Genomic DNA, 69,704 nt, shown 5'->3' with positions numbered 1-69,704 from the left:
ACCAGTCTGGGAAGTTCAGCTCTGAAAGATTCATCTGTAGAGAGGACTAAAAAAGTCACTTGTTCACTGGCGACTTCTGAGTTATTTTGGTGGGCACGAGCTGCTCATTTGTTTCAAGTTTACAATCTTATTTCATGTTGCTGCAGAAAAAGGTGACCAGAGAGACCAGCTTTGAATTGTTTCGTGGTTTCCAAGTCCCAAAGTTGTTCAGGCTTTGCCCTGAAGAAAAGGGAAAGACTGAAACCATTTTGGGGGGGTGGGGGGGGGGGGTAACTCCAGCCACAGTTTAAAGGCTTTAAAAAAATAATCCGACACAGTCAACTTGTTAAGAAATACACTGTTTATCGGAGTAGTTTTTATGCAGGGAATCTTTGTGCCGTCAGTCACCCAGGCCGGGGTGGAGTAAAAGCACTTTGCAATATCAACCTATCTGGACTTTATTCTTGGGGAGAGCAAGACACGCCAGTCGATAGCGTCCTTACTGACCTAAATGCCAAAACATCTGCTGGAGCGACAAATCATTTGTTGGCCGAGTTCAACTTGCAGCCTCCGCTTCCCTGCTGTTAATCAGCCTGCTCTCCATGCAGCTGGCACTGCAGTCAATGAAGTTACTACAGGAGATTAAGTAAAACCACGACCCTCTCCTAAAAAGCAAAGCGCGGCCACAATCTTTCCCTACGCAGCAGGGGGAAAAACCATGCAGCAGATACCACCTGCCTACAGCCACCTCGGGGCGTGGGGGTGGAAAAAAAGGGGTCTTTTTTTTTTGAAGATGGATTCGGTGCCGCTACGACCTGTTCGCAACCTCCACCAGCGAGAAGGTAAAAATAACTGAAGACCCGTCCTGCCAGCAACGCCAGCGCGGGAGGGACGGGCGAGCGGGGGCACGCGACTTCGGGCTTCTCCCCGCCCCGAAGAAAAGCAGCTGTCCATTTATTCATTTATTTTTAACAAGGATACTTTAACACGTCCCCCCCCAAAACTCACCCCCAAACACAACCGAGAAACTGATGGCGGGCGCATCGCGGGGGAGGACCCAGACTCGGAGATCACCCAAGGAAAAAGGGGGAGGCGGAAAAGAAAAGCAAGTTCCTAATTCCCCGAAAATCAGCCGAACAACGAGAACAGATGCCCGCAGCAGCGACCGCGGCGCCCCCTCGCCCAGGACACGCCCCCCGCGGCCGGCGGGGCGGGGCCAAGGAAGGGGCGAGCGCTTCCTCTCGCTACGCCGCTTCCCATTGGAGGAGCGGCGCGGCGGCGGCCGATTGGCTCCGCCGGACGCCCGTCGAGGCTCCGAGCTCTTAAATGGGACCGTTGGCAGCGGCTGGGTGCGTGTTATGCGGTTGGGGTGGTTTGGTCGGCGGGGTCAGGGCTGGGCGGCTGGAAGCAGACAAATGAGGTGTTATAGGCGCTAGAAAAGAAAAAGGGACGTGTCTAGGTGTTCGGTGCGAAGGCAGAGATTAGCCGAATGACGGGCTAAAGATAACACTGTGTTTAGTGAAAACTGCAGCAAGGAGCTGGCAGATACTTGTGCAAGGGGCTTGAAAGAGGAGGGGTGGTGTTGGGACCTGCTGGCTTCCGGTCCTGATTCCCAAACGAAGGCTTTCTGTTTCGATTGGGGCGCGCGGCGTCTGGGGTGTCGCTTTCGCGGGTGCTGCGCGTGCCGGGTAGTGTTTAGCCCTGTTCGGCGTGCACGCCTGATTCACCAGAGGAGAAACGTGGGGGCTTTCATACAGGAATCAAGAGTTCAAAGCCTTGCGGGGTTGGGGGCTTTCTCAGCGCTTTGCGACGGGGCAAAAATGATTTGTGACAAAAAAACCCACTCGGGTGAAATGGGCAGTTTCTGAGGGGCGCCGAAAGGGACGCCTGACGTCTAGGAAACTGGAGAGCCGTGGGTTTAGTTCAGTGCTGTGCAAATACCCGGTTGTTGGGGTGTGCAAGGGCAGCGGACGTGCTCAGAAAGGCTGCCAGATTCCAAGAGCTGTTGGCTCCTGCCAGCCTTGTGGCCTCGCCATCTCTCGGGTTTAGGGGGAACGGGCAACGCAGACTGGCGTGCTTGATTAGTGCGAGGGACTGGTACGATGAGAGCCCCGACACAGTAAAATCAAATACAGTGATAAAGTTTATCACCCTCATCAACAGTAAAGAACGTTTAGCTCTGATCGCTGTAGCCTTATAAGCAAAAATTGCAAGACGGCTTACTAAGTATAGATCTGTTTGCTGGAAAAGTCAGATTAATTTCTCTCTGTTTGAAAAGTATTTCTGCAAGAATGGTGATAGATACTTTCTCCATACGTTGTCATATGAAGAACATTTTAAAACCTAATGGATCGCTTCCAGAGCTCCTAGTGGAGTTGGGCTCTTGGAATGGAAAGTCGACACTCAGCCAAAACAGTTGTAGGCAGCTCTTCAGTCCTGAGTCTAGTCAAAGAGGATCACCATTTATTGTTGAGATCCAGCTGTAAATACCTTCCCCCCCCCCCCGCCCAATTCTTAGATTATAGAATCTAATCCCATCTCTAATCTCAAAAAAGAGTTGGAGGAAGACCCAAAAGAGCTCCAAGAAACTTATTCTGAGATATGTCTACATGGTTACTGGCAGCGTAACCCCATACTTCAGCGCCATATAGGATCTGAGATTCAACTTTGACTTGATATACTAATACAGGATCTTAGACTGATGATCCTCCTGCTGTGGTCTCATACAGTTTCTTTATAGCCACGACTGGTTGGGCTGCCTCAGTTCTAAACGACTGAACGTGGTGTTTGTTTCCATGATGGAAAAACTGTAAACCTCGTACCCAAGTACCTATAGGTTTTAACAACTTTGAGTTCACTTCCCCGCGTGTTCCATGGTTATTGCATCAAACAGCTTCCCCAAGACATTATTTTGGGTTTATCATAATTTATCTTTAAATTGTTCTGTCCACAGAAGATACTGAAAAGTTGTAATTGCTCTCTGTAACCCAATGGGGGTTCTTGACAATGTAATGGTGTCATCCACGTACATCAAAACAGGAATTGGAATTACTAGTAATTTTGGGGGGTGAAAATGAGCATCCTGCATGTTTCTGATAATGTCATTCATGTAACAAAGGGGCCGAAATACATCCTTGTCTCACCAACCCCCTTCTGTAGCTGAAATTTCTGTGCAAGTTTGACCCTCAGGCCCCTGCTAACTTGGGCCCATGTATCTTTATAATATTCTATCTGCAGGTGCAAAAGAGAAGGGTCAATCCCATAATTCAACAATTTCTCCCAAAGTTTAATTCCATCTGTACTGTCAAAAGCTTTAATGAACATATAATCAATGGTACTTGATCCCCTAACAGTGGTCTAGGTTGAATTCTTTGAGGTAATGTTAGGGTAGGATACATTAATTGATCTTGAATTCAAAGTTAACGGTAGTTTCTGTAATCTTAGACTTGCGTTATTAATCCCTATATCATTGAATGGTGGAACGCCAATTCCCTCCTCACTGATCCAACTCCAGAGGCATCTTCGTGTTGATGCCACCTGTAGGGTCCCTTCCTGCCGTGAGCCATTGCTCCTGCCCCTGGTCCTGTGCCGGAGGAACAGCCGCCCTGTCTCCACCTACCTGGCCACATCATATGGGTTGGGGGGGTGGTGACATGAGCCACGGATGGGCCTGTTCCCATGAGGGGTTGGGGCCCCCAAGTGTTGCGTCATCCCAGAGCCAATCTCCAGAGGGGCTGAGCAGCCCCAGGTCCAGCTGAAGTTGCTGGAGACCAGAGGTGCTTGGCCCTCCTGCAGATCCAGCCCTGGGTGTCTCAGGCTGGGCTCCCAGATGCTGCGGCAGCTCCCGCAGGGGCTAATACCACAGCAGGCTCTGTCATTGCTCGATTGCTTAGACTCCACGACTAATATGGGTAGCTTATTCCAATGCCTGATGGCTCTCCTATCAGCACATCAATATTTCTTAGCTTTTAGAAGAAGATTGGATTAGTTCGATGCATTCAAGCTGGCCATTCTTGCCAGGAGTGTACGCAGCGGCAGAAGCCACCCTTTTCCCATCCCCATCTCCCCAGATAAGTCCCTCATGGCTCCGTCCTGCTCCCGCCCCAGCTGGGGAGCGCCTCTTGGCGTCCCCTTTGCTTAAGCACCCAGGGCAGTCGCCCCACTTGCCCCCCGCCTTGCTACAGCACTGCTGGAGGCCACATCCTTGGAGCATGCCAATGTGATGAGGTGGAGATGCTGAGGCTGTACCGCTGTGCAGTGTAAGCAGGATGCCATGCAGTGCCTGGAAAAATGGGCCATTGATTCCTTCAGTAATAAAGCAAGGTAGAGTTGCACCTTTATCAACTAATTAAATAAGACAAATATGCATAGAGAGCATAAGCTTTCCAAATATATAGACAGACAGACAGAGCACAAGCCTCTTTCTATCTTATTTCATCTAGAACCCGACATCTGACTGACTCTCATGGCTAGGCACCTCTTCCCTTTCTCTGCACCCTTCGTGATTTCACAGAAATCAGCACCCACGAAAGCAGGGAATCCCCTGTCTGACCTCACCCATGGGGAAACGGGGGCAAAAAAAACACCTGGAGCACATTCATCAAGAACCACCTTTACTAAGAGAGACAGAGAAAAATATCACATCCGAAATATATGGAAGGACACGACACATCGTTATCAATCCACTGCCGACAGGTCAGGGCACAGTGCTGGAGCCCTGTCATGCTGGAGGTCTGGAACTCGTAGCCACGACGGTGTTGTAGGATGTCCCCACGTTGAAGAGGGTGAAAGGCAGATGCCAAATGCACTCTCTCTCAGTGCTGTTCCCATGGGAAGGACCTAGAGATGGTGGAATTGCAGGGGGGGATGGGAAGTATACCACCGTTTCCCAATGCCAACTGTGGGGAGTCTGTGGGTGCCCATTTGTGATGCAGATGGGAAAAGCTAACAGTGCCCTAGAAGAAGACGACCAGGAGGGCGAGCACCTGCCCGAGCCCAGGGAGAAGGTGGATTCCTGGGTGTCCCTCCCAGCAGGCAGGTGGGGACTGGGAGGTGCCAGTGGGGCGCCACCTTGGAGGCCTGATGGCGCAAGGGAGGCTTTGTGAGCCTGACGTTGGGGACCTTGTTCCGTGGATCCCGGGACAGCCGGGCCCTCGTGGTGAGGCAGGGCTTGGAGAAGGTGCGCTGGAGGCACCTCAGGAAGCGGCGGCACAAAGGGACCTTTTCTCTGGGCACCGATGGGGACCTGGTCTGGCGTTTCTTTTCTTTGGTGGCCAGGAGAGAAGTGGCTCCATGCATCTGCTGCGGGGGGGAAATGCGTGGTGCTGGTGCTGACGGAGACAGGTTGGGGTTGTTGGTGGGAAGGTCTCCTCAGCCTCCTGTCCTGCCTCTGGCTCCCTCTCTCCAGGGGCTTCTGGTCCAGATGGGCAGGACCCAAGGGGTCCCCTGGAGATGAGCGCTGAGGCTCTTCAAGGGGTCCCTGGCAGCCGACAGGGCCCAAAGAGCCACCTGGCTTCCTCTGCTGCTTCTTGCTACTCATTTGACAGACCCCATCCGGGGCTTGGGATGTGCGGAGCCAGACGTTCGTGGCATTGTCCAGGCCCTGCTCAGATGTCCCTGCCTTCGCCTGACCCTTCACCCCCTTCCGTGTCCCCCGGGAGCCCCCTGTGGGCGGCCCCTCCTGAGCTGGCCCGCCGGGGGCATCTAGCCTGTAGCTCAGGCTCATCTTGTGGGCGCGGACCTGGCCTTGAGCCTGGACATCCAGCTGGGTGGAGAAGGCAGCTGGCACAGGGGCCTGGTGGGGGAAATGGCACTGACACCCTGGGGGCACTGCTTCTTCAGCAGGTCAGCAACGAACTGGAGCTGCAGGTCATGAGCGCTGAGGGAGGTCAGGATGGAGGCCAGGAGCTGCGCCCGGTCAGGGGGCTCTACGTGGTCTGGCCTGGGTGCGGGCCTGGCTGCCCCCACAGGGCACTTCTTGGTCCCTCCCTCCTTCCTTCCTTCCACGGCCAAAGGCCTGGCCCTGCACCCCGTCCCCTCTCCCTGGGGAGCCTGTTGGTGTCTCTGGGGGTGCCGGCTAGGCTTTCTCTTGCCACAGCCCTCGAGCTGCTAGCACGGGTCGCTTTTCCCTGCTGGGGCTGGCTGGAGCCAGGGGGTCTCCCCTGCCTGGGTCCCATCCCGCTTTCCCCACCAGGCTTGTGGATTGGCTTGCGGGGCAGCACTGAGGCTGGTCGGTGCCTCCACGCAGGCATGGAGGTCTGGGATAATGGGACATCGGTCCCCGGGGATATCTCTGAGCCTGGGGGCAGCTGGGAGACCAGTTGATCCCGTTCCCAGCTGGTCTCAAGGCTGCGCTGCTGGAGGCCCCTTCCTGCACCAGCCATGGAGCTTGTTGAGGCCTTGGGGCTTCTTGCCATGACCCTTGTGATCTTCTGGAGCAGCCCCTGAAGCTCCTTCAGGCTGCAGCTGGCACCAAGCTGCCCAGTGTCTCCCGGCCACACCGCACGGGCTGGCTTTCCCTCCAGGCCACAGACGTAGGGGAGGTCAGGCGCCTGCCCACCAGCCTGATGCAGCTCTCGGCTCCCAGCTGCCACTGGCTGCCCGCTGGGTGCCCCCCTCTGCCCTCTGGGGTGCCAGGCAGGGGGCAGCTGGGTGCCTTTCCTGGGCTGTTCCAGGCTCCACTGCTCCCTTCCTCCATGGCGGCCTCTCACTGGGGTGGGAAGGAGGCATCTGATGCTGTTCGTTGCACTTCCATTGGTGGTGCGCCATGGGTGGGACAGGTCCTCCTTTCCTGGATCAGTCTCTGCCCCTGAGGGCATTTGGCAAGAGGCCGGGCCTGGCTCAGTCACCTCCTGCAGCTGCTTCCCCATGAGGTGCCGCTCCGACGCCTCCTGGGAAGCACAAACATCCTCAGATGGGTCTGGGACCTTGGTGCTGGCTTCCCCTGGCAACACGGTGGTGTCTGCAGGATCCTGCTTGCCCGGAGGCTCTGGGGCCAGGAGGTGCAGCTTCCACTGCAGGCTGGTGCACCCCAGTGGCCTGCAGGGGTTCGGGGGGGGGGGGGGGTGGCGGTGCTCTGGGCCCTTCTCTGGCTCAGCCGTGCTGCAAGGCTTCGCCCGAGGATGGCCCTGGGCGGCTGAGGGAGTCTCTTTCCCACACGGAGCCATCCCCTGGGACCCGCGGGCCAGTGGAGGCTGTGTCTCCGGGCTCCCCTGCTGGAAAGACTGGTGTCAGCATGGGGCGCGGGCTGGCTCAGGGCAGCCTCAGGGAGGCTCATGAGCCTCAGGGCCCGGCAGGGCAAGGGCTTGGGGAGGCAGACACAGGGCTCCTGGGTGTCCAATCCCGGAGGCCGCGCGGCCTTATCCCGTGGGTTGGATCCAGGCTCCTCTGTCTTCACGGCCTCAGCCGCCTCACACTGTGGCGCCTCCTCAGGCAGGGCGGGCAGCGGGTGCGAGACCCGCAGGGCTGCGCGGGAATCCCGAGGGGTGCGGGAGATGCTCTTCCAGAGCCGGCGTCTCTCAGCGTATGTGGGACGGGGGCACCGGAGCAGCACTGGGGGGATCAGACGGGCAGTGACTTGGCATCCGGGCTGGGGAGGCCCAGCTGGCGCTGCAGCTCCAGGCACCAGATGTGTAAGCCCAGAGGCCGGGCAACTGCCAGCTCCAGCGCTGGCACAGGCATGGGCTGACTCTGACACCCATCTGCCTGTCCTGGTGGGGACTTAGGGGGGTGCCAGGCTGGGCTGGGGAGAGCCACGCCATCTTCCTGCAAAAGCACAAAGGTCTCCCTTAGGCAGGCCAACGGCAACGGCCCCATGAAGGCATCCCCCACGGCAGCATGGCTGGGAGGTTGCATGAAGGCAGCGTCAGGGTCCTCCATTTCCTCGGGCTCCTCGGAGATCCAGGATGGTGCAGGACATGCAGGTCTGGGCCTGTGGCAGAGAGGAGACGAGGGGCAGAGATGAGATGCGGGGCAGGGCACGTCTCCTCCACCCCGCCCCACACGGTCCAGACCCTGGGGGACGTGGGGCGGGGCTGTGTCCTCCCAAAGACCACAGAAAACATGGCTTCCAGGTCCCCTCTGGGAACAGGCCCCCTCAGAGACCCCGCACCTTACCCTCTCAGCTCTTACGGGTTCAGATCTCATCAGGTGCCAGGTCATGTGCTGGAGCCTCCTTTCCACCAGCTGCAGTGTGCGCTCGAGGCTGAGCCTGTGCCCAGGCATGGGGCAGCTGCAGGACAAAGAGGAGGGCATCTCCTATGGCTGCATTGCCCCCTCCCCTCCTCCCTTTCCTGAGCCAGCCCCATCCCTGGCAGAAAGGGGTCTCTCAGGCCCCGGGAGGCTGCAGGGGCATGGGGCAGTGCTTACTGTGTGCACTGGCGTGGTGGTGTCTCCTCCACGTGTCCCCCAGCTGCTGTAAGGGAGAGAGGAAGGAGCTGGCGTGGGCCTGGGGAGACTCTGCCCCTCCCCAGCCGGCACCCCCAGCCTGTGAGCGGGGCCCTGGCTGCTCCTCCGTGGCTCCCATGGGCTGGGAGGAGGCAGGGGGCCGTGCTCTTTCCTGCCCCAGGCCAGGGCCCGAGGCTACTCACCTCCCAGCTTGGCTCTTCCCCGTATCTGCCTCGGCCTCCAACGAACGGTCTGCACACACAGAGAGCAGCGGGCTAGAGGGCAGCTCCCTGGACCCCACAGGGCCGGAGAACTGGTGCCCGCCCGGCAGGTCCCACCATCCCAACGGGGACCCTGAGCAGAGGGACAAGACCCTCTAGCCAGGAGCCTGTCGTCCCAGCAGGAGCATTAGCACAGCCCTGTCACCATCCCCGGCCTCAGTTGCAGCCGACACCCAACGCCTCTAAAAACAGGTTTTGTTTTGTTTAGTTCGGGGTTTTTTTAAAGAAATGTTTCATGTTGCAAGCCAAACCAGCCGAATCGAGTCTAAATTCATGAGTCAGTCCAAACCATAAGTGGCCCTACAACTGGCAAACATCCTCCACCCCCGCCAGGGGCTTCAGATCTTGCCAAAGTCTTTTGGCGGGCATCCTACGTGCAGGCCCGAGTCCAGAGACTTGGTGTTAAGATGCCCCCAAGTTTCGCCTGCCCTCAGTCATACATACGGCCGCAGATGCAAGCTAGGGAGGAGCCTCCCATTTCCAGAAAGTGGGCTTGAAGCCCCAACCCCGAGGCGGGTACTAAACCATGCCAGGGGAACAGTTATCCCTGGGAAGACTCAAGGAAACTGCCTTAATTGACCCAGTTCCAGGGTGTTTCCCCTGCCCCTACAAGAGGGTTAAGAACATCCTGACACATGGAGCAGAAAGGAGAGGAGGAGACATCCAGCAAAGCCCAGAAGCCTCCTCCCCTCTGCCCCCCCCCCCCCCAACGTACCTGCAAAGCCAAAAGCCCACTTGAGATACGAGTAAAACCAGGATGGATTTGACCAGAAAATCCATGCTGGTAAGTTGCCAGGTTGGTGGAGCAGAAGATACAGCAACCTCTCTCCTCCACCTCTTTCTTGGCAACTGCCCACCTGAGGGTCCCTGGGCCCTAGGAGGTAGTCAGGGAGTGACGTCATGGTGAGGTCAGAATGGGAGGGTCCTTGTGAGCTCATAAGGGGGCAACAGACCCTGCCTGGCTGCACTCAGGGCATGAACTACTCTGGGGGGAGCAAACCCATGGGGATGTAGCTGCAGAGAGGGAACGTAGGCTTTTGATGCTGGGGCCCCCTAGCATTTTAGCCAAGCTGCTAGGATGAAACTTCCAGGAGTCCTGGATCCCAGAACTAGTGATCTATTGATGAAACCTAGGAGTCCTGGATCCTGACTACCAGCTCCTTCCTTCACGGCACCAAGCCATCTCCTCCACACTGAATTAAGCACAGAAGTGCTATATACCGGGTCAGACCACAGGTCTGTCTTGCCCAGTCTCTTGTGTCGCACCATGGCAGACAGCACATGCTGGAAGGGAGAGTAAACTGTGTCTGACCAGGGCTATCCATGGTTTCTCACTTGCAGCCTCCAGCATTTAAGGTCTAGGAAGCCCTGATTCAGAGGCCGTGCCCCTCACTCCTGTGCTCAATACCTACTGATGCCCCTTTCCTCCAAGAATATGTCCAATCCCTGTTTGAACAGTTTCCACCACATCTGGTACAACGGGTCCCACACTCTAATGACCTGCTGGGTGAAAAAAAACTTCCTTGTGTTTGCTTTCGACATACTCCCTACTAGTTTCATCCTGGCACCCCAGTTCTTGTACTGCAAGAGAGTCAATAATAAATCCCTATTGACATACTCTTCCCCATTTAGTATCTTGTAAACCCTTCACATGGTCCCCCTCAAGCAGGTCTTTTCTAAACTGAATAGACCTGGCCTCTTTTACCGGCTCTCATGTGGAAGGAAGACCCTCTGTGACACTCATGATTCTTGGTGCCCCTCTCTAGTTCTTCGATTTCCTTCTTGAGATGCGGGGACCAGACCTGGGCACAGTCTTCAGTGTGTGGGGGCACCATGGGTTTATAAAGGGGAATCCTGAGACTTTGTTTCATTCACAATTCTCTTCTTTAGCCATCCAGCTGGTATTTTTTAGCCATCGAGCTGGTATTTTTTATCCAGCTGTCCGCAATTACTCCCAGATCTCTTTCCTGTGTGGTACCAGCTCATGTAGAGCCCATAATAGGTAAAGCATGGGTTATTTTTGCCCATTTGCATCACTTTACACTTATCAATGCTGGATTTTTATCTGCCATTTCATTGCCCAGTCACTCAATCATGCAGGATCCTTCTGTAGTTCCTCGCACTCCACCTGGGTCTTTCCCACCTGAAATCACTTTGTGTCATCTTGCCGCTACCCCCCTTTTCCTTAATGTTTCAGCTTGGAAATAGCCAGCTGCTCTCTGAGGCTTCAAAGGAAGGCCCCAAACCAAGAACTGAGCACTGTATCAGAGGCCAGGTTCTGCCTTTAAGGGGAATAAATATTTCTTTCTGGCCCCTACAGCCCCCAGCAACAACCAGCAGGTACCCTGAGGCACAGGATGAACCCAGGAATTACAACCCCATGACACATGCATACATAACAGTATGCTCTATGAGCTAATTAAACGTATAACAGGGAGAAAGAGGAGGAAGGAAGGAAAATTGAGCGGGAGAGGAGTTAGGGTGGGAGGAGGGGCTGCCCAGGCTGGGGAGACTCCCAGAGATCTGGAACCCAGAACGTGGCTTAGGTAGATCCACCCTAGAGGCCAGTGCCGAAGCACCAAAGTTTGATGCCTGGGACAAACCCCGCAGTGGCAGCCCGCCCTAGCCCCCTGCACAGATCGGGGGGGCACCCCCCCATGCTTGCCAGGAGTGTATGCAGCGGCAGAAACCACCCTTTTCCCATCCCCATCTCCCCAGATAAGCCCCTCACGGCTCCGTCCTGCTCCCGCCCCAGCTGGGGAGCGCCTCTTGGCGTCCCCTTCGCTTCGGCACCCAGGGCAGTCACCCCACTTGCCCCCCTCCTTGCTGTGGCACTGCTGGGGGCCACATCCTTGGAGCATGCCAATGTGATGAGGTGGAGATGCTGAGGCTGTACCGCTGTGCAGCGTAAGCAGGATGCCACGCAGTGCCTGGAAAAATGGGCCATTGATTCCTTCAGTAATAAAGCAAGGTAGAGTTGCACCTTTATCAGCTAATTAAATAAGACAAATATGCATTGAGAGCATAAGCTTTCCAAATAGACAGACAGACAGACAGAGCACAAGCCTCTTCCGATCTTATTTCATCTAGAACCCGACATCTGACTGACTTCAGGCTCTCATGGCTCGGCACCTCTTCCCTTTCTCTGCACCCTTCATGATTTCACAGAAATCAGCACCCACGAAAGTAGGGAATCCCCTGTCTCACCTCACCCATGGGGAAACGGGGGCAAACAAAACACGTGGAGCACATTCATCAAGAACCACCTTTACTAAGAGAGACAGAGAAAAATATCACATCGAAATATATGAAAGGACACACGGTTATCAATCCACTGCCGACAGGTCAGGGCACAGTGCTGGAGCGCTGTCATGCTGGAGGTCTGGAACTTGTAGCCACAAAGGTGTTGTAGGATGTCCCCACGTTGAAGAGGGTGAAAGGCAGATGCCAAATGCACTCTCTCTCAGTGCTGTTCCCATGGGAAGGACCTAGAGATGGTGGAATTGCAGGGGGGGATGAGAAGTATAGGACCGTTTCCCAATGCCAACTGTGGGGAGTCTGTGGGTGCCCATTTGTAATTTGTGCCAAAGTCTTTTGGCGGGCATCCTATGTGCAGGCCCGAGTCCAGAGACTTGGTGTTGTTGTCCCCAAAGGACAGTGAGTTCGTGCCCGGTGCACTTGTGCCAATAAACACACAGGGGTGAAGGATCCAACTTAATCTTTATTTCTGCACAGAAAGTGGAAGTCCCCTGTGGTGATGCAGGGCTCACAGGATAAGATGGGGGAGCCGTGGGAGCAATTAGCAACTGCACGTCTCCCTCCTCCGGCTCCTCCGGACATACTGTGGTGACCCCCCGTAAAGCCATTACCCCGCTTCCCCTAAATATCCCACACGACTTCTGTGTAACCCCATCCCTATACAAAGTCATATATGCCTCTAATAAAGCATCTCATCCCACTTCCCTTGGCGCCTACAAAACAACTAACTGCAAGATTGTGCTATAATCCAAAGACCCATTCTCCGGCCAGGCTGCAGCATCCGCAAGTTGGTACTGTGGCCAACATGTATTGCAATACCGAATCATCTGTTGTTTCATCATAGGGTCGCTTCCAAACTTTGGCCAGTTTTTCAAAATGCATCCTAAGGGACTGCAGGGTGGAATCTTGGACTGGTTACTTCCCATTGTCCGACTACCGGACGGCGACCGCCGCTCAGCCTCAGAACCAAACTGATCAAAGGGAGCTCACGGGGCTGCCACCCGATCTCACTCGCCTAGGGCGTCTACACGGTCGGAACTTTTAAAGCCGTCTCTTCCCCAACCTGCTCAAAATATGGAAAGAAGTACTCACCAGTCCGTTGAAACCTCCCTCGCCCCGCCCGATTAAGTTGGTCCTTCAAGCGTTGCGCCATCGTACCCCTCCACGACTCCGTCAGGCAACCAGGAGACGGTCAGACCTCCGACGAATAAGGTCGGTGGTGCCTGGCCCTCGCGCCGTCCACAGTTGTTGCCGGAGCCGAAGAGGTGGACCGGGCAAGGCAGTCAGCTAGGGTCCCATCTGGGTCGCCAGAAATTGTTGTCTCCAAAGGACAGTGAGTTCGTGTCCGGTGCGCTTGTGTCAATAAACACACAGGGGTGAAGGATCTAACGTAATCTTTATTTTTGTGTAGAAAGTGGTGTTTGGCAATCGTTTATAAAGTAAGCACCCCCACCCCAGTGGGCGTCTGCCTTATATAGCTATGTAACAGGTTAAACTTGTTGATGTGATGAAATGTGTAGCAAGCCCAGCAAGTAACCCCCCTTCCAGCTCTCTCCCAAGTAACCCCCCTTCCTTTTCTGGGACTTTGTTGATATAGCTTTTTTTTTAGCGAGGCCAGCAATTAAACAACTAAGCAACAAGTGATCTTTTTTAGCCTAAACAACCTATTTTATGTCTTTGGTTAGATAAAATATATTTTTTAAAACATATAAAGCTGTTTTCGAAGTATAGAAACTGTAGTGAAAGTTCAGGGGTGCTCATCACAGTGGCAGATGCATCATGAACAGGGAGGACGGAGGGGCATGGGGAGGGGAGGAGTTCAGCTGTTCATCTGGGGGCAAAACAGCATGGGACCATCCAGGCCAGGTGAAACTTGTGGGAGAAGGGCAGAATCAGGGCACGCGCAGGGTGGGGTGCAGGCCAGGTGAGAAGAAAGTAGTGTGAGCGGGATGGGGTTGGATCTCGGCCCCTCTGCTCACACCCAGGAACAACCAAAGGGTAAAGGAGAGTCTCCTCAACTGGGAGCAGTACGTGGTTCTCACACTTGGTTCAGCGGGGATTTCTGTCCCAGCAGGCCTGACCTGGGCCAGAAGCTCTGACCTCCAAACCCCGGGGTGAAGTCCTGGCAACTCACCTGCTCAGTGCTCCCCACCTTCGCCTCCTCCCCTCTGCCGCCGTGTCAGCGCTGGGGGTGGGAGGCAGAGACACTGGTCACCTCGCAGACACCCCAAACCCCCAAGCCCTACCACTTCCACCAGCCCATGCCCCGGCCTCCCCTCTCTCCAGAACCCCTGCCCGTCATGGAGGCGAGCACTCAAATGAAGACTCGCCTCTGTCAAACTCTGCGTCCCCTTGACCTCATGGGACCCTGCCTCCGTTTCCTGGCAGGGGCTAATGCTCCTGGTTGCACAAAAAGGAGCTGGTCAGAAACGGGTCCTGGACTGAATCTATCCCCACCAGCACCGGAGAAGGAAGGACTCCCCTACCTGCAAACAGCACCACTTGCAACATGCCATAGCATGGCCCAGAGCCCACCAGCTACCCAGGACAGCCCCGCACTTCACCCTGCCCTCTCTGTCCCCCAGTTACCTCTCCAGGGTGGCCAGCACTCCTCCGCCATCCCCTCCATATCCATGGGAGTCTGGTGCAAATGAAAAAGTAACATAGCAGTGAAGAGAAAATCAACCCCGTGGGCCAGCGCTGGCATGTGGTGGAGTATGTGGGGAGGCTGGGGGGCAGTAACCCAGGGAGCAGGGGAGGTCAGTGCAGCACAGACCTGTCACCCCACCGGTCCCACTGTGCCATCCACACAGCTCACATGGTGCCCAGCGCCGCACACACAAGCCCTCCCCCCAGGGCAACCCCCCGTCCCCTCCACTGCGGGGCTGGCACAGCAGGGGCCAGCCTTGCCCTGTGCACACACGGGCACACACACGCTCCCCCTCCCCCTGGGCAGGGGCATGCAGAAGGACTCACCTCCGTGGGGCTGTCGTCCTGTTCGCAGCCCTGCTCCCTCTGCGCCTTGAGGGCCAGCACCAGGAACATGTTCTGGCTCCTCAGTGCCTCCACTTGGGCCTGCACGAGAATCGCCCCAGCCCGTCAGAGCCTGCCCATGCCTGCGCCCAGCATATCGGGCCCCGCACCCACCAGCGTTACCTCCCTGCGCACCCATCAGGTCCCTCCTCTCCCCGCATGCCACGTGTCGGGACTCTGCTTCCAGCTTCAGCAGCCTCTGGGATGTCCCCCAGCCTGGCCAAGCTTGGCCTCAATCTCTTCCCTCCCCTGCCCCACAGCCCTGAGGACCCCTGCCCCACGCAAACTCACCCGGAGCCGCTCCTCCCTTTGCCGTGCGCTGTGGAGACAAAAAACCATTACTGGGCTGAGAGAGATGGATGGTGCCGTCCCAGAAAACACCCCTTCCCCAGGCAGAAACATGCACAGAAGGTGGGATGGGCCCTGGGCTTGTGCCCCGAGCCCTGTGCCGCACAACGGGAACAGCCAGCTCCCTCCCCAGCCCCACACCTACCAGGACAGCACAGTTTCCATGTCCTGCTCTGCCTGTGCCAGCCGGGCCCGAAGAGCCTCCAGCTCCAGCTGCAGCAAACGAGACAGTGCAGGTTAGGGAAACGTCACGCCATGGCCTGTCTGCACACGTAGCCACCGGTTGACCCCATCTGTCCCTCTGGCCATGCATTCACCCGTCATCCCCCAGCCCAGCCCCAGCCTTGTCCCTCTGGTCCACCCCTCCATGCAGCCATGCCCAGCGCACTCGGTCTCCCTCACAGCCCCCAGCCAGCCTGGGTCCCGCTCACCTGCTGACGGCGCTGCCTGCCACGGGGTTTCTCCGCCTGGGGAAGGAAAGAGCTGCTGGGGCGATGGACTCCCCTGGGCAGCGAGTTCCCCATCTCCCCAGGGTGCAGGGATGGCAGCCCCCAGAGTCCTGGGGTTGGGCAGGGCTCACAGGCCTGGGTCCTGGGGGTGCCAGGGGTTGGCTGTTACCACCCATCTCAGGTGAGCCCCCACCTCCCACTCAGGGTCCCAGGTGCCCTCCGACACTCTGGTTTGGGAAGGACTGTCCCTGGGATCGGGGGATGAACCCACGACCCCCTTCCTTATTCTTGCAGGGACTGTGGAGTCGGCAGGGAGCGAGATTCTCCCCCGGGATTTCATGCCATGCATGGAGGTGGGAGGGGCACAGGGCACCTGGGGAGAGACCCCTGACCCCCAGATCAGACCCCACACACCGCTGGTCAGGGCAGAGACTCACGGCAGCGGGAGGGTCCGGCCACATCTCGGCCCTGGCAGAGCTGCCCCGCATAGCTGGGAGGGTCTCCCCCACCCCTCCGCTTCCCCCCGGCACTGCTCCTGGTCCTGGGGGGGACAAGGGGCACCGCGTCACCTGCACCCACTCTGCTTACAGAATGGGTGGGTGCCAGGGCACGAAGGGATGAGGGGCAGAAAGGCTGGGGAGGAGTCTCCTGGCCCAAACAGGCATCTGGAGGGTGGAAGAAAGTGCTGTGGGGCTGGAGGGGCTGGATCAGCTCGACCTCTGGGAATGGAGACCGAGGAGGGAGAGGGGGTGCCCCCACGCAGAGACCTTGCCCCCTCCCCATGCAAACGCACAAGTCCCCCAGCTCAGGCGACCCAAACTCACCGGGTGCAGGCTCCCTCCGCTCCTGGCCTGCCCCCAGGGGAGGTAAATCCGCAGCGCCCTTAATGGCGGGGAGCCTGTCTGCTGCCCGCCTGCCTGCGCCCAGGGTGGCATCTGGTGCTGAGGGGAGACGAGGGCTGAGCATGAGTCTGGGGGGACTGAGCACCGCTGTGAGGACGGGGGTCCCAGAGCCCATGTGGCCCCCCTGCAAGAGAGTAGAGGGCAGCAGGGCCATTGCCACGGGCAAGACTCGGGGAGGGGCAGGGCCAGGACCGGGACAGAGTGAAGAGCCCATGGGGGGCCAGTCCTGCTCCCCCTCCCCAGGACCTTGCTGGTGCGGAGCAGGGGGCACAGCTGGGGGCACGGAGCCGGGTCTGTCCAGGTTGGACCTGGCACAGCGGGGCTTGGCCTGCCAGGCAAACCCTGCCGGGTCTGAAGCCTCCTGTGCCGCCCACCCCCATTGGTGCCGTGGGGGCCGTGCCCAGCCCTCACCCGGGGTGCTGGAGCGCAGGCGCAGCGGTGGCAGCTTCTCGCGCCGCAGCATCTGCACCAAACACAGCCCTGAGCTGCAGGAGGGCGAGAGGAGCCGGGCTGGCGAGAGCAGGGACGAGGCCCGGGGCCGCGTCCTGGGCCTGGCACAGCCTGAGCCCCTGCCCCACCTCGCCCCATAGCCCACAAGTGCCTGTGACGGGCCCGCAGGTGTCCCCGGTGCTGCCCACGGCTGCGCGAGAACGGGCACTCACGGCTCCCGCGGGCGCGCGCTCCCGCCGCTCGGGTGGGGAACGACAGGAAACTAACTACTGACCTAACTAACTAACTAAACTAACTAACTAACAAATACACTACTGATCTACTGAATTAAGGAACTAATTCACTAACTGTCTAACTAATAAAGGAACTAACGATCTATCTAACCAATGAAGTAGCTACCTAATGAACTAACTACTGAACTAATGTACTACTGAACTCACAAACTATCGAACTAATGAAGTAACAAACTATCTATCGAATTAATGAACTACCTAACGAATGAGTGAACTAATGAACTACTGAAATAACAAACTATCGAACTAACGACCTAACAAACATAACAAACCAACTAACAGGGAATCAACTAACTCCGCAAACACTGCCGACCGGGACGTGCGACTGGCTGCGGCGACGCCACAAGCGCGCTGGGCGGAGCCGGGCTGACAGTTAGGCTGGGGATTGTGATGTCACACTTTTAAGCAACAGCACCGTTGCCACAGCAACCAGAGCGTTCATTCCCCCTGGGACAAGGGCTGTGGGCGCCGGGGGTCTGGCCTGGCCTGCGGGGGTCCCCGGCCCCGGACGACCTTTGACCGTGACTCTTGGGGCCGGCAGCGAAGCACAGGGACAGCCCTGGGGCAGGGTCCTGGGTAACCCCGAGCCCCGGGGCCAGATCCTCAGGCCTCCCTGCTCTCTGCAAATCCTGATGAAACCTTCCCTGGGCTCACATAAGGGCTTCACTGAAGAGAAGGTGCTTGGGTTTGGTTTAGCACGTCATCCTGCACGTTCCCCTAGTCATTGCTTCCCATCTGCCCTGAGGGTTTTCTCCCCCTCCACTTCCCAGAGGAGTCTGACCCCTTCCTCAGGCCGGGTCAGGCCAGGTTTCAGGTGGCAGATCACATCAGGATTTCTATGCAGGTACCGTCCAGGTGGGAGCTTTCACCTCTGGGGTCCAGCTCCCTGGCCTGACACATGCAGAGATCCCAGTAAATGTGAGGACATGGGGTCCCTCAGCGCTGTGGCAGCTTGTGGGATCCAAGCCTGCCCTCTTCCCACCTCTTGTAACCATGGGATATAAAGGTGACCTGGGAAATGTCCGGGTCATCCTGCCCTTGCTCTCTGGGTGCTCAGGACCAGTCCTGCTGTGAGCATCTCACCAGAGCACGTGCACATGAGGTGCCAGGGCGTGAACTCCCCTGGAGAGGCCATGGCTGGTCACAGGCCCTGTTCTGCAGGGCACTGCTGTATCCCGCCATCTTTTCCTTCTTGCACTGGAGTCACTGGGGTCACGGCAAGAAATCAGGGTCCCCGTTCATCCCACCTGACCACTGCGGCAGGGTCGCCTCTAGGATACCTTGCTTGGAGTCTTCCCCAGGACCAGGTCCAGGAAGACAGAGCAGGCCAGAGAGCACGGGCAGCCGGGCCTGCAATGACCTTGGCTGGGCAACTCTGAAAGCACTTGGTCCCGACCCTGTGTGCATGATGCTCAACAGATGATGCTGTATCTTCAAAGTGCACATGCATTTTTTTGTGGCATGAATTCATTGATTCGTAGATTCATAGACATTAGGGCTGGAAGGGACCTCAGAAGATCATCGAGGCCAGCCCCCTGCCACAGGGGCAGGAAGTCAGCAGGGATCGTAAGATCCCGGCAAGATAAACATCCAAATGTCTCTTGAAGGTGTTCGAAGTAGGTGCTTGAACCACCTCCGGTGGCAGGCTATTCCAGACCTTGGGGGTCGGATAGTAAAGAAATTCTTCCTTACATCCAGCCTGAAACTGGCCCCCGGTTCTGTGCTGTGCACGGGGCAGTGCCGGCTGCCCGCCCTTGCAGTCCCAGGAGACGGGGCTGGGCCGGGGCCTTCTTCCAGGTGCCCCGGGGTGGGGGATTGACCACGTCCCCGCCGGGAACATGGGGTCAGGGTTCAACCCCCTCAGCGCCCTGGCCTGGTGCAGCCAAAGGCTCCAGCTGCAGCAGGTCCTCTAGGCCAGCTGCTACCCCCACATCTGGGAAGCACATCTGGGCACATTGCACACGTCCACATCCAGGTGGGGACAAGTCTCCTCTCCCCCGCTCCCAGCCCAGCGTTGCTGGGGACAGGACTCGGCACTTGTCTTGCAAGCGGGCCAGACTGGGCTCGGGCTGAGATATTGGACCAGCCGTGTGGGTAGCCAGGCTTCATGGCACTGGTCAATGGCCTCCCCAAGGCTGCGGTGCTGGGGACGCGCTGTGTGGGCCCGGGGCAGGGCCTGCCACCGCCACCACCACCTCCAAGAAGCTGTTGATCAAGACTGAGGACGTGATGAGAACAGCATACGGCAAAGGGATGTTATGGCAAGAACGAGATTTATTTGCACGCTTTTTTTGTAGGATAGTTTTGCAGAAAATCCATGGATTTGAGCTTCCCATACAATAATTTCAGATTTCTGACCTAGCAATGCCAGAGGGCAGCACGGCCTGGAGACCCGGACACCTGGGTGCTCACCCCACTTGCTGGAAACCTGCTGCTGGGTTGCGGGTCACGCCATTCCTGCCTCAGTTTCCCTGCTGCCCCGAGTTGGATCTGGGGGGCGTCAGGCTGGGTATAATTGGTAGGAGCTGTGGCTGGGTCTGGCAGGGGTGACCAGCTGCAGAAAACAAGGGTAGGAGGTGCAGCTGGCTCTGGGGGCATTGGGCTGGGTATAACAGGGACAGGAGCTGCAGCTGGCTGTGGGGGCATTGAGCTGGGTATAACGGGGACAGGAGCTGCAGCTGGCTGTGGGGGTGTCAGGCTGGGTACAGCGGGAATAGGAGAGGTGGCTGGCCTTTGGGGCAGACGTTGGCCTAGGTATAAGAAGGGGTATTGGTCTCAGGTTGCATCAAGGCAAGTTTAGGTTAGATCAGAGGAAAAGCTCAGGAGGCGGGTAGTAAAGCACAGGAACAGGCTCCCAGAGAGGCTCTCTAATCTCCATCCTTGGAGGTTTTGAAGCCCCGGCTAGAAAAAGCCTTGGCTGGGATGATGTAGTTGGGGCGGGCGCCCCTGGTGCCCAGCGCATGGCAGGGCGTCCAGGCAGAGGTGCTCTGTGCCCTGCCCTGGGCTCAGCCCCTCTTGCCCTTTCCCCATCCAGCTTTTCTGCTTCCCCTTCTCTTCTCCCCGTGGGGGGCAGAGACGTGGCGGGGGAGCTGAAGACCGAACTCAGGTGGGTGAGCGCTTGCTGGGGTGCGGGAGGGCACCCAGGTGCCTGGGTTCCCAGATCCCCCGCATAACCCTCCAGCCCCTGCCAGAGCAAGGGGAGCTCAGGGGTCCGGGCTCCTGGCCTGCCCCCGACTCCCTCTCCCAGAGCAGGGAGATAACTCAGGCCCCCTGGCTCTGCTGCCTGGTGCAATCTCCCAGCATGCTTTGGGCTGGGGCAGATCGCCTGGGGCAGGTCAGGACTCACGCTGGGCTGGTGCCCACCGGCTTGAGCAAAGCCCATGCAGATTAGGGGCCCCATGGGGATGGCAGGGCATGGACAGCTGTGGCTGCCCTCGATGGGCACCAAGGTCGCAGCTCCCACCCCTGGACTCCCGGGTCCCAGTCCCAGCTCGTGTAGCGGTTGGGGGTTGCACGCTTCCATGAATGGCTGCATACGTCCGAAGGGTGACAGAGCTCCCATTCGCCTGGTCCTCTGGAGCAAGATCCCCGGTGATCTCCAGGACACTGTTATTGGTCACCCTGAAGATCTGCAGCCTCTTCCACTTCCCCGAGATCTATACCACCATCTTCTCCTGCTCGGCAATGCTTGTTTTGCAAGTCCAGGCACCACCTTGGGCAGAGCCAAGCTGCTCTTGGAAATATTGCTTCACAGGCAGTGCTTAGTTTCATGATCCTTGCACCTCTTTGTACTCCTGACTCGTGTTCCTCTTTAGGCTGCTGCTTGTGGTGCAAAAACTGCAGCCAGGACTGCCGGGCAGCTTGGCAGCGGGCTTGCAGAACAGCAGCCACCCAACGTACCCTGTCCAGTGCCTGTATGAGTGTGCATGCACACGGGCACAAGCTGGTACTTAGTTCTTGTTAGGATGGTGATTTCTTACAGCTCCTGCATTCCTTCCTAATGCTTGCTTTTTCTCGCCTTTTTTGCAATCTGCTCTTTCTCACCCTTTTCCCTTGTTGAGCTGAGCTGAATCAAGTTAGAGATTGAACTAGGCACTGTTTACTTAGGGCTTTAAATGGTTAAGGAACTGAAACCAAACGGAAAGGAAACCAATGGGTGTATAAAGAAGGCTTTTGAGACCAGTGACTAAAGACAGTCGTGGTGAAGTAGGGACAGTCGGGGTGAAGTGGGGTGCCAACCTCATGTGGGGGCAGAGTGGACAAGTTCCTCAGGCCTAGGCAATTCCATGTAAATGCGGGGGTGAAACTGTGGGCGGGGCAGAAGGAAACTGGGCGTGGTTGATGGTAATGAGGGTGAACTGAGAAGTATAAATGTACGAAAGCAATGCTCTTCTACAGGGCGTGTGCGCTGGCTGCACCCGTCTGAAGTTGCCTCCGCTCTAATAAAGCAGTTGAGCGCGGCATGTGCTTGGGTTTTCCCCTGCTCTGCTCTGGCTAACGGGTATCAGGATCCCACGGGCAATTGGTTCGTCGGATTCCCTAGTCGTTGGGCCTCACGTGGGGATGAGGTTTAACACTTCTGTGTGCTGGTGTCGCAGCATGGAGAACTGGTCTGTCCACACTGTCTATTGGGAGTCTGAAAATGACACTGGCTCTCCAAAAAAATTGGATTGTGGGGTTGTTTCTTTGGGGTATTTTTGAGTTTTACCTGAGCTGGGGCTCTTGTTACGCCTCCCACCATGTACTGCAGGAACGATCCTACAGAGCACAGTGTGGTGCGCAGCGGTGGAGAATGAGCATGGGAAGCCTTTGCATAATATTGAGTGTATGCTTCAGAGGAAATGACTCTCCATGTGGAAGCCAAAACTCATAATAAAATACAAGCCAGATGTTTGGCTACTATATGGGTGATCTTACTTAGAGGGACAAAGCTGTAGGAGACAGTCCAGCTTGGAGCAGCATCTTGCTTAGCCCTGTTGTTAACAGGACAGGAGCATGTGTTCACAAGAACTGTTCATAACCACATCGCTATCCAAGGGACCGGGATGGTGGACTGCTGGAGCCCCATTTCTGGGTACTAAACTGAAGGCTGCATTAGAGCTGCCATAACCTTGAGCCCTGCCAGAAGAGAAGGGCAGTGCCTGGGTGTGTTGTTCATCATGTAAAAACATGCCAGGGACAGCTCCCGCCCCTGAGTCTTGCTGTGCCATGAGTGCACAGGCCCACAGTGGGGAAAGCTGGAGTCTTGCTGCATTGTTGGATCTCTGGAAAACTGTGCCTTAGACACAGAGCTGCTCCCTAGTGCACCACATTGCACGTGGCGTATCCCTCCAGGGTCCTGCCTGTGCTCCATCTGGGGCAGACGCCCAGTGAGCAGTCCCTTGCCTCTTTCAGGAACTTGCAGACTGTCACTGTGCTTGGTCCTGGCTGTGCAGGGCGGAGGAACGATGACTGCACGACCCCTCTCGCCTCGCCCAAGCTGGGAACAGCCGGGGTCTGGCACTACGTTGGCAGTAGCCTCCGAGATGCTGCTTTGGCTCTATTCTGCTGGGTTTTGTGAAACCAGGTCCTTGCACTGCAAGCTCCTGTAGGGTAGGAACTATCTCTGCTCTGCGTTTGTATATCTAGGGCAATAGTGTCCTGGTCGGTGACTGCAGCTTTCAAGTAATACCCGGTGCAGATGAAGGATGCTAGTGGTGTGAGACTTGCATATCACCCCCAGTGAACTCCTTGAGGGGAGTCTCTCTATTTGGCAACCCCAACTTGGACTTCAAAGTTGTGAAGTGTGGCAGCAGGGAAGTCTGCATCTCAAAAGTGGCCTCAAGTGTTTCGCAGCACAGTCAATGTCAGTGCAAGGGAAACATCTAGCTGTTCTTTTGCATCAGCCAGGGAGTTGTCTACAGGCTAACACTGAACTGCAGTTAGTTATAAGCACACAAAACAGAAAGCTGGCTGAGGTTCCTTTGAACCGTGTCCCTAAATGCATCCTTGGGCAATACAGCGCATCCCTGTGAGCTTTGCTGTTCTTAAAAAGGCTTGGAGGTAGTTGGGAAATATTGGCCTCCTTGCATTGGATCCAAAGGCATTGCCCACGCCATTGAGGTGGGGTGGGGCAGGACCCCAAACGATCCCTACCACCTCCTGTGCAGAACTGCTCCTTCTACCCCATGCCCCCAGCAGACGATGACGATGCTGCCAGGGTTACCCTGGGAGAGCATCAACCATGACCCATGCCAGGCACCTGGCTCTTTCATGACAGGGGGTGCTGTAGACCTAGCCTCCAGCATGCCCCACCCCAGAAGCAGCTGCATCTCAGCACTTGGTGCATAATCAACTCCCGATACAGCCTTCTTGAATCGTGTGGCTCAAACCAGGACACAGGACCCCAGGGGAGGCCTCAGCAATGCTGAACAGAGCAGGAGATTCATTGCATCTGTTGCTATTTGGCAATACCTCTGACATTTCAGTTGACTGAAGGTCATTGAGTGGCCTGTAGTTACCCGGGTCCTCCCTCCTGCCCTTTGTGTGGATGGGCACAGCATTGGCCCTCTTCCAATCCTCAGGGACTTCTCCAGAGCGTCACGAGTTGTGGAAGAGTTTCACCAAGGGGTCCTCAGTGACTTTGGCCAGCTCCTTCAGCACTCTTGGATGAAGATCATCTGGTCCCACTGACCTGTCCATGTCTAATATTTTTACTTGATCACACGCCAATTCTACGGCAATAGTAGGAAGGCAGTTATTCCTGCCATGCTCATCCTGTACTCCACCTGGCGCTGTTTTCCCCTTGGTCCAGTGAAAGACCGAGGCGAAGTAGTCATTCAGGAGTTCAGCTTGCTCCTGGGTGCTGGTAACCAGCTCTCCTGTGTTGTTGAGGAATGGCCCCACACTCCCATGTTTTCCTCCTGTTCCCCATGTACCTAAAGAAGGACTTCTGGTTGTCCGTGATTTCTGTTGCTAATCTAAGTTTGGTCGCCACTTTAGCCTTTCTTATCTGTTCCCTACATATGTGGCCATCCTTGTTAAATGTTCTCGGATTAAAACAAATGCAAATTCTTCCATGTGCAGGCTGCTTGTCTCGCGCTGTGTCTGTGATTTGGAAATGCATGCATGCGTCTCCTTCTCCGTCTTCTGGATGCAGTACTCCAACTGCGGCGTGCCCAGCGCTGCATAGAGGGGAAGGATCACCTCCCTGGACCTGCTTGTGATGCATCTGTAGATGCACAACAAGGTGCGGTTAAGCCTTGCTGGCCACTTCCTCGCATTGGTGGCTCATGTCTGTCCTGGAGTCAACGATGACTCCAAGATCCCTTTCCGCAACCATGTTGGCAAGAGGGGTGATTCCCAGCCTATAGGTGTGCTGCTGGCTCATTTGCCCTGCACTTGTCTGTGTTGAATCCCAGCCTAGTCTCATGCGCCCACCTCTGCAACCTGTCCAGAGCTAGCTGGATCCTGTTCCTCCCCTCCAGCGTGCCCACCTCGCTCCACAAAAATGCCACACGACAAGGATGGGATTCAAACCCATGCATGTAGTACACAATGGATTAGCAGACCCTCACCTTAACCACTCGGCCACCTTGCCATGCCTGTTACAACTCCTACCAAAAAAAAATCTTTCTCAATACCAAAAAACCGCACCCGTGCTGTAAGGTCTTGGGCCATTCCTGCAGTATTGAAGTGGCTGAGTCAGATGCTGGATCATGAGAAGGGTTGGCCCTCACCAAACCACTGGTCATCAAAACGTTGGGGGTGGGGGTGGAAAGAACAGGTGCAGTCAGTGCTTTAATGTTATTCGTGTATGTGGCCCCTCTTATTCCCTTATTGCTCCTTTGAGACTAGGCTTTGGATTTAGCACCAATGGATCCCCCTGCAGCGATTCATGGTGCAATTGTTTGTCTCTCTTCTCTTTCTTCCTCAGGGCGCACTGGACAGGTGCTCTCAAATCCAGCCCAAGCTGACCTTCTCGGGTGAAGCTGTCGTTTACAACGGCAAAGCGCATAACCGTGCGGGGAAACTACCGAGCATGGTCAAAGATATTTCACTACGTCGCACGTGAACTCTCGCGGAGCTTGTTAGAAACCTCAAGGGTAAAACATGAGGAAATGGAGTCCAGATTCGGCAACATTACTGAACCCTGAAGATCACAGTCCGCTTGAGACCTAAGTACCTGCGCAGAGGGATCCCGCAGGGTTTGGGGCGCAGGCTTGGAGCCCAGCGTAGAGCTGGCCTCTGGGTCCCCCCGCATCTTCCTGGACTCATGTCTTCTCCACGCGAAGAAGGAGAAGGGAACTCGCTGGGGGAGGAACATGTTATATGTGTTTCTACTGGCCCGGCAGGTGAGGAGAGATGTTCATTTGGCCAAAATCCACTCTTGCTTATACCCAGGAAGCCTGAGGCTGTCTGGGGTTGTGTGGGCTCACCGGACAGCAAACCATGGCCTGTTGGAGAGAAGATGATTCATAGATTGTAGAGTCAGAAGGGACCACAATGGATCATCGTGTCCGCCCCCCTGCCCCGGCAGGAAAGAGGGCTGAGGTCAGATGACCCCAGCCAGGTGACTATCTAGCCTCCTCTTGAAGACCTCCAAGCTAGGTGACAGCACCACCTCTCTTGGGAGCCCACTCCAGATCCTGGCCGCCCTTACTGTGAAACATTTCTTCCTAATATCTAACATAAATCCACTCTCAGCTAGTTTACACCCGTTGTTCCTAGTCACTCCCTGGGGCGCCTTAGGAAACAGCGCTTCCCCTATTCCCCGTTGACGTCCACTAATAAATGTATAGGCAGCCACAAGATCTCCCCTCAGCCGTCTCTTGTGAAGGCTGAAGAGATTCAGCTCTCTCAACCTCCCCTCGTAGGGTCTATCATGAAGGCCACTAATCATGCGAGCGGCCCTCCTCTGGACCTCTCCAGATTCCCCGCGTCCCTCTTGAAGTGCGGCGCCCAAATCTGGACGCAGTACTCCAACTGCGGCCTGAGCAGTACCACGTAGAGGGGCAGCATCATCTCCCTTGAGCTATTAGTCATGCACTTGCTCATGCATGACAGGGTGCGATTGGCCTTGTGGATGGCCTCGTTACACTGCCGGCTCCTGTTCATCTTGGAGTCAATTATGACTCCAAGATCCCTCTCTGCCTCCGAGCTGCTGAGAAGGACGCTCCCCAACCTATAGGTGTGCTGGGGCTCATCCTTCCCAGGTGGAGTACCTTGCATTTATCTTTATTAAAATTGCATCCTATTTCTCTCTGCCCATTGATCCAACCTGTCCAGGTCGGCCTGAATCTGCTCCCTGCCCTCCGGTGTACTAACTTTCCCCTATAACTTGGTATCATCAGCCAACTTGGAGAGAGTGCTCTCCACACCCTCGTCCAAATCGCTGATGAAGATATTAAATAATACCGGTCCGACGACTGAACCCTGCAGGACCCCAGTGCCCACCTCCCTCCAGGCCGAGAAGGACCCATCCACCACCACTCTGGGTGCGGTCCATAGCCGTAGTTTCCTGGTGTAAGCGTCCTTCATATGGAGGCAAAGTTTGGGGAGCACTTCCTGAGGTCAAAGATTTAAACAATGTCAGCCCAACAAGCCTCATCCCACAATGTTTCCGAGTTTGTTGGGGAAGTCAGCAAGACCCTTCCAGCTCTGCACAAGTTCGGCAGAAATGCCAGTGTTTCCTCGGAGGTGATTGTAACTCGTGCTGCCTACGGTGGTCTGTATGGAAAGGCTGATGTCTGAAACTTGCCATCTGGCCTGGTTTTACTTCTCCCCAGGGATGCTCGGGTTCAAAAAAAGTGCCATTTGATTTAAGAAAGTACGAAATATCAGAAAATGACCTGTGAGCCTGGACTGGAAAACTCTTCCTTGTGCATACTCGAATGTACGCTCGTCTCTCTTGCCCCCCAAATGTCTCTGTGTGACGTTTCGGAGGGAAGGGTGGTGACGAACATCTCGGGGAAATGGCTACAATAATTTACAGCCTTTTACCACCCGTGGGGGATAATGAGGGCCCTGAGTGCGCGTGTCCCCTCCGCCCCTTGGTGGGAAGGACACGAGGACTTGCACAGAGGTGACCCCTTTGGTCCCCCCTGCTCCGAAACCCCTCCTGTCCATCACCAACAGGCGCTCATCCACGCGGTATCGTGCTCTTCACGGGAGCCGTCTTGGGTAGGGAATCCCCCCGGGCGGCAGAAAATGGAAGACATTCCCAAGCCGCGCAGGGATCAGAGGGTCAGGCTGGAGCAAAAGGGCCAGCGGGGTGAACGCGGGTGCATGATAAAACACTGGGGTGAGACCTGCCGCGCGCAGGGCAGAGAAATCCCATTACTGGGGAGGGTTGTTCCTTCCTGGTGCCTGTCCAGGCAGCTGCTCAGCTTGCTGCCAAGTGCCCCCCACCCCAAGATCCCCGAAACTCCTGGGGCTTTCTAAGCCGTGCCAGGGGAAAGGCCAGACTGGGAATGGGATGACAAGGTGTGTGGGGAGCACAGTGCCCACTTGGTGTTCCCACTGCGCTGCTCCACCACAACCTCTTGTGAAGTGACTACTTTTTGAGGTAGGATGTGTGTTATGTGGGCTGGCCTGGTGTGGGCAGGGCAGGTGTGGCTGCTAACATTTCCCCACTTGCCTGGAGCCCAGAGCCCCCAAAAGACATATGTGCCCAGTGCATACACTTGCCCAACTTTCACCATTTGACAGTCTGGCTCCTAGTGAAGTCAGCAGAAGGACAATCAGTGGTTCAGCCCTGATTTACACAAGTAACTCATGACAAGGCCAGGATTTGAACCCGCACATACAGAGCCCAAAAGATTAATAACCTGTTGCCTTAACCACTACGTCACCTTATTATTAGGTCCTGGAAGCTAATTTTTACCCAGAAGCCAGCCAAAGTTTAGTTGAAGTTTGGTGACTAAATAAAAATATGACAGATGATGAAATGACAGCAAAAGTATATTCAATTACTGTTGATTGCTGTAGGCTTTTAAAGCAGCTTGATTATCCTATTGATCTCTGTCTAGTCATTGATAGAAAACGTTTTCTTTTTTTTACTTTAACTTTATAACTTAAATTAGCTGAAGGTGCGACTTGTGTTGAGTTCATACATTTCCTCTGCATGCCTCTTGTGTCTTGTACTGAAACAACACATGTAAATCATTTGAATGAAGCCAAACCTTTGAAAAGACTTAAACTGTATTGTTTTGCAGGCAGAAAGATTGTTGGGTTTTTTTGGCCTTTGGGAAGCAAAGCTGTGCTGTATTGCATGGTGATCCTGCAGTGAGGTGTATGAAAGAGAAACGTATGGAGGCTTTTCCCCTAATTTTTAAAAGAAATGATCCAGTCATTCCTACTTCTCATCATAGAAACATTGGCCTTCAGTCTTATCTTTCTGGTGCGTATTTCATGCGTTTGTGGTTACTCCTGCATTTCATGCAAAGGAGAGGAGACGCAAGCTCTACCGAGAGGTAACACAGCCACCGGTTACCTAAGGACTTTGGAAAGCTGAGCTTCGTTCCAGCCTCTGCCACAGCCTGCCCTGCTGACCTTGGGCACATCCTTTTGTCCCTCCGTGCCTCAGTGCGCTGACCGTGAGTGGGAATGATCCTTCTCTACCTCACGGGGAAGCTGTGAAGATACATCCACCGTAGGCTGTAAGGCACGTGGGTGCAATGTTAATGGGAGTCAGATGAGCTCCTAACGTACAAAAGATAAAATGTTAATCCTTCTGTCCCCAGACTTCTGCTTAAACTGAGTTTTTTCCAAGTTCGTAGTCAATGGCTGGACTCCTCATTTAAAATGTCATTCCAGTGTCCAAGCTCTGTGTTAGTCAAGTATAAACTGGAATGAAAAACCAAAACAGCTGAGTTTGAACCAGTGGGCTGTAGTCCTGCTACAGGTGTCTAACCGAGATGCTCCTTTGAGATTCAATTCTTGCAAAGCCCGTCCTGCACTTACATACTCCGGTAGTCTCAGTAAGCCTGTGACACTAGTTTTCCATGATGTGGATTTGTATTCTGCTTTTAAGCTCCGGGTGGATGAACACTGCGTGTCGGCAGAGGGCAGCCCTGTGACACCTCGGGGCATGGCAGCACTGCAGGTAAAATCGAGTCATGGCTCCTGCGGGAAGCTGAGGGAGGATCAGGACTGAGAGATTGGGGAGAGAGTGGCCCTCCTGTGAGAAATGTCCCCCCACCAGTAATTGGGTGTTTCTGTCTTTGATAGATGTCCGGTGTGCGTTCGTTCTGGTGCGCAGTTGTTGTCTGGACTCCCCACGTATTTTCCATCAAGGCATTTGGTGCATTGGATGAGATATATCACATTTCTGGAGGTGCAGCTGTAAGATCCTGGGATGCTGATGGCTGTGTTGTGGGGTGTAGTAATCGTGGGGGCGGTGGAGATGTGGGGGCAGGTTTTGCATTGCTTGTCCTGGCACGGTCTGGACCCTTTTGGTGTGTTCTGGGCTTAAGGAAGTTTGTTTCTGGTGAGGAGGTTGGCGAGGTTCAGTGCTTGTCTGAAGGCTAGGATGGGTGGCTCTGGCAAGATCTTTTTAAGAATAGGGTCTTTTTCTAATATGGGTTGCAATTTTTTGAGGATTTTCCGTACGGGTTCGAGGGAGGGGTGATACGTCATAACCAGCCGTGTGCGATTTGTGGGTGTTTTCCTTCTGTACTGCAGCAGTTCTTCACGTGGTATCCGGGTGGCTCTTCCAAATTTGTGATCTCTCTCTCTGGAGGAGTGTCCTTGCTGGGTGAAAGCCTTTTTAAGATTGGTGAGGTGGCGATCCCGGGTGTGCTCTTCAGTACAGATGCGGTGGGATCTGAGGGCTTGGCTGTATATCACAGGTTTTTTGGTGTGTTTCGGGTGATTGCTGGTTCTGTGCAGATATGTATGTTGGTCTGTGGGTTTCTTGTATACTGTGGTCTGTATTTTACCCTTCTGGTTACTGATCCTTGTGTCTAAAAAGGGGATGTTGGTGCTGGAGTATTCTAGGGAAAGTCGGATGGAGGGATGGTGACTGTTGAATTTCTGGTGGAACTCAATTAGAGATTGCAGGTTTTCAGTCCAAATGATGAAGATGTCATCGATCTATCGGAAGTACAGCAAGGGTTTGATGGTGCAGTTCTTGAGGAAGTCTTCTTCCAGGTGGCTCATAAAAAGGTTGGCATACTGTGGGGCCATTTTAGTGCCCATAGCTGTTCCCATCATCTGGAGGAAGTGTTGATTATTAAAAGTGAAATTGTTGCGTGTGAGGATGAAGTGTATAAGCTCAGTGATATCTTTGGGTCTGAGGAAGAAGAGGCTCTAGTAATATATCTGATAGAGCGGGAGGTTTCATGTCTTTGCCAGTCTGTCTTTTCCCCTGGGGCTCCCTGTAGGATCGTGTGGGTCTATTCATCGGCCTAGAGTAGGTCTATGGAGGTGTCTGGTTAGTTTTACCTCGTCCTCCCCAAGTGTCAGCGGACATCACATCTTTAACAAGCTGAGCCCCCAACCCCGCGCAAAGAGAAACAGAAGCAAACCCGATCCAAGCCCTGGACAGTATTTGTACACAGATTTTACCTGCTCCAAATTCACGCTGGAGCCCAGATCGCTCGGGCTCTGCTCTTGAGCATATTGGTCAGTCTTAAACAAGCGTACAGCACAGCTCTCCAGTGCGTTCGTAACTGGGACATTCGGTTACAACACGAACTATCCAGGCAAAAAAAGAGACAGGTGGCAATACAACCGTAGTCAAGTCTCAAGAAAACGAGCAGCTCCCATCCACGCTGCACGTGTGCAAAACAGTGTAAAGCTATGACATGCACAAGTCTACTCTTCTTAACTTTCTGAAAACTACAATGAACACTGGTTTCTTTAGTGTGATACCTGGCATTGTTTTTGCCTGCAGCAGTTATCAGTCCCTGCCGGCACACTCGATGTGGCGATGCGGAGTACTCCAGATAAATGTCCGTCTGCCCAAAGTGATCTTGATTTTGTTTTTATGTTCTTCAGTCTTGAGAACAGCTGCTCCCATTAATACGTGCTGCCAAACAGGGCAATGAACCGAAGTGCGTGACTGAATAGATCTGGGAAAGAGTGCCACGTAACACATTGACTATAACATGTCAGTAGGTCCTGTTTGGCAAAAGCTGTCCTCAAGGCACCGTTATTTGGGATGTCAATTAGTGCCATTTGGATCGTGCCAGGAGCATCAGTGGCATCCGCTCCAAATGCATCTGCAAACAGGTCCAGCTCGTCGCTGCGTTCCCTGAAATCCGCACGTCTTTGTTTGAATTCGTCCAGCGGACGGCCGATCACTGCAGAAAACTTGTCATGGGTCACAGTCCCAGCACATCCCATTAACGGTATTGTGAGATGGGTGACATTCTTCTTATTCAACTGTTTCTGAAACAACTGCAGCTTGTGAATGAAGGCTTGGACGTGTGGATTGACTGTTTATCAGTAAATCTGCCCAAGCCATCTTTCACAAATTCTCCATCGGACAGTGGTTTCCCTCTCTTAGCTATTGCCTCGGATATCAGGAGACGGATCGTGGTCGCTGCCTCCGACCTCTGCCTCACAGCTCTGAAAGCAGACGGCTGCCCGGTCATGCTCCGTGTTAGAGACTTCACCCGAGCAAGTCTACTGCGCCCCACCGCGCTGCCACATTTCTTTGTGTGTTTTGTAGAATAACGGCGCTCCACGTTGTCCTCCTTGCCGACAGCCACTTTCTCTTGGCAAATCAGACACAGGATGTTCCCGTTTTGTTCAACAACACAAAAATCAGCGGTCCAACTATCTCTGAAAACTCGACATTCTGCATCAATTTTCGTTTCCTCTGATTCGCCATTTTTTGAGCGTAGCGTAGGCCCTGTGGCTAATAGAGCCAAACTTAATTTTAGTCATAGAAAAACGAGTTTGGCAGAGACAGGTGAAGTTAAAAACAACTCACCAATTCAAAATCGCCATTTTATTACGATATAGTGATACTGTGGTGTCGACATGGACCCCCACCCATCAGGTATAGTCATAATATGTACGGCACAGCCTGACACGTGCAGGTGCTGCCATCATATGCCAAGTGCACCTCAAATGCCGATGGGGAGTCAGGGCAGGACTAGGACTTTTGTCTCCTGGGGCCAGTCCCGGTGTCTGTGTGTCATGGCTGGGGCAGCCCAGCCATTACTGGGTTTGGGTCCCACATGGGCAGCGCTGTCAGCTAGCCCCACAGGCCAGTCAGTTATTATAACCCAAGACAAAGACCCCTTTACACCCTCTGTCCTGGGCTGGCCAGAGAGACCCTGCCTGTGCGGCCCTACTGCCAGGTTCATGGTAGAGGCTGGTGGGCAGGGGCAGGCGGGGAGGGACCCACTCTGCATCCAGCCAGCCGCTGCCCCAGAGACCGAAGGGGAGAAATAAATGGCTTCATATCCCCATCCCTCTGCACTGGAGCCCCTCGCTTGTACGGCCCCGCTCACCGTGGTGCCCGGCCGCCTGCAGGGGAGATGAGCCCGGCCCCGAGGGGTGAGCAGCTCCCCCACCCGCCTGTCCCCAGCGAGGGACCTCGGGCCGGGGAAAATGGCTTGGCGGCCCGCGGGCCATATGTTGGACAAGCCAGATATATAGAATATATCTAATGTGTGTGTGACTGATGCTGCATCAATAAAGTTGCACTGTGTATTTATTTGGTCTGTAATTAGCAGGTAATTCTTATACCTTGCAATGGCTGTAATTTGGGATAAGTAGGTGCTCTCCACCTAAGGTGGAGTCTCCATCTCTTGATATCTTCAAATCAGGATGGGATGTCTTTCTGGTAAACGTGCTTTAATGAAACACAGGCGACTGAATTCGAGATAGGAGCGTCTGCTCGGGACAGCAGCCAGGGGAAGATGCCCCAAGTGGTGCTGCCCCGCACTTCGGCTGCCCGGGGCACGCGCAGAAAGGAGTACGGGAATTTCTGCCGCTGACTTCCGGCGGCGGGTGTGAGCTCGTGTCCTGGTGCGAGGACAGGGCAGACACGGCTCTTGGGGTGAATGTGATCTCTTTTATTGCACCAAATAAATAGGTGGGAAAATTCTTTGCAGACTTTCAGGCACAAACTGCCTTGGTGAGGCTGAGGCCGCGTGTGCAGATGGCCTGTGCTGCTCCTGGGTGGAGCGGTGAACCAACACAGGCACACACAGCAGATATTTCACAGAAACTAACCTGGGGCCCAGCCTCTCCCCCAGGCTCGAAACAAGTCCCCAGCAGGACGTGGGCAAGCCGCAGGGGCTCGTCCAGCTCAGCGCTACCCACAGTCCCCGTGTCCTGCTTCCCCGAGGAGCAGGCAAGGACGAGCGGCATCACTGCTCCCCGAGGGAGAGCTCTGCTCATTCAGTGCCCAGGCGCTAGGACGGCCCAGGGAGGAGGGCGTGGGGGACTGGAGGCCTTGTCCTGCGTCAGGAAAATACTCCGGCAATGGAGAGAGAGATCCAGATTGCAAGACTTGGCAGCCAGGAGGAGCAGACATGAGAAAACTCCCAGCAAGCTGCGGACCGGCACAGTCTGTGAACTGCTCCTTTGTGGCCAGGATGCTTAGGAAATAAGGGGGTTATTGTTAACATGATGGGCAACTATGTCCTCATAATGCTAATAAATATGAGTGCTAGCTACCAACTAACTATACTAATTTGAAAGAATACTAACACTAATTCCTAGTACTGCTGATACTGCTGGCTATAGACACTAAAGAGAAACAATACAGATAATTGAATAAAAGGAACAAAAGACAAGTACGGCTACAATGAAATGCAACAGCCCACTAACTTGACTCTTCTCCCCGTCCTGATTCTGCTTCCTCCACGTCACCCATTTCCCTAAGTACCGCAGGGCTTTGGTCACCATCTCCTGGCAAACCAGGTTTAAAGCCCTCCTCGCTAGGTTAGCCAGCTTATCTGCAACGTGACCTTCCCTCCTGTGTCCGGTGGATCCCAAGTCTCCCCAACAATGCATCTTCTGGAACAACATCCCATAGCTGAAGAAGCCAAAGCCCTGCTGGTGACACCACCTGCGAAACCATGCACTGCTCTGCAAGATGCGTCCACTCCCTGTAAGGCCCTTCCCCTTGAGCTCAAGGATCAAGGACAAGACTACCTGAGCTCCTCACCCTTCAGCCTTGCACCCAGAGCCCGGGAGTCACTTGTGATCCTCTCAGGGTCTCCCTGGCAGCATCACTGGTGCCCGCAGGGATGAGCAGCGCGAGGGGTGGTAGGGGCAGCATGGAGTCGTGGATGAGCACCGTGGAGTCAGAGCGCAGAGACAAAAGCAGAGCAGCAAGGAAGTGAACGGGCAATAAGGAGCAACCACTTTCACCTTGGCCACGAGGAGGAGGCTGAGTCCTAGCTCTGCCTCTTAAGGCTGCAGAGCCTGGGGCAGGTGGCCCTACCCATGGCTCAGCCTGCTCCGCAGGAGACCCCGTGTAGTCTGGTGACAGCAACTGGCTTGGACAGCCCCAAACCCCACTGCTGGGCATGGCTGCCTGATCCCTTACTGCCAAGACAGCGCCTGAATCCAACCCTGGGGCAAGGGGGCGCGAGTCCATCCAGCGGCCTTGTCGAATGGATGAGGAGACCCATCTCTCTCCGAAATATGGTACCAAGAGGGAGTCCTACGAACCCTGAGCAGAAAGACAGCTCCATGCTTTCCTGCTCTCTGTCACCAGCCAAAGCCCCAACCCCAACACCAATCCCAGCATAAGCTTCTGCAGCAACCTCAGGCAGGAGACCCTGGGCAAGCTGCTGCCAGGCAGTAGCTGGGAAAGCCCCCAAATACCCTGCGGAGGCCGACACCGCTGCTTTCCAAAATGTAAGCCTATGCGAGGGGGCCCAGGATTCATCCCACGTCCACTCAGCAGGGACTGGGCAAACTGCTCGTGTCCTGGGAACAGCCCTCGGACAACTCCCATTGCCAAGGGAAAAGAGCTTCAAACCTTCCTGTTCTCTGCCCAGCCTGAGCTCAGCTGTCTCCAGGAGCCCCCGGGCCGTGACCACAATATCTGCATCCCCAAACCTGGCGAAAGCCCAAAAGCCCACCACTGAGCTCAGCTGGGAGATCCCTTCCTGGCAACACGCACCCGGAGGAAGAGGAGCCCTCCACAGCCAAGCCTGACCCCACCTCTTTCAACCCAGACCCAACTCCGTGTGGGTGCCCAAGCTGCAGCCTCGTATGATTAGGATGGAGGAGGCTACCTACAGACGTCCTAAATAGCCCTCCAGGCATCCCACCAAGGCAGCTCTGAACTATCCCATTCCCTAACCCTAGCTCAGGCTACTCCAGCAGCCCCGTGCAGCACACTGCCAACTACCTGACTGAAGGGACCTGCTTGCAAAGGCCTCAAACCCCGGGGCAGAGCCCCACCAGGAGGTCCGGAGATCCCCAAAGTGCCCTGGAGGAAGAGGATCCCTCCAATACCCAAGCCTCACCCCGCTGTGAGGAGCGCTCCCAAACCCAGCCAAGGTGGGGGCCCAGGGACCCTCCCACATGAATTACCTGAGCCAAACCTACCTACCTGTGTCCAAAATACGACTCCAGGCGGCTGACCCATCCCCAACACAAACACAGCTCAACGCTTCCCACTGTCTACCCCTGCCCATCGCTCCTGCTGCTCCAACAGTTCCCGGCACATGTGTGTGAGAAGCGTGAGCAGAGGAAGAGCTCGGCACTGCGGCACGGGGGGTGTAGCCCAGGAGTTAGTTGCCCAAAGCACAGGGGTAGTCCAGATCAGCTCCCCAAGGTGCTAGGTTTTGGAGGGGCCGGGGTGGGACTGGGGTTGGAAGCCGTAGCCAAGTCAGGACAACCTGGGCTCAGACTGTGACCCAGAGACAACGGCAGCCAAGGGCGAACCGGGAGCAGAAATGCAAACCCAGAGGGAAAGGGCAAACCAGCCTGAGGAGCAGGGAACGCCCCGGGTCTGCCTGGAGTCAGGGCCAGGAGGCAAAACCCGAGCAGGAGGGAAGGGAAGGAGCCATGAGGAGCACGAACTCGCCTTGGCCTGGACGAGGAGACCGAGGCCTGGCTCTGGCTTTTACGGGCTGCAGAGGAGAGGCCGGGGCTGCTGCCTGTGGCTCCAGGGGACGGTGCCCGCACTGCCTCCCTGAGCCCAGCTGGCACCGCGGCCCTGCTGTGGACTGGCTGCAGGCGCCCCTTGTTCTGGGGATGCTGTGACCCCGTCTCTTCATGGCGACTGGCTGGGCCCAGGGTTTTGGCTTAGCCCCATGTCATGAAGTGTCTTGGACGCCCCAAAACAACATCATTGACCCCAGCGGGGGGATTTCTACCTGCCAAAATATCCCAGCAGAAAGAAAAGTCTTTCTGCACTGCCAATGACAAGGACAAAGACACCTCTAACCCTTTCCCTTTCTCTGCCCCTCACACTCACTCACACCTGGACCCCAGGCTGGAGACCTCGCCCCTGGGAGGGCATCAACCGTAACCCATGCCAGGCACCCGGCCTTGGCTCTTTCATGACAGGGGGTGCTGTAGACCTAGCCTCCAGCATGCCCCACCCCACAAGCCCCTGCATCTCAGCACTTGGTGAGGGGGCCCTTTCATAATCAACTCCTGATACAGCCTTCTTGAATCGTGTGGCCCGAACCAGGACATAGTTCCCCAGGGGAGGCCTCAGCAATGCTGAACAGAGCAGGAGAATCCCTCCCCATGATTTGCAGGTGACATTCCTGTTAACGCAACCCAGGAGGCTGCTGGCTCTTTTTGCAACAAGAGCACAGGGCTGGCTGACGCTCCGCTCAGGGTCCACTGTAACCCTTAGGCCCTCTGCAGCACTGCCGCCCAGCCAGTCACTCCCCAGTGTGTATTTGTGCATGTGGTTCCTCCATCCCAAGCGCAGGGCTTGCACTTGATTTCACTGAACGTCACTGCAGAAGAGGTTCTGCTTCCGGGGCATGAGACATTCATGAGTGGTGCCTACTCTCATGCCCAGGCCCATATTCCCTCCCTTAAAGGATAATAATTTCTTTGCTAATACTTGGGATTTCTTGGTTTCCCTACCTGGAGCAGGGTTCTGGGGGCCACACTAGTGGGGGAATGGCAGGATCAAAAGCTCACATGTGACAGGACCAGAACACACTGTCATGCTTGGCCCTGTTGTGCCCCCCGTCCTACACCAGGCAAGAACAGCCCCTCACCCAGCTCTCATCCAGCCCCGAGAAGCAGCAGTTCTTGTGTTCTTGTGGAGGAGACGTCCGAGGAGGAGCAGACATTAGGTTTGGATGCTTTTTAATTAGGAAAACTGCAATCAAGCCTGCACAGCTGCGTCACCACAGGAACTGATGAAGGTGCCAGGCCAGAACAGAGCATGGGACAAGGGGGCGCTTGAGGCGGCAGCCTGTACCCACCACAGAGCAGGCGCAGGCAGGCTCCTGGGGGCCAGGACTGGAGCACAGACCTGCAAGCAATGAGGGCCCATTCCAGGGGCATCGGGAACAGCTGCTGCTCCCTCTGCACCTGGAGGCTGCAGCCAAAGCCGTGGGGCAGACCAGCTCCTCGGTCTGTGGGCTGAGTGTGCGAGTCTGTCAGTCCAGTGGTGTGACCAGTGGGAGGAAAGTGCGAGCCAGCTCCAGGTGCAGGTTTAGAGGAGGCACCACAGTGGCAGCTCCTGGGGAGCCCACACTGCCACAGCAGCAGCCACGGCAAAAGGACACCGAGTGGTGGTGGCAGCAGGAGCAAGGGCCTTTGAATCTCTAGAGAAGGCAAGAAATGCACACACGTGCATGCATGCATGTGCTCTCTCACACACACACGCACACACACACACATGCAGACTCTCTCTGGCATCTCTGCCCAGGGTAGAAAAGTTTTCAGTTTTGCCTCAGTGACACTCCAACGCCGTGAGGGGTTTGGGGAAAGGTCAGGATGGGATGGCAGTCCCTCCACCCATCCCCATCTCTTCTCCTCTCAGTCACATTGATGCTTCCTCCTGGTGACCACATGCAGAACGATGATCCCAGGGACCAGGACTGCCAGCACCCGCAGCAGGACAAGCCCCTTGGTGCGGCAGTAGGACAGCGATGGGGCACCTGGATAGCTCAATACACGTGTAGGAGTTAGGTCAGCTTGGAAACAAAAACCATGGAGGCAGCTGGAGCTCAGGCTCCAAAGCACTTGGCTCAGGCCAGGCCAGGGGTAGCATGGGGACTCCCAGGTGCTCAGTCATCAAATCCCTGCCTACGCTGCTGCTGTGTTCGGGGTCTGTAGGGCACACCCAGTGCGCGTGCGGCTGACACGAGCAGCACTGAGGTCAGGACGGAGCACAGCACCCAGCACCTGCTAGGCAGCCGCAAGTGCAGGACGCGTGGGAACAGCAGGCTGGCAAGCAAAGAGTGTCCTTCTGCAGCCCAGCGATGTGGGCGCTCTGGGGGCTCCCTGCTAAGAGCAGCATTTCCACACTGTGTAATGGAAACAGTCCTGGCCTGACAGCCCGTGTGAGCCAGAAAGAGGCCCTGGCAGGCCCTCAGCATGACGACACTGGGCTGAAATCCCTACAGGTGCAGAGGGATGGCCACGGAGGTGGTGGAGGCGGTCAATGCTGGTCATGAGGAGGATGGAGAGAGAACTGGAGGGCAGCAAGCAGCAAGGGGGAGATTAAGATTATTTTGAAAAACAAATTAATTTTGTCACAATCTTTTCATGATTCATGTTTGCTTGCTTGCTTGAACCCTGGCTGCCTGGCACCTTGAATGGTGCATATCCTGGTGCAGGGCAGGACCACTCAGCTCGGCTGTGTCTGATGCAGCTCCCAAACTCAGACGTTCCAAACAAGCTAAGGGTGCAGCAGAGGATTGTAGCCAGGACAAGCAGGGTCTGTAATGCCTCCTGACATTTGCCTGCCAAACGCACCCACCTGAGGCTTGTACAAAAAGCATGTGGCCAAGTTGGAGAGAGTAAACGGCTGTGGGACTGGGGGGCAGGATTTGTAAGGAGAGGCTAAGGGAACTGGGTGTATTGAGTTTGGAAAAGAGAAGACTGAGAAGGGATTTGATAGCAGCCTTTACCTACCTTTTAGACCAAGCCCTACGAGAAGAGACCAGGGCACCTGGACCTTTTCAGCCTCCGCAAGAGAAGGTTGAGAGGCGACCTTGTGGCTGCCTATAAATTCATCACGGGGGCACAGAAGGGAATTGGTGAGGCTTTACTCACCAAGGCGCCCCCGGGGGTTACAAGAAATAATGGCCAAAAGCTAGCAGAGAGCAGATTTAGACTGGACATTAGGAAGAACTTCTTCACAGTTCGAGTGGCCAAGGTCTGGAACGGGCTCCCAAGGGAGGTGGTGCTCTCCCCTCCCCTGGGGGTCTTCAAGAGGAGGTTGGATAAGCATCTAGCTGGGGTCATCTAGACCCAGCACTCTTTCCTGCCTATGCAGGGGGTCGGACTCGATCATCTCTTGAGGTCCCTTTTGACCCTGACATCTATGAGTCTATACCTGCAGGGTGGTTTCAAGGAGCACGAAGCTGGACTGCTCTCAGTGGCCACATATGAAAGAAGAAGGCACAATAGGCTCAAAGTTGAGCAAGGGAGGGTTAAGTTGGATGTTAGTAAAACCTCCCTCCTTATGAGGGTGGTGAAGCACTGGAACTGGTTACTTAGAAGAAGCCTGTGAACATATGTTTACTGCCTTCTCATCTGCACCTTGGTTAAAGGTTAACAAGACCACCCCAGGAGGGATTTGAACCCACAATCCCTGGCTTAGAAGGCCAGTGCCTTATCCATTGGGCCACTGGGGTTTCTTGGTGCCCTTTTTTCCCAAGGATGGGCTTCCCTGCCTGCGCCCATGTGTTCTCAAAACAACGGTGGACAATGAATGCTTTTCTTCTGGCACTGCAGAAGGACTGCCATTTACTGGGTGAGACCACAGATCCCGCATCCAGCCTCCTGTGGCACACGGTGCTAGACAGCGGATGCTGAAAGGCAGAGCAAACCGGGTCAGACCAGGGTATTTTGCACAGTTCCTCTTCCACTTGCAGCCTCCAGTGTTTAGGGTCTAGGACGCTGTGATTCAGAGGCTGTCTGCTCTAGAAGCAGCTCCTGGGTGGCCCCATGCTGTGCTGGACGGCAACGCGCTTCTCTTCAACCCCAGAAGCCAGGTTCCTCTCCTGCTCGCTGGCCACCTGCTCCTGCTCGCACACCTCTGCTGCTCACATGCCTCCCTCTCCTGCTCTCCTGCTCCTGCCACCGGGTGCCAAGCCGGCAGGTTGGCCAGCCACTCCTCCATGACGGTGCCCAGCTGCCCAGCAGGAGGGTGCTGTCCTACGCCTGGTGCTGGTGGAGACGGTGCATTCAGAGGGTCTGGTCATCGGGGCACCATTCCTCATGCTGCATCCCCGGTGGCAGCTGGTGTCTCTCCCCCACGCACAGCTGCTGGACCTGCAGAGCGAGCACACTGTGGACACTTGTACATGTGTCACTATGGCAGTGTTGTTCTTGCACCATGATGTAGTACTTCCTTCTGCAAGTGTTACATCATGGCGCAGTAACAGCCCATAGTATGCCATTACGTGTGGCACACTGTTATTTTTAGCAGAGTGCTACACCAGGGGAGCACGTCGCTGTGGTGACATGCTGTTGGTTATGTGTAGACACCTGCAGACGCTACATCACTGTAGTGTGTTGCTACGGCAACCTAGTGCCACATGTAGACATGCCCTGTAACAGGGGACTGTAAGGGGTTGCAGTGGAAAGGACTGTGACGTGAAGGTTAAGACGATTTGTAGGCAAAGGGGAAAGGGGCCAGAGGGAAGAGCTGCTTCCCGAGGGTCCCGGGCTGAGGAGGGTCAGGCCTCTCCTTGTGGGACTGCTCCAGGGAAAGGAGAGGCCAGGTTCAAAGCTTGGCCAGTTAGAGGAAGGGCATCCCTCATTGCCTGAGAAGGCAGGGAGGAGGAGAAGACAGAGCCTCTTTTTGAGAGACTGCAACCTCTCGGAGGTAACGGGCACTAGACCCAGGGACTGTGCACCACCCAGCCTTAGATCGGGGTCGTGCGTGTATAGGTGCCCAGGGACCATGGGAAGTTAACCAGGCAGCCCCTGTCATGGGTGGCCACTGCACAAGCCCTCCATCCCCACTCCCTCCATGGGGCAGGTGGCCCGCTTGGCTCTTGTTGCAGGCAGCCTGCCTTCCTGATCCCCTCCCCAGGCCAGGCCAGGGCTGGCCCTTGGTACCACCTGCCAGGCTTGCCCTCGACCAACTCCTTCCCTTCTCCTCTGCACGCCAAGCACTTTGCTCCCATGGAGGAAGTCTCATGCCGCCCGGGGTCACAGGGACTAGGGCTCCCACTCATCTGGGACACCAAGGCGGTGATGCCCCTGTTCTCTCCCCGGTATGTCTCATCAGAAAGCTGGATGGGGCATTACCCCTGCTGTGCCCCAAGCGTGCCCCTACTGAGACTTCCCAGGTCATGCCACATGGAGCTGTTTGAGCACACAGAGGGGTGCCCAACCCTTATGCCCTCCTGCAATGGTGCCCCGGGTGCACATGAGAACCTGTTGCAGGGCTCTGCACTTCAGTGGTGCCCCGGGCAATCCCACACTTCCCCGCCATGTGCGTCACTGCCTGGAGGGCTGCTTCTGCCTGTGATACGAGGCCCTGACCCCGCAGTGGAGGTGGAGATCACCGGTGCCATCAGTGAGTTTCTCTGCACGTGACAGCAGGGGACAGCGAGGCCAGGCAGGGAGAGAAGAAGAGGGGAGGGCGAGGAGAGGATGGGAAGGGGGCCTGTGTGGGGCCCCTAGAGCCAGGCCTGCAGCCAGGTGTGGGCCTGTGAGGTGGCATGGGCACTGGTGGCCACAGTGCCCCCCACCCCTCGCAGCCATCCTCCACGCGATGGGCTTACCAGCTGGGCATGGCAGGTGGTCCTGGCAGGTGGCCTTGGCGCTTGGTGGTGGGGAGGTGGTCTGGCTGCTTGCGGGGTGCTGGGTGGCAGAGGCCCACCGCCTGCCACACGGCCACTGACCCCCTCCAGGAAGGAGCTGGAGCTGGAGCTGGCCATGGGCGGTGTCCTCCCTGGCCTGTCCTCTGTGCTATGGCTGTGGGGAAGATGTCAACCCGGGCATCAGCACTGGATGAGGAAGCCAGGGGCAGGGAGGACACGGGACACGGGTGCTGCTGGCCTGAGGGCTCTTGTCTGAGTCTTCTCTGCAGGTCTGGTCTGGTGCGGGGGCTTTGGCAGACCTCCAGTGCTTGAATAGATATGCTGCCCATGGCCTGGGTCCCTGCGAGTGAGGATGCTAGGTGGATCCTGCATGCAGGGCATGGTGCTGCAAGCTACTCTGGACCATCTCTTGTGCTCAGTGACCACCATTCGCAGCAGCCACGCAGCCTTCACTGCTCAGAGAAGAGCATTGGCCCACCTGCCCTGGCAGAACTGCCGCTGCACCTCGGCATTGCCCCAAATCACCAGAAGGTCTGTGGTCTCTTCTGCTGCCCAGTTGGGGCCAAGGACCGAGCGTCTCAGGGGCAGGGAAGCTGCCATGTCCACGGGGTACCTCTGCCAGGGACGTCAGGCAGATGCCCCACGAGGTCCCCACAGCAAGGCCAGGGGCTGGCTCCCGTGCTGGAGCCAGAACGTACCCGCACCACAGGGGCACAATGCCCAGGGGCCAGGGAGCAAGCAGCAGAGCCTCCTTGCTCCAGCCGGGCCTGTGCAGCACTGCTGCTGCCCAGACAGGCCCACCAAGGAAACCCCCACGAGCTGGATGCAGGCAGAAGCTGGCCCCAGAGAGCTACAGCCCGGCAGGGGTGGCAGAGAAGCTGTCCTTGCCCCCTGTTTGGAGGGAGTCTCAGCCAGGGTGCTCTCGCGAGCATTAAATCTAGTACCTGCTGGTGACTGTACATGAGCCAGGAGGCTGCTCACACGCGCTGTGATTACAGCCAGCCGCCGCGTCTCGTAGCAGTGTCCCCGTGCTTCAAAATGGTGGCAGGGGCACTACAACTAAAGCTTGTTTGACGTATTGAAGTGTGGGGATGCTGATATATGAGACACTCCAGGTGCTTGAATTTGGGTGGCTTTTGGATCCACTTTAATTAAAGCACCTTCCCCCGCACCCTAGAGCATGTGTAAAAACTCTCTGTATCTTCAGGTATTAGAAAAATGCACATTTCACTAATCAAACGTGCATTAGCCTAGTGCATGGTTTTACGGCCGTGCTTTAATGCACATCAGATGAATGTAATGCTCATTAAAGCATCTCATGTAGAAGTACCCAGAGGGTCCAAAGGAGTTGCCCAGGCACCAGCAAGACTCAGCCTGTCGTTCAGTTTCTCTCTCTCTCTCGGCCCATTTCTAGATGATTTTTCTCCTCGGTGGTTTCCTACCCATCCTTGATCTGTGACCCATTAAATGCATTTGGAAAGTCCAAATCAAAAACCCTATTTCAGAAAGGATGCCCCTGGAATCCGGATTGCGGCGCTCGGCGCGGCTCCTGGGATCTAGTTTCCTTTCACTTGGGCCTGGCCCAGACAACCAAAGAGGACCTTTAAAACATGAGATGGTCACTTGACAAGAAGAACAGCATTCAGAAACATGCATTTCCTATGATGAATAGGGGTTTATATTGCACAGGCCTGCAGTTGCACATAGAAACAAGGAAGAGATCTCATTTTTTCTGATTTTGCCCCACTCTAAACACTGCACGTATCCTGCAGGAGAACCCATTTCTTGTTCATTAGAGACAGGTTTAGATGCTGTAGCAAGAAGAGGGGTCTACCAAAGTCCCACGAAGAGGGAAGAAGGAACCAGGAAGCTACATATTGACACCAGGACCAATCCTGCTCCGAAGTTAGGAAATTGGGGCTTTGCAGTGAGCTATAAAGAGGTAGGCACTGCTGGGATTTGAACCCAGGCTCCCCTGTTTACGAGACAGGTGCTTTAACCAACTAAGCCACAGCGCCCATAGGATTAAGATTTGCACCCCCCTCCACATCTCACCCCAGTGAAGAGCTGGCAGTTGCACACCCGCTCCCAGCAGGTCCCAGCCGTCTCCTTTGTATCATTGGTTCCCTCCGCACAGACCACTGCCCAAGATGCACGTTCCTGAATCCAATGTCCAAGGCCTGGGCAGAGTCCGCAGGAGTCCACGCGTGCTCCTGGTGTCATCCTCACGTCTGGTGCAAATGCCAGGGTGGCACTATTCAGTGACTTGATGAGAGACCAAGCGCTGGCTCCAACTTCACAGTAGCTCCAACTTCACAGGAGTGTGTCATCATCACAAAAGGCACCAGTAGCTTCCGCGCATTATTTGATAGTTTGATAAAATGATATGCCTGGTTCAGCAACAAAGGTTCAATCTGGTCATTGAGGCAGCTGCGTGGGTTAATCCTCACTCAAGCAAGCCACTGCAGGCAGCGTGGAGGCTGCAGGAGGCAGTGGCTGCAGCAAAGCAGAGCCCGGCTCCCCCAACAACTGCTGCCTACCTGCTGGGGGCTCGGCTGGGGGTGAAGCCAGCTCCCCGCTGCTGGGCGTATTCCCGGGGGGCAAGAGGGACCCACACCTCTCAGATCTGTGTGAAACGGGGGTGGGCGCACCGTGGACCTGGGCGTTGGGTTGTGCCCCTGGCTGCAGCTGCGCGGGCAGGGAGTGCATCGCCAGGGCAGCGTGGAGCACGTGATGGCAAGGAGCTTCCCCGTGCTTGGTGGCTGCAGAGGCCCCGGGAGAGGGCAGCAGGAAAGGAGCCTGAACCTGCAGCAGGCAGCTGGCAGCACCCCTGCCCCCTGAGGCCGCACATTGTGGCCCCGACCCCACGCACTGCTCGGCTGGGCAGCAGCCCCCGCCCCAGCCCTGCCCAGCTCCCTGCCTCCCTCCCCAGAGGGGCTTCAATCCCTGCCCCCAATTTACCTGCAGAGCTGCTCTCCACGCTGCCCGGGCCATGTGCATGTACATGCACCTAGTGCCCCTGCCTGACCGCCCTCCTCCTGGTCCCCCACCACAACCCTCTTGCGGGCCTGAAGTCTGTCAGCCTGCAGAGAGCTCTTTGCAAACATGCACGATCCATGGGTTTCTCCATTAAAATGAGAAATCCGTGTTTTCCTCAGGTACAGGGGGGAAAATCTGTGTTTTACTCCCTTTTCGGTGGGAAATGCAAAACCCCGATCCCGATACTCACCTGCTGGAGGTGCCCCAACTGCAAGCCTCTCCCCATGGGATGTGCTGCAGAGCTGCAGGACCGGGAGCAGGTGCTTCCTCAGCCTGGCTCCAGAAGCCAGGACACTGCTGGCAGCTCCGTGTTGCCCGGGAGGTGTCACACAGACGTTTTCCCTCGAGTCCAGGGGCTGCCCGGGCCCTGGCCGGGACCTCTCCTGCTGCTGCCTCCTTGGAGACCGTCCGGAAGCCCGAGGCTGGGTGGATTCAACGTCCCTGGCAGCAGGTCCCGGGCACTGCGAGAGCCGGCGAAGGGCTCCCTGCTCCGAGCCCCGCTTCCCACACACGGGGCCTGCAATGCCGCTTGCTTTGCCATGCCACGACGAGAAAGGCTGGCTCTGAGCTGGGCGAGCGGGCGCGGGGGAGCAAGCTCCTGCCCCTGCTGCAGGCTCCCAGCCACAGGGCACCTCAGCAATGCAAGCAGCTGCCCAGCACGTGGGTGGAGCAGCAGGGTGTGCAGGGGCCAGTGTCCTCCTCCCGGCGCCAGCGGCCCAGACGGACCCTGAGAGCATCGACATGGAGGCGAAGGGGCTGGGAGAACATGCGTGCACACCCTGCTCCACGCAGAGAAGAACTGGTTTCCTCCACCCTCCCAGAGCGCTCACAGTATCCCTCTATGCAGTGGTTCTCAGCCGGGGGACAGGGCACACCGAGGTGCCTTGACATCCTTGCAAGGATGCTGCAGTGTAACCTGCAGTGTCAAAACTGCTGGGTGTGCAAACACGATCCACAATTGAAACCCCGGCATTTCACATGGGAACCCAGAGTGCCAAAAACACTGGGACCCGTCGCGCTCTTTCTGACTTCTCTGCAACAGGAGAATTGCTCCAGTATTTTGTATTCCAAAAACGAGTGAAAAGCAAGAGCTGGCATTTGTGAGGGTGTCTGTGAGTCCAGCAAGGGCTGAGTGGAGCCCAACGAGAAGTGCCTTGAGGCTCAGGAGTACAGAAGTGCTGATCTAGGAGCTTCCCAAACAAGAGATTTTCTTATTATTATTACAAAATGATTCTGCACAATATTATCTTCATTATTTATGCAGGATGTTTAGGGGCTATGAGATGAATCAAAGCATCCATTAATTCTGGGTGCCTAAATCAAGACTCCTTGAACTTGATTTTTTCCTATGTCCAGAAGGTAAAAAGTCTGTCTGACGCCTTGTGTCTAACAGGAAGGGGCCAGCAGTGTCCTGGCTTCTGCAGCCAGGCTGAGGAAGGCACCCTGCTGTCCAGCCACACAGTTCTCTAGTACATGGCATGGGGAGCAGGCTTGCACTTCGGGTGCCTCCAGCAGGAGATTATAATTCACTCTGCACAATCATGCAGCTCCTGCTCTTGTCACTGGGCAGGACTCAGACACCTCCAGAGCGGGATCCCTGGTTACCCAGGATGTGCCAGGCTCTCCATTCACTTCAGCGGGGAGTTCTAGCCTGCGCTAAGACCCCCCGTGCTAAGTTCTAGCCGGCGCTAAGACATGCGGGGGCGTCCCATGTCTGTGCAGGGGACTGCAGAAAGGGGAGGAAAGTCCGCCCCGCTCCAAGGTGGTGACCGCGGCCCTGATGCTCTCACACCCGCTGCACGGGGTTGGAAACATCCCCAGGTACAGGAGCTCCCAGCCTTCCCAGCTCAGCCAGCGCTGCCCGGCCAGAGCGGGCAGGGAGCCCAAAGCTACGGCGCTGACAGGCACCCACAGGTCCCAGGGAAGGGGTCCCTGCCCTCCTCTGCCGGGCACTCCCCAATCCCAGTGCAGGGTTTTATCCCAGGAGCTGCCTGGACTCCCAGGGGCTTCAGCCCCGAGCCAGGCACGTGGAGCCAGAGGTCAGGAGCCGGAGCAGGGAGCTGTGTCCAAACCAGCTGCCTGCCAGTCATTGCCCCTGAGCCCAGGGCTTCCCTGCCCATGATCCCCAAATCTTCAGGAGGCTGGCGGCATGGGGGCATCCCCGGGGACACCGGCCTGTCTCCTGGAGAGCAGGAGGTTCAGGGGCAGACGGGTGCACAGGGGTGCCTTGAAGCCCATCTGATGACTGCTCCTGCTCAGTGCCAGGATGGACAGGCTGAGGCGGGTGCTGAGCAGGAGGACCACCAAGGTGGGCTTCGTGCCAGCAGATCACAGCGGGGGACTGGGCAGGAACATCTGGGCCCCCCCGGCCATGAAGAGGAGGGGCCCATCAAGGCGAGGACGTGGCTGTGCCCTGTGTGCTGGCGTAAAAAAACAGTATGTGCCAGCACCAAAGAAGAGCATTTGCAGCAGCCCACCACCTCCAGGTGCAAGTGGAGGTGGCCCTGGGTGCGCCTGGGCAGGCGGGAGCCCGGAGGAGAGAAGCGCCGGGCACAAGAGCCGTGCAGCCTCCCGCCCGCGGCATGGAGCAGCCTGGAGCCCGGCCCTGCAGCCCCCCGGCAGGAGGCAGCCCCCTGCAGAGACGTGGAGGAGGGCCCAGCCTCCCTGGGGCTGGAGCGGAGCCCGTCCTGCACCAGCCCCAGCCCCAGTCCCAGCCCCAGCCTGAGCTGCAGCTCCTCCTCCGCAGACCCACACGGCTCCCTGGGGTCTGCGACCCCCCCGGCCCCTGGCGCCAGCCGCACCGGTGAGGAGCCGCACTGGGGCCACCCAGTCTTAGGGCCATTCACTCCAGGGGGCAAGGCAGACCCTGCGCAGGGCTGGGCAGGGGCATCCTGGCCAAGGCGAGGGGGCTGAGCCACACGACCTCCCGGTCCCCGTGCGTGGGGTGGCCTTGGTGGGGGTGGGTGATGGGGGAGGCAGGGTTACTTGTGGGGGCACAGGGACCTCCCAGGTCAGTGGGGCAGTCCAGTGTGCTCTCAGCCATGGGGGCCGTGAGGTTGCGGGGGCGGAGGAGCGGGATGGAGAGGGCCCTGGGAGATTTCTGCAGACAGGGGGCCCTTGGCTGGGGAGGGGAGCACGGCCCCATCTCTGCCCCCCACACTGCACCTGTCTTCCCCTCGGGGGCAAAGGACTCACCCCCCACTTTCCTTCCTGCTGCAGTGAGTCCCAGTCCGGCCACAGAGAAGATGCAGGACGAGGAAGACCAGGAGAGGGAAGAACAGGGGACACCGGAGGAAGCTGTGCTCAGTGTCACCCAGCACCTCCAGGACCGCGGGAAGGTAGGAAACCCGTTCAGTCCTCTGTTCCCTCCCCAGGGGAGCCCATCCCGCTGACCCGGAGCTGACTAGGGGAGACGCTCGCCCGCGGGCAGTTCTAGGGGAGGGTGTGTTTGTGAAGCCCCACCTGGGTCCCCTCCCGCCACAGACACTGCCCTGCTCCTCCCTGCGCCTGCCCAGGAGGAGACTCATGGCAGCAGCCTGGGGGTCCCAAGAGGCCTGAGTCCCACAGCGGGTTTGGGGGGGACAGGGAGGTCCCTGGCTCAGAGCCTCCCTTTACCCCGGTCCCGCTCCTGGTAGATGCAGCGCAGGAGGGACGGGCAGCGCCTGCTGCGGGAGCTCCTCACCCTGCAGGCAGCCGTGCAGCAGAGGGGATACGAGGCTGTGGAGCTGCAGGGGTGGAAAGCGTCCGTGCCAGAGAAGATCGTGGTGAGTAGGAGGAAGCACGGGATGGTGCGTGTAGAGGAGAAGAGAGGGGAAACGGTTTCTTGAGTCCAGGGTGGAGGGGAGAGATGGAGCTGGACCGGGGAGAGAAGAGCAGGCGCACCCGTCCCTGACATGAAGTGTCATTCTTGTAGCAAGATGCTGCCTTGTGTCACATCCCTCCACCCGTTCATCCGTCATGCTTCATCAGGGACCTGCGTTGGGACCGGCTGAATGGGAGAAGAGATCTGCAGGCGTCTAAAGTCACATCCTGAGGAAGACACAAGCATAGGCCGTCTCTGGAGCCTAAGCATCATTTCTGAGCAAAATCCAGCTCCTTATTGCACTGTCCCAGAGGTCTTTTGTGTCGGGAATGGAGAGATCTTGGCTAAAGCAAAAGTGTTGCTTTCACTGAGACACTCCTGGCTTGAAAAACCTGGACTGTCTCAGCACATAACATGACTTAAATATTGGGATCTTGTCCCAGCTTCAAGGTTTGTCTCAGGAAAAGACATACAGTCATACTGTGGCTGCCCCATAGGACATGTCACTGGGGCTGCACTGTCCTACTTGAGGTTGCCATTATTTCAGTGACTCCTGGGCCCTTCCCAGGGTCTCCTTGGAGTCCACTCTTTTCTACCATGTAGGTGAAAGGAAGGCCAAGCCATAGGGATGTTACAAGTGTCTGAAGGGAAGAAGGACAAGTTCTGCGCTAGGGACTGTGACCGCGTGAGACGTCCCAGTCCCTCAGCTGAACAGTGTGCTACTCCGGGTAAAATCGCCCTGCTCGGAAGCTCTGACTGGTGGGACTGTAATATGCTGGGAGTTCAGCATCAACCTTCTGGACACTCCTGCTTTGAACTACACTTATTTATTATTATAACCCTCTGAAATCACATCCATGTGGATGTTAACCTTTGCCCTCGGTACATGTGTGCAGAGTTTATACTTGCTCTGCTCTCACTTGACCCGTCCAGCCCTGCGGGGGGAAAGGAACCAAGAAAGCCTCCGGCTCCTCGTGGCAGAAAGAGGGCATCCCCAGTGCTGCAAAACTGCCACCAGCAATGGGCCCCTGCAGTGGAGGACAGGAGGGCTTTGGCCTGAAAGGGGCAGTGCACGGAAAACACAATAAGACACAACAGGCAGACATTACGCTTGAACCAGAATAAGTGATCAGAAACTGGTCTGTACGAATTACAGAAGAAAAGTTTGGCATCGTTGTTTAAAACGGAGGAAACTGGTCTAAGATTTGCACCCACTGGGAAGGGCGGAGGTGTGCTCTTCTTGCTACCAATCTAAGTTACACCGCTTAGAGAAAAAAACATAACTTAGATCAAATCCACCTTGACCTTTTTGAGTGTCTCTACTCGCCAGGGTCACCAAACCGGGAGCCTCCGTTGTCCGTTCAGATGCTGCAGGATCCATTGATTTATGCCATGATGTTACATTGGTCTCACCTGGCACTTCCCACCAGCACATCCCAAAGGGCTGTCACAGCAGAGGCTGGGGCTGCTATCGCCCTACTCCACATGTAGAGGAAGGCACAGAGAGGTCACAACTGTTGAGCTGAGCACAGCTGTCCCCAATCCACATCCAGGGCTTCAGTCCTGGGCCCATGCTGCAAACTGTTGAGCAAGCCGGCTTTGTCTGAGGTTCAGGACCCCACTGGGGCTTCACGTCGCCCAGCTGAGCAGTGCTGCAGGCCCACAGCCAAACACCAGCTTGCTTGGCCTGGCTGGGGGTGTGCAGAGGGGTCCTGACTGGGCCTGGGCTGAGCCCGCATGCTGCCAGAGCAACTGAATTGGTGCAGCTCTGCGGGGGTCAAAGAGCTGGTGTTTCATCTGACCTTCTCCTCCTCCCCAGGGCCAGGAAAATCAGCAGGCTCTGTATGATGCCCAGGCTGAACAGTCGGATGTGACGCAGGAGGCAAACCTGAGGCCCGCTTGCCGCATGCTCCTTGCAGAACAGGTGGTCAGAGACGGATGGGTCATGGGTCCTCTTGGGAGAGGGACAATCACGCTAGGGTGAGAGCAGAGCTGGCCCCTGACCCTACTAACAGAGGAGGAGGCCAGCTTGACCCACAAACAACCTGGACAGCCCTCAGTTTACATCAGGGAGGACACGGGTCTCCGCTCCGTGCCCCATGGGCAGGTGGCCCTGCCCAAGACTGAGCTACAAGTCCGTGTCTCCCATTTCTCCCTCCTGCTTGTTGCAAAAAAGACAACAGTGTCCTGGGCTGCATTAACAGGAGTGTCATGTGTCCATCGAGGGAAATGACTCTTCCCCTCTATTCAGCGCTGGGGAGGCCTCACCAGGGACTTTCTGACCATGAAAGGCCAGACATTGGAGCAGGCTGCCTAGAGGAGCGGTGGCATCTCTGTGACGGGAAACTTAGAGAAGCAGGTTGGACGGACACTTGGCTGGGATGGGATACTGAGGGATGAGAGCGCCTGGATCAGGAGGCTGGACGAGCTGACCTTGTGAGGCCCCTTCCAGTCCTCCTGTTCAATGATCCCATTTCCCTGGAGACACATCTGCTCACATGGAGCCCATCAGGTCCCCCAGTGAAGAATTTCCTATTTAACATGGACGGAAATCTCTTCCACATGGTTTGTGCTTTTTTAATTATTGCTTGAAGTTAGAGTTTCATGAGCATTATATGAAATGCCACATCCAGCCCCAGCCCCAGCCCCTTCCATGTAACCCACCCTGCGACCTGCTGTTAAGAAAGCTCCTGACGGACTCTCCTGCCTCTCCTGTTTAATCAGCATCTCCCCTCATGCTGCTCTCCTCGTGTCACCTCCACCCATCACAAGGCAGCTCCTGCCTTCTCTAGAGATGCTCCTGTCCTGGGCTGCAGACTGTCCCACCTGCTTGCTGGTCCCCAGTAAGGAGGCAGTCAGGCCCTCCCCTAGCCCTCTGCCATGTGCAGACAACACAGCCCTTCAGCAATGGCAGGTGTAGCATGGTGTCAGCTCCCCTTGTGCTCTCTGGCCTGCTCTGTCTTCCTGGACCTGGTCCTGGGGAAGACTCCAAGCAAGGTATCCTAGAGGGGACCCTGCCGCAGTGGTCAGGTGGGATGAACGGGGACCCTGATTTCTTGTCGTGACCCCAGTGACTCCAGTGCAAGAAGGAAAAGACGGCTGGATACAGCAGTGCCCTGCAGAACAGGGCCTGTGCCCAGCCTTGGCCTCTCCAGGGGAGTTCAAGCCCTGGCACCTCACGTGCACGTGCTCTGGTGAGATGCTCACGGCAGGACTGGTCCTGAGCACCCAGACAGCAAGGGCAGGATGACCCGGACATTTCGCAGGTCACCTTTATATCCCATGGTGACATGAGCGGGGAAGAGGGCAGGCTTGGATCCCACAAGCTGCCACAGCGCTGAGGGACCCCATGTCCTCACATTTACTGGGATCTCTGCATGTGTCAGGCCAGGGAGCTGGACCCCAGAGGTGAAAGCTCCCACCTGGACGGCACCTGCATAGAAATCCTGATGTGATCTGCCACCTGAAACCTGGCCTGACCCGGCCTGAGGAAGGGGTCAGACTCCTCTGGGAAGTGGAGGGGGAGAAAACCCTCAGGGCAGATGGGAAGCAATGACTAGGGGAACGTGCAGGATGACGTGCTAAAGCAAAGCCAAGCACCTTCTCTTCAGTGAAGCCCTTATGTGAGCCCAGGGAAGGTTTCATAAGGATCTGCAGAGAGCAGAGAGGCCTGAGGATCTGGCCCCGGGGCGCGGGGTTACCCAGGACCCTGCCCCAGGGCTGTCCCTGTGCTTCGCTGCCGGCCCCAAATGTCACAGTCAAAGGTTGTCCGGGGCCGGGGACCCTCGCAGGCCAGGCCAGACCCCCGGCGCCCACAGCCCTTGTCCCAGGGGGAATGAACGCTCTGGTTGCCGTGGCAACGGTGCTGTTGCTTAAAAGTGTGACATCACAATCCCCAGCCTAACTGTCAGCCCGGCTCCGCCCAGCGCGCTTGTGGCGTCGCTGCAGCCAGTCGCACGTCCCGGTCGGCAGTGTTTGCGGAGTTAGTTGATTCGCTGTTAGTTGGTTTGTTATGTTTGTTAGGTCGTTAGTTCGATAGTTTGTTATTTCAGTAGTTCATTAGTTCATTCATTCGTTAGGTAGTTCGTTAATTCGATAGATAGTTTGTTACTTCATTAGTTCGATAGTTTGTTAGTTCATTAGTACATTAGTTCAGTAGTTAGTTCATTAAGTAGTTACTTCATTGGTTAGATAGATCGTTAGTTCCTTCATTAGTTAGACAGTTAGTGAATTAGTTCCTTAATTCAGTAGATCAGTAGTGTATTTGTTAGTTAGTTAGTTAGTTTAGTTAGTTAGTTAGGTCAGTAGTTAGTTTCCTGTCGTTCCCCACCCGAGCGGCGGGAGCGCGCACCCGCGGGAGCCATGAGTGCCCGTTCACGGGACTCACGGTGCCGTGGTGGGGCAGGGGCTCAGGCTGCGCCAGGCCCAGGACGCGGCCCCGGGCCTCGTCCCTGCTCTCGCCAGCCCGGTCCTCTCGCCCTCCTGCAGCTCAGGGCTGTGTTTGGTGCAGATGCTGCGGCGCGAGAAGCTGCCACCGCTGCGCCTGCGCTCCAGCACCCCGGGTGAGGGCTGGGCACGGCCCCCACGGCACCAATGGGGGTGGGCGGCACAGGAGGCTTCAGGCCCGGCAGGGTTTGCCTGGCAGGCCAAGCCCCGCTGTGCCAGGTCCAACCTGGACAGACCCGGCTCTGTGCCCCCAGCTGTGCCCCCTTCTCCGCACCAGCCAGGTCCTGGAGACGGGGAGCAGGACTGGCCCCCACGGGCTCCTCACTCTGCCCCAGTCCTGGCCCTGCCCCTGCCCGAGTCTTGCCCCTGGCAATGGCCCTGCTGCCCTCTGCTCCCTTGCAGGGGGGGCCACACGGGCTCTGGGACCCCCGTCCTCACAGCGGTGCTCAGTCCCCCCAGCCTGATGCTCAGCCCTCGTCTCCCCTCAGCACCAGATGCCACCCTGGGCGCAGGCAGGTGGGCAGCAGACAGGCTCCCCGCCATTAAGGGCGCTGCGGATTTACCTCCCCTGGGGGCAGGCCAGGAGCGGAGGGAGCCTGCACCCGGTGAGTTTGGGTCGCCTGAGCTGGGGGACTTGTGCGGTTGCATGGGGAGGGGGCAAGGTCTCTGCGTGGGGGCACCCCCTCTCCCTCCTCGGTCTCCATTCCCAGGGGCCGAGCTGATCCAGCCCCTCCAGCCCCACAGCACTTTCTTCCACCCTCCAGATGCCTGTTTGGGCCAGGGGAGGGAAGAGGCTGAGGCCAAGCTTAGCCAGGCTGGGGGACATCCCAGAGGCTGCTGAAGCTGGGAGCAGAGTCCCGACACGTGGCGTGCGGGGAGAGGAGGGACCTGATGGGTGCGCAGGGAGGTAGCGCTGGTGAGTGCAGGGCCCGATACGCTGGGCGCAGGCATGGGCAGGCTCTGACGGGCTGGGGCGATTCTCGTGCAGGCCCAAGTGGAGGCGCTGAGGAGCCAGAACCTCTTCCTGGTGCTGGCCCTCAAGGCGCAGAGGGAGCAGGGCTGCGAACAGGACGACAGCCCCACGGAGGTGAGTCCTTCTGCATGCCCCTGCCCCAGGGGAGGGGGAGTGTGCGTGTGCCCATATGTGCACAGGGCAAGGCTGGCCCCTGCTTTGCCAGCCCCTCAGTGGAGGGGACAGGGGGTTGCCCTGGGGGGAGGGCTTGTGTGTGCAGCGCTGGGCACCATGTGAGCTGTGTGGATGGCACAGTGGGACCGGTGGGGTGACAGGTCTGTGCTGCACTGACCTCCCCTGCTCCCTGGGTTACTGCCCCCCAGCCTCCCCACATACTCCACCACGTGCCAGCTCTGGGCCCACGGGCTGGATTTTCTCTTCACTGCCATGTTACTTTTTCATTTGCACCAGACTCCCATGGATATGGAGGGGATGGCGGAGGAGTGCTGGCCACCCTGGAGGCGGTAAGTGGGGGACAGGGAGGGCAGGGTGAAGTGCGGGGCTTTCCTGGGTAGCTGGTGGGCTCTGGGCCAGGCTATGGGGTGTTGCAAGTGGTGCTGTTTGCAGGTAGGGGAGTCCTTCCTTCTCCGGTGCTGGTGGGGATGGATTCAGTCCAGGACCATTTCTGACCAGCTCCTTTTTGTGCAACCAGGAGCATTAGCCCCTGCCAGGAAACGGAGGCAGGGTCCCATGAGGTCAAGGGGACGCAGACCAACCTGCCCCTCACTGCAGAAGCCAGCACGCAGGCAGAGGGCCCTGGGCATGAACACACCAATACCCAGACTGGGCCCCTCTGCCGGGCTGAAGTGGGGTGCAAGACTGAACCCCTGCCCATCATGGAGGCAAGCATGCAAACCAAGACTCGCCTCCGTCCAAATCAACGAGGACACGGGGAACGGTATGGTGCTTTTTTACTGTTTGTTTGTGAGCCTGGGATCAGAGCGGGATGGGACCTGGGTGCTGATCAGGGCCCCTTCTGCCTCCAGGCAGGTCAGGATGACCCCTGATGCCCATCCCTCAGGATGCCAGTGCCCTGAACCAAGCAGCTGTCCCCTGTGTCAGTCCCACATCATCCCTGGGCCTCTGCATCCTTTCCTCATGCTATGTGGGGGCCACATCTTGGGAGGGGATTGCCTCCTGGCGGTATGAAGACCGAAGATGCTGGGGGGATGCCTACTTACCCTTACCGTAAAGAATTTCTTCCTGATGTCTAATCTAAATCTGTTCTGTCAGTTGGTGGAGCTTGTTTCTAGTTATCCCAAGGGGCACCCTGGTCAATAGGCTAGCTCCTATTTCTTGCTGCCCACCTCACCCATGATGAATTTGTAGACGGCCACAGGTCACCTCTCCATCTTCCCTTGCAGAGGCTGAAGACATCCAGGTCCCTCAATCTCTCTTCATAGGACCTTAGCTGCAGGCCCCTAACCACACAAGTGGCCCTCCTCTGGACCCTCTCAAGGTTATCCACGTCCCTCTTGAAGTGGGCACCCAAAACTGGATGCAGTTCTCCGGCTACGCCCTTACCAATGCTGCATAAGGGGAAGTATCACCTCCCTAGACCCGTTTGGGATGCACCTGCTAATGCATGACAGAGTGCGGTTAGCTTTACTTCTCACTTTGTCGCACTGACAGCTCAAGTTCATCTTGGAGTTGACTATGACTCTGAGATCCTTGCAGCAAGGTAGGGCTCCCCGCCTAGGCACTGTGCTGGGTTCCCCCACCTGACTCGCCTTCCACACCTTGTTATTAATTAATTAATGATCTTAATTAGGCAGGAGACTGCCCATTTACAGCCCCGATGCCAGGGGGCACCATCTGTGGCTCCGTAACTTCCCTACACCACAGCCCATGCCTTGCAGATGGCATCCAGATGTTACAGTGCTGCCGGCCTAGCGCTGGAGCAAGCTTAGGCCTCACTGTCAGGCCTCGGTCACCTGCACATTCACACTTCCCGCCTCTCACTCGGGCCTCACACACTCCACCCTCTCTCACAGGGTCTCTTTCATGCATCACCAACTTATGCTGCCCTGCTCCCTCCTGGAGGGAGCAACGCCATAGGCTTAGCTAGTCCATTCCTTGGGTGGCCGACGTACCATCTGTGGGGCCTCTCCCACAACCCTCACCGGAGTAGTGGCCAGCCAAGTACTCGACTGGGTCTAAGCTTACTCTTGCCCCTTCCGGGACAACACAATGTGTATATAAATGTACTGGGCCCTCAGCCCTCTGGGTCTTCTCCCCCTTCACTCGCACTCCCCATCTCCACACCCTTCCCTCAGGCCCACGGGGCTTCCCTCCCAGGTGGGCTCAGGTGGCCGCAGCCATGCCTGGACCCCCTACCTCCGGTGGTGTCCCGCAGGTTAAGGTGCCTCGACCTCCCTTTCACCAGGGTGGTAATGGGCATTTCATGGGGCTCCCACACCACTGGGAGCCCCACCAGGCCACCCACTCCCAGCAGGGTGCAGTTTTTGGTCATGCCCAGGACCAGGAGCCTCCTAGCCATCCCCTACAGGTCCTCCCTTACCTCCAGGGTGCTCCATGAAGCTTCACAGCCAGGCGATGCTGTTGCCTGGCCTGCCAGCAGCAAAATGCCCTGCTTATATAGGCAGCCCTGAATCAAAAAATGGGTGCCGTAATTAGGCACCTGCTGGCTGCTGGCTTCTAGCCCTTAAAGTGGGAGGCACAAACTGTGCCCTGCCACAATCCCGTTCTGCTGCTGTGCTCCTTTGGAAGTCATTTCCCAGTTTGTGAGTGTGACGGTGATTCTTTCTCCCTAGGTGCAGCACTTAGCACTTAACTTTATTAAAGTGCATCCTATGCTGTCCATCATCCATCTCTAACCAGTTACCCTTGTGCAATCAGGAGCAGATGCCCCTCCCAGGGGCTGGACGCAGGGACCCAAGCTAGCCTGCCCCGTACCAGAAAGGCCAGCACCCAGGCAGAGGGCCCCCACCATGGAGACACCTGCACCCAGCCCGGGCCCTCTGCCTGGCTGAGGTGGGATGCCAGGCTGGCCCGGGGACGATGTTGGAGGCAAGCACCCAGACCAAGGGGCATCATTGTCTAAGATAGACACGACAGGGGGAAAGGTATGATGCTTTTCCTAGTGCTAGCATGAAAGCGTGGGATCTGTGTGAGGAGTGGAGGGAGGGCTGGAGCCAGTGTCATATTGAATGAAATAGTTTGAATGTTTGTAATGGTTGCCCATTAGCCAGTTTCAGGAAGAAGATAAGATTTATCTCCTTATCTAAGTCTTTGTTTTTGGACTACGTGCAAAAGGTCCTGACTTTGTTTAAAGTCTTAATTTGAATTTTATCTTCAGAAGTCTTTTACAAAGAGCAAATATCCTGAGTTCCGAGAGATCAAACCCTAGGGCCTTTTGACCAGATTGGTAAGAAAAGGTCATTTGCAGTGGTATGGAAGTTCCCCAAAGTAATTAAAATGCTCAACAAAAGAAACTAATTACTAAGCAAAAGAATCTGTTGAGTAAGATCCGAGCCCAAATTTGGGAGTAATGACAGGTTTGAGTAGGAGTGGCCCAAGACGGCAGCTCACTCAATAAAAACTGTAACTTAGTGTCCCAATTTGGAGGTGACTCTACTTGCAGAACAACGAAGGAAGAATCGCAAGTGTAGGCCAGATCAGATTGATCACCTGAACCAACCTCTCCATGAACACGAAGCTGCGGAGCACCTGAAAGGGACTGAAGGAAGGGCACTTAGTCCTATCACTGCTGAGGCTAGCCTATTGAATTGTATTGCTGAGGCGAGCCTATTGAACCGTACTACTGAGGCCAACCCATTAAATCGTACTACTGAGGAATGAAACCATTTTTTGGTATTTGGCTTCTGAGAATTCTAGGATTGTAAGTATATTATGAAAATAATAGTATTGATTCAAATTTAACTTTTAGTTGTAATTGTAGTTTTTGTAATACTAATTCTTATAGCATTGTTTGGGAAGGAAGTGCATTCGGAGCATTGTTTCTGATATATGTAGTTATTGTGTTCTTAATGTTTGTGGTATTCCTTAAAGCTAAGCAGTGTTATATACGTAGCAAAGAGTTTTAAAATAAAATTGTGTTGTATAAATTAAGTGTGTAATCATTGTGAAATCGTGCAATCAGCTAACTACTCCCCCAGCCAGTGCATCAAAAGGAATCAGTAAATTGTGTGGAATTTTCTCTATTCCATAACCCACTAGAGACAACCAGGTCTATGTTCCTGGTCCTGGGAAGGTCTTGCGGGTTGGGAGCAAGACGGGTTGAGGGCTGGGACCCCTGTGCCAGTTCCTGGGACAGAGGCAGTGGTGGAGAGAGGGGAGGCCGGGTCATGGGCTGGTGGAAGTGGCGGGGCCTGGGGGTTTGGGGAGTTAGTGAGGTGACCAGTGTCTCTGCTTCCCACCCCCAGTGCTGACACGGCAGCAGAGGGGAGGAGGCGAAGGTGGGGAGCACTGAGCAGGTGAGTTGCCAGGGCTCCTGGCCTAGGTCAGGCCTGCTGGGACAGAAATCCCCGCTGAGCCAAGTGTGAGAACCACGTACTGCTCCCGGCTGGGGAGACTCTCCTTTACCCCGTGGTTGTTCCTGGGTGTGAGCAGAGGGGCCGAGATCCAACCCCATCCCACTCGCACTAGTTTCTTCTCATCTGGCCTGCACCCCACCCTGCGCGTGCCCTGACTCTGCCCTTCTCCCACAGGTTTCACCTGGCCTGGATGGTCCCGTGCTGTTTCGCCCCCAGATGAACAGCTGAACTCCTCCCCTCCCCATGCCCCTCTTTTGTTTCTGTTCGTGATGCATCTACCACTCCATGATAGATACCGGCACTCAGGTGTCCCCTCCATCCTCCCCTGCCTGATCCGGGATGGGCCCACAGGATGCCAGTGTTGGTGCTTTTGCCTCTCTGAGCATGTAAGTGGTTTCCCATTCCTTCGAGGTTTCCACAGACTTCTTTTGTCCCTTTCTCTTGAGCTGCTCACTCCAACCAAGGGGCCATCATGCCCTTAGGGCTTCTTAGGGCTATCAGGAGCCATGTCCTTTGAACGTGGCCATGAGCCAGGCAGGCTGCAAGTACACCTGAGCTATTAGGCAAGGAGGATACACAAGTGTGAACAGTGAAGCAAGGGGCATGGTATGAGCCACTCTTGCATTGCACCAGGCCAACCCAAGCCTAGGAAAGGGATCACTCAGCGCAAAGTCATCACTGCCCTACTTGGTTGCCTAGTATGAGCTATATAATGTACATGACCTGTTTATTTGTGCTTTGGACATAAAAGGCAGAAGCAGAGTCCTTGTGGTTTGAATTCTCACCAGACACCTCACAGAGAAGAAAAGACAACCTCATGACACCAAGATGTCACCAGGGCTAATTACAAGACCCGAGTGGAAAGGGGTGAGCTGCAGGGAAGGAGGAGCCCCAGACAAGTCATCAGCATGCTGTCACACCTGTTCCTGTTCCTCAGGGAACCACTGATCACCTCCAGGCAAGTGAAGTTTCACCCAGTGGAAACAACAAAGGTGTGGCATGGCATGGCTTGGCATGGCTTGGCGTGACCCAGAGGGGTGGAAGTTGTCTGTGGCCCATCAGCCACTGCATCTGGCATGAGGCTGTCACAAAACCCTTCCCCCTACAACTAAAGTCTCTTTCATCAATTTGTCCTGCTAGGATTACACATGTTGGCAAAGTTGCGAGGAGGCTTGGCAGGCTAATAGTGCTCCAAAAATACAGAGAAAAGTTCTTGATGGAGGAACAAGCAATTGAAGCAGAATATTTCACGATGGTGGCAGAGCCAGAAGTAGGTTGCAGCACAACAGAAATCTTCAGTCCTTTTGGTCTTTCTGGCCATGGGATTCAGGTTTCCTTCCTGTGAAGTACTGTGTGGTTGCTGAAGCTCAGTGTCATCCCCATCTTATGAGAAGACATGCAGAGGCCTCTTGATTCAATACAACTCCCACGGTGATAATGGATGGTGATGGGGCAGACATGCGTGATTACCAGAAGCCCCTGGTCACGGACCTTCCCCAGTCACAGACCTCCACGTACAGAGCCAATGACTGGATGATGATGATTTGTACTTTGAACTAAGACTGGTGTGCAATGAGGCAGCTGCAATTATGACTGAGCAGGCCTATTTCGATCAGCTCTGCTCATTTGTGTGCAGGGGACACTAGAAAAGGCATCTTGAACAGTCTGTTTCACGTCACCTGCCTGAATCTGCCCAGGTCAAGTACTGAGGTCTGCAACCTGGACTAACCACACCCTGGTGCACGGCACTAACAGCGACCGACTGGCCTGAAGGACAGCACTTGTGTCCAGAGCTGCGTGGATTTCTTTCCCTGAACAAGCGTGCAGAAAATGATCTACTCATCCCAAAGCAACTGAATGACACCGTGAAACGTATGACAGGTACTTGCAGATACACTTATGCTCCTTGGCTGTCTCTTCTATCTCATACCCCTTCTCCTCAATTTCAAGATAAAGAGGCTACATTATCACGGACCTCACGTCTAAACTTCCTGGTTTTCTTTTACTAAGGCAGAGTTTGACTATGTTGAACAAGGTTCACAGTGGACAACTACCTACTTCGGTACTGGAATTGTATTAAAGCGCCCTAGTGTGAGTGTGGCGAAATCCAGACTGTAGCACATATCACCGAGGACTGTCCTGTTTATCTTTGAAATGATTGCACTGAAGACCTGCACTAGGCTGCTGACGATGCCTCGCCATAGGTATCATACCTGATACGGTCACTCTTGTCTTACCCCTCAGTACCATTGCTGATAGGATGCTTAGAGCTTGTTCTGTTATTCAGATGCTGTATTCCATAGGAATAAATCACTAAGCAATAAATGGGAGCCATTGTGCAAGACCCCCGCTCAAAACCCTGGCTCCTAACTGACTGTATCCTAGTGCATTGCAAAGTCCCCCTCGGCACAGCTACAACCAGCGCAGTGCAGGACCCCAACAGCTACAGCGGCCGTAGCAGAAGCGCTCACGTCGTGGCCCGGTCAGATCCTGACAATCTGCAGTGCTGCTGAACCCTGTCCTCGACCGTCTCAGGCAGGACACGAGATGAGGAGGAGAGGACAAGCAGTACAAAAGGCTGCTGGATGGATCCTCATTTGATGTGCTCCACCATGCCTGTCCGCACGGCCACAAACTGCTGTCAGCAAAAGAAGCAACCAAAGAAGGGGTTCAATGTCAAGTGCTGGAGAAACCCTGCTAAAAGACATCATCTCCACCAGTTCTTCATGGACAAACACGCCAACTGCCCTGACGCTCCTGACACCACTGATCACTCAACAAAGAGCGAGAGCTTCAAGAAAGGTGTCCATGAGACGTGCTAAAAATCTCAAGGCTTCTCCAAAAAGAAACATCATGACTCGTTCAATGACAATGACAGCCTTTAGATTACTCAACCATTCAAAACTGACAGAACAACATGAACTTTAAATATGAAAGTTAAACATCAGTGTGTTAGAAAAGGATTCCACTAAATAGGTGTGTAATCTGTAACATGTCATGAAAAATGGGATAATTTATTATACCAGTGCTGCAAATCCTGATGAAATCTTCCCTGGGCTCACATAAGGGCTTCACTGAAGACAAGGGGCTTGGGTTTGGTTTAGCACGTCATCCTGCACGTTCCCCTAGTCATTGCTTCCCATCTGCCCTGAGGGTTTTCTCCCCGTTTGCTTCGCAAAGGAGTCTAATCCCTTCATCAGGCTGGAGCAGGGCCAGGTTTCCTATGGCCGATCACATCAGGATTTCTATGCAGGTACCGTCCAGGTGGGAGCTTTCACCTCTGGGGTCCAGATCCCTTAGTACCATTGCTGATAGGATGCTTAGAGCTTGTTCTGTGCCCTGCCCTGGGCTCCCACAAGGGAGCAATATGACCTCCACCCACACGATGACCCAAGTACACTACCTCCGATAGTGCCCACTGCCACTTCTTGGCTTTCACCGTAAGACCCGCTTGCTTAGTCCCATCCTGCTTCCGGACGAGTACCACCGGACTGGCCCAGGGACTCATTGAAGGCCAGATTACCCCCAACTCCTCCATCTCTGCGATCTCCCGTTTTATTTCTTGCCTCACCTTCTCGTTGACTGGGTAATGTCGGGAGTATATAGGGTGATGGCTGCCCGTCTCTATCGAGTGTACCGCCAGGTCCGTTCTACCTGGTTTGTTAGAGAACACAGTCTCAAAGTCCTCGAGCGCTGCGAGCAGCTGGTCCTCGTCCTGGGAGGGCAGATGGTCTGGTAGGCGGAGATCCTCGATCCCTGCCTCGCCATCCGTCTCCATACATGACCAGCTCCTCGGGGTCCTCCGGAGTTCCCTCTACGGAGGGAACCCAGAATACCATCTCCTTTCTGTCGTAGTAGGGTTTAAGCATGTTCACCTGAATTGTCTTAGGTTTCCTACCCTTAATACCCACTACCTAGGTCACATCATCCAATCTGTCCAGGACAGCATGGGGACCTTCCCAAGCAGCTTGCAGCTTGTCCGTTTTTAGTGGCAGGAAAACCATCACATTCTCACCCCGCTCAAAGGTACGTAAGTGGGTCTTCTCATCATACCAGGACCTTTGCTTCTCCTGGGCCTGTCCCAGGGAGTCCCGTGCCACCTTCATCATGTCAGTCAGTTTCTGATGGAAGTCAAGCACGTACTCCACCACGGAGGTCTTGGTGGAAGTGATCTTCCCTTCCCACTCCTCTCTCACCAAATCGAGAGGACCTCGCACTCGCCTCCCAAACATCAGCTCGAAGGGCGAGAACCCAGTGGACTCCTGGGGCACCTCCCGGTAGGCAAAGAGCAACTGCAGCAGTTTCTCATCCCAGTCATTGGGGTTGGAGTCCAGATAGGCCTTGAGCATCCCTTTCAAGGTCGCTGTTAGTGCCGTGCACCAGGGTGTGGATAGTCAGGGGCTTATTAGGAAGCCTCCCTTAGTCCACAGACCTAAGGGGCCTCCTTGGCATAATTTAGACCCACCCCTCAATAAGTCTCCCACACTGGTCACAAAGGAGAACTGTATTGATTACAGGGGGTAGGGCGGAAACAGGGTAAAAGGTAGAGCAATATCATAGAAATCTTACAGGAATATCAAAGGAGTCCCATAGAGCAAACCAGGGTGGCTGAGGTAGCCGTTTAAACATGCATCTGAGTTACTGAAGCTAAATATCTAATCGGATCTCGAGTATCTTACTCACTCGCATCATCCAGAGGTGGTTGTTGTTTCCTCTGGAGGCAGGGCACTCTTGGAGCATGCGGTGATGAGGAGAGAGCCAGGTTCAGATTCACCTGGATGATCGCATGGCTAATGGCTGCCTTCTTCCTGGCCCGGGCCCTTAAATAACCTCTCTGACCTCAACAGCCCGGTCCAATCGAAGCTGCCAATACTGGCCACAAGCCGACCACTCTCTCAAGCATCCCTGGCTACCTGGGCCCGCGCAGGGCCGGGTCTTTTCCCCCTGCCCAGGTGACCAGAGCATCGCCTCCCAGGCACCAGGCTTTTGTCATGTAGACAAGGTGGGAGATCCCCGCTCTGAGGGATTCAACACCAGCCTCTCAGGCTGGTGGAGACAGGTCTCTGGAGAGGGGCACCGACGGTGGCATTTCTGCCACATCAGGAACGTGCATCTTGGGCAGCGGTCTGTGCGGAGGGAACCGCTGATACAAAGGAGACGGCTGGGACCTGCTGGGAGCGGGTGTGCAGCTGCCAGGTTGGGCTCATGGAGTCGTGTTGGCTCCCTGGGGCTGGGAGACAGAAACGTGAACCCCAGGCCCCGGGTTCTGGTCATTTTTGTGAAGCATTTGCCCCCTCCCCTGCCAGCCTGCCCCCACCACTATCTTCTTTAGCCCACGCAAAACACTTCTGCCTTAATTCCCAAAGCGAACAAGTGCTCTTCACTGGGGGGAGATGGGGAGGGGGGCACAGCCCTTATTTCCCTGGGCACTGTGGCTTAGTTGGTTAAAGCACCTGTCTTGTAAACAGAAGATCCTGGGTTCAAATCCCAGCAGTGCCTAACTCTCACTGCAATACCCCAGCTTCTTACCTTTGGAGCAGGATTGGTCTTGGTGTCAATACATAGCTTCCTGTCTCATGGGACTTTGGTAGACCCCTCTTCTTGCTCCAACATCTAAACCTGTCTTTAATGAACAAGAAATGGGTTCTCCTGCAGGATACGTGCAGTGTTTACAGGGGGGAAAATCAGAAAAAATGGCATCTCTTCCCTGTTTCTATGTGCAACTGCAGGCCTGTGCAATGTAAACCCCTATTCGTCATAGGAAATGCATGTTTCTGAATGCTGTTCTTCTTGTCAAGAGACCGTCTCGTGTTTTAAAGGTCCTCTCTGGTTGTCTGGGCCAGGCCCAAGTGAAAGGAAACTAGATCCCAGGAGCTGCGCCGAGCGCCACAATCCAGATTACAGGGCATCCTTTCTGAAATAGGGTTTTTGATTTGGACTTTCCAAATGCATTTAATGGGTCACAGATCAAGGATGGGTAGGAAACCACCGAGGAGAAAAATCATTTAGAAATGGACCAAGAGAGAGAGAGAAACTGAACGAGAGGCTGAGTCTTGCTGGTGCCTGGGCAACTCCTTTGGACCCTCTGGGTACATTTACATGAGATGCTTTAATGAGCATTACATTAATCTGATGTGCATTAAAGCACGGCCGTAAAACTATGCACTAGGCTAACGCACGATCGATCAGTGAAATGTGTATTTTTCTAATACCTGAAGATAGAGAGAGTTTTTACACATGCTCTAGGGTGCGGGGGAAGGTGCTTTAATTAAAGTGGATCCAAAAGCCACCCAAATTCAAGCACCTGGAGTGTCTTATATATCAGCATCTCCACACTTCAATACGTCAAACAAGCTTTAGTTGTAGTGCCCCTGCCACCATTTTGAAGCACGGGGACACTGCTACATGAGACGCGGCGGCTGGCTGTAATCACAGCGCGTGTGAGCAGCCTCCTGGCTCATGTACAGTCACCAGCAGGTACTAGATTTAATGCTCGCTAGAGCACCCTGTCTGAGACTCCCTCCAAATGTGGGGCAAGGACGGCTTCTCTGCCACCCCTGCCTGGCTGTAGCTCCCTGGGGCCAGCTTCTGCCTGCATCCAGCTCGTGGGGGTTTCCTTGGTGGGCCTGTCTGGGCAGCAGCAGTGCTGCACAGGCCCGGCTGGAGCAAGGAGGCTCTGCTGCTTGCTCCCTGGCCCCTGGGCATTGTGCCCCTGTGGTGCGGGTACGTTCTGGCTCCAGCACGGGAGCCAGCCCCTGGCCTTGCTGTGGGGACCTCGTGGGGCATCTGCCTGAAGTCCCTGGCAGAGGAACCCCGTGGACATGGCAGCTTCCCTGCCCCGAGACGCTCGGTCCTTGGCCCCAACTGGGCAGCAGAAGAGACCACAGACCTTCTGGTGATTTGGGGCAATGCCGAGGTGCAGCGGCAGTTCTGCCAGGGCAGGTGGGCCAATGCTCTTCTCTGAGCAGTGAAGGCTGCGTGGCTGCTGCCAATGGTGGTCACTGAGCACAAGAGATGGTCCAGAGTAGCTCGCAGCACCATGCCCTGCATGCAGGAGCAACCCAGCATCCTCCCTTGAAGGGACGCAGGCCATGGGCAGCATATCTATTCAAGCACTGGAGGTCTGCCAAAGACCCCGCACCAGACCAGACCTGCAGAGAAGACCCAGACAAGAGCCCTCAGGCCGGCAGCACCCGTGTCCCGTGTCCTCCCTGCCCCTGGCTTCCTCATCCAGTGCTGATGACCAGGTTGACATCTTCCCCACAGCCAGAGCACAGAGGACAGGCCAGGGAGGCACCGCCCATGGCCAGCTCCAGCTCCAGCTCCAGCTCCTTCCTGGAGGGGGTCAGTGGCCGTGTGGCAGATGGTGGGCCTCTGCCACCCAGCACCCCGCAAGCAGCCAGACCGCCTCCCCGCCACCAAGCGCCAAGGCCACCTGCCAGGACCACCTGCCATGCCCAGCTGGTAAGCCCATCGTGTGGAGGATGGCTGCGAGGGGTGGGGGGCACTGTGGCCACCAGTGCCCATGCCACCTCACAGGCCCACACCTGGCTGCAGGCCTGGCTCTAGGGGCCCCACACAGGCCCCCTTCCCATCCTCTCCTCGCCCTCCCCTCTTCTTCTCTCCCTGCCTGGCCTCTCTGTCCCCTGCTGTCACATTCAGAGAAACTCACTGATGGCACCGGTGATCTCCACCTCCGCTGCGGGGGTCAGGGCCTCGTATCACAGGCAGAAGCAGCCCTCCAGGCAGCGACACACACGGCGGGGAAGTGTGGGATTGCCCGGGGCACCACTGAAGTGCAGAGCCCTGCAACAGGTTCTCATGTGCGCCCGGGGCACCATTGCGGGAGGGCACAACGGTTGGGCACCCCTCGGTGTGCTCAAACAGCTCCATGTGGCATGACCTGGAAAATCTCAGTAGGGGCACGCTTGGGGCACAGCGGGGGTAATGCCCCATCCAGGTTTCTGATGAGACATACCGGGGAGAGAACAGGGGCATCACCGGCTCGGTGTCCCAGATGAGTGGGAGCCCTAGTCCCTGTGACCCCGGGCGGCATGAGCCTGCCTCCACGGGAGCAAAGTGCTTGGCGTGCAGAGGAGAAGGGAAGGAGTTGGTCGAGGGCAAGCCTGCCAGGTGCTACCAAGGGCCAGCCCTGGCCTGGCCTGGGGAGGGGATCAGGAAGGCAGGCTGCCTGCAACAAGAGCCAAGCGGGCCACCTGCCCCATGGAGGGAGTGGGGATGGAGGGCTTGTGCAGTGGCCACCCATGACAGGGGCTGCCTGGCTAACTTCCCATGGTCCCTGGGCACCTATACACGCACGACCCCGATCTAAGGCTGGGTGGTGCACAGTCCCTGGGTCTAGTGCCCGTTACCTCCGAGAGGTTGCAGTCTCTCAAAAAGAGGCTCTGTCTTCTCCTCCTCCCTGCCTTCTCAGGCAATGAGGGATGCCCTTCCTCTAACTGGCCAAGCTTTGAACCTGGCCTCTCCTTTCCCTGGAGCAGTCCCACAAGGAGAGGCCTGACCCTCCTCAGCCCGGGACCCTCGGGAAGCAGCTCTTCCCTCTGGCCCCTTTCCCCTTTGCCCACAAATCGTCTTGTCCTTCACGTCACAGTCCTTTCCACTGCAACCCCTTACAGTCCCGTTACAGGGCATGTCTACGTGTGACGCTAGGTTGCCGTAGCAACACACTACAGTGATGTAGCGTCTGCAGGTGTCTACACATAACCAACAGCATGTCACCACAGCGACGTGCTCCCCTGGTGTAGCACTCTGCTAAAAATAACTGTGTGCCACACGTAATGGCATACTACGGGCTGTTACTGCGCCATGATGTAACACTTGCAGAAGGAAGTACTACATCATGGTGCAAGAACAACACTGCCGTAGTGACACACCCTAAACACTGGAGGCTGCAAGTGGAAGAGGAACCGTGCAAAATACCCTGGTCTGATCCGGTTTGCTCTGCCTTTCAGCATCCGCTGTCTAGCACCGTGTGCCACGGGAGGCTGGATGCAGGATCTGTGGTGTCACCCAGTAAATGGCAGTCCTTCTGCAGTGCCAGAAGAAAAGCATTCATTGTCCACCGTTGTTTTGAGAACACATGGGCGCAGGCAGGGAAGCCCATCCTTGGGGAAAAAGGGCACCAAGAAACCCCAGTGGCCCAATGGATAAGGCACTGGCCTTCTAAGCCAGGGATTGTGGGTTCAAGTCCCTCCTGGGGTGATCTTGTTAATCTTTAACCAAGGTGCAGATGAGAAGGCAGTGAACATATGTTCACAGGCTTCTTCTAAGTAACCAGTTCCAGTGCTTCACCACCCTCATAAGGAGGGAGGTTTTACTAACATCCAACTTCACCCTCCCTTGCAGGACTTTGAGCCTATTATGTCTTCTTCTTTCATATGTGGCCACTGAGAGCAGTCCAGCTTTGTGCTCCTTGAAACCACCCTGCAGGTACAGATTGATAGGTGTTAGGGCCAGAAGGGACCTCAGGAGATGATCGAGTCCAACCCCCTGCATAGGCAGGAAAGAGTGCTGGGTCTAGATGACCCCAGCTAGATGCTTATCCAACCTCCTCTTGAAGACCCCCAGGGGAGGGGAGAGCACCACCTCCCTTGGGAGCCTGTTCCAGACCTTGGCCACTCGAACTGTGAAGAAGTTCTTCCTAATGTCCAGTCTAAATCTGCTCTCTGCTAGCTTGTGGCCATTATTTCTTGTAACCCACGGGGGCGCCTTGGTGAGTAAAGCCTCACCAATTCCCTTCTGTGCCCCGGTGATGAACTTATAGGCAGCCACAAGGTCGCCTCTCAACCTTCTCTTGCGGAGGCTGAAAAGGTCCAGGTGCCCTAGTCTCTTCTCGTAGGGCTTGGTCTGCAAGCCCTTAACCGTACCAGGTAGGTAAAGGCTGCTATCAAATCCCTTCTCAGTCTTCTCTTTTCCAAACTCAATACACCCAGTTCCCTTAGCCTCTCCTTACAAATCCTGCCCCCCAGTCCCACAGCCATTTACTCTCTCCAACTTGGCCACATCCTTTTTGTACAAGCCTCACGGGGGTGCGTTTGGCAGGGCACTTGTCAGGAGGCATTACAGACCCTGCTTGTCCTGGCTACAATCCTCTGCTGCACCCTTAGCTTGTTTGGAGCGTCTGAGTTTGGGAGCTGCATCAGACACAGCCGAGCTGAGTGGTCCTGCCCTGCACCAGGATATGCACCATTCAAGGTGCCAGGCAGCCAGGGTTCAAGCAAGCAAGCAAAAATGAATCATGACAAGATTGTGAGAAAATTAATGTTTTTCAAAATAATCTTTATCTCCCCCTTGCTGCCCTCCAGTTCTCTCTCCATCCTCCTCATGACCAGCATTGACCGCCTCCACCACCTCCGTGGCCATCCCTCTGCACCTGTAGGGATTTCAGCCCAGTGTCGTCATGCTGAGGGCCTGCCAGGGCCTCTTTCTGGCTCACGCGGGCTGTCAGGCCAGGACTGTTTCCATTACACAGTGTGGAAATGCTGCTCTTAGCAGGGAGCCCCCAGAGCGCCCACATCGCTGGGCCCCAGAAGGACACTCTTTGCTTGCCAGCCTGCTGTTCCCACGCGTCCTGCACTTGTGGCTGCCTAGCGGGTGCTGGGT

General features: G+C 55.9%; 1 long non-coding RNA gene and 5 other non-coding genes across 6 annotated transcripts; 2 read left to right on the top strand and 4 right to left on the bottom strand.

Moving 5' to 3' along the window:
• Window positions 1-11,896: 11,896 nt before the first annotated feature.
• Window positions 11,897-13,297, bottom strand: LOC132244157 (uncharacterized). Its single transcript, XR_009455755.1, has 2 exons — window positions 12,996-13,297; window positions 11,897-12,133 (listed from the first exon to the last, which is right to left on the bottom strand). It is a non-coding gene; the product is annotated as an uncharacterized LOC132244157 (long non-coding RNA).
• Window positions 13,298-24,875: 11,578 nt separating this feature from the next.
• Window positions 24,876-24,957, bottom strand: TRNAS-GCU (transfer RNA serine (anticodon GCU)). The gene has a single exon. It is a non-coding gene; the product is annotated as a tRNA-Ser (tRNA).
• Window positions 24,958-40,050: 15,093 nt separating this feature from the next.
• TRNAR-UCU (transfer RNA arginine (anticodon UCU)) lies at window positions 40,051-40,123 on the bottom strand. The gene has a single exon. It is a non-coding gene; the product is annotated as a tRNA-Arg (tRNA).
• Window positions 40,124-44,209: 4,086 nt separating this feature from the next.
• Window positions 44,210-44,283, bottom strand: TRNAT-CGU (transfer RNA threonine (anticodon CGU)). Its single transcript has one exon. It is a non-coding gene; the product is annotated as a tRNA-Thr (tRNA).
• A 20,223-nt stretch (window positions 44,284-64,506) lies between these two features.
• On the top strand, window positions 64,507-64,580 carry TRNAT-UGU (transfer RNA threonine (anticodon UGU)). The gene has a single exon. It is a non-coding gene; the product is annotated as a tRNA-Thr (tRNA).
• Window positions 64,581-68,230: 3,650 nt separating this feature from the next.
• On the top strand, window positions 68,231-68,303 carry TRNAR-UCU (transfer RNA arginine (anticodon UCU)). The gene has a single exon. It is a non-coding gene; the product is annotated as a tRNA-Arg (tRNA).
• The last annotated feature ends 1,401 nt before the right edge of the window (window positions 68,304-69,704 follow it).

This window comes from Alligator mississippiensis, chromosome 11 (genome assembly GCF_030867095.1).
Source record: "Alligator mississippiensis isolate rAllMis1 chromosome 11, rAllMis1, whole genome shotgun sequence".
Lineage (NCBI taxonomy): Eukaryota > Metazoa > Chordata > Crocodylia > Alligatoridae > Alligator > Alligator mississippiensis.
Note: the sequence above shows the minus strand (reverse complement) of the source record. Positions and strands in the feature narration are given on the sequence as shown.